The 72,089-nt window shown below is 39.2% G+C and overlaps 1 protein-coding gene and 1 long non-coding RNA gene across 3 annotated transcripts; both read left to right on the top strand.

Moving 5' to 3' along the window:
- The first annotated feature begins 27,132 nt into the window (after positions 1 to 27,132).
- Positions 27,133 to 29,189, top strand: LOC145795074 (uncharacterized). Its single transcript, XR_014335254.1, has 2 exons — positions 27,133 to 27,249; positions 28,137 to 29,189. It is a non-coding gene; the product is annotated as an uncharacterized LOC145795074 (long non-coding RNA).
- A 17,589-nt stretch (positions 29,190 to 46,778) lies between these two features.
- LOC114307377 (putative F-box protein PP2-B12) lies at positions 46,779 to 65,774 on the top strand. Of its 2 annotated transcripts, none has more exons than XM_028252787.2 (3): positions 46,779 to 47,181; positions 64,916 to 65,034; positions 65,146 to 65,774. In XM_028252787.2, exons 1-3 carry the CDS (start codon positions 46,918 to 46,920, stop codon positions 65,567 to 65,569), a joined length of 807 nt encoding a protein of 268 aa, XP_028108588.2. In that variant the 5' UTR covers positions 46,779 to 46,917; the 3' UTR covers positions 65,570 to 65,774. The 2 variants fall into 2 exon arrangements, with proteins under 2 accessions (XP_028108588.2, XP_082733949.1); XM_082877823.1 differs by having other exon boundaries at positions 46,842 to 47,181; positions 65,137 to 65,774.
- The last annotated feature ends 6,315 nt before the right edge of the window (positions 65,775 to 72,089 follow it).

Raw genomic sequence — 72,089 nt, 5'->3', positions numbered from 1 at the left:
TGATTGTCTCTTACTCTGACTCTGTTATTTTTCATCTCTTCGTCATCACCTCAATTTATACACAAAAGAGAGGGAAACAAAGTCAAGAAACCGGTGAACATTTATAACAGAAAGAAGAAAAAAAATAAGCTTCTTCCAATTTTCCTCTCCCCTCATATTCCTTGACTTGGAGCTAGTCTTCATTAATTCCTCTATCTGGGTTGGAGCTAACAATTCTCCCCCTCCATGCCCATATGGATAATTGACTTCTCACTTGAAGTCCATCCCGATCAGATTCTTGCAAACTTCTAATTTGTCTCTGGTGACAACCTTGGTTATCATGTCAGAAGGATTCTTGTCCATGTGAATCTTCACTAGCTTCATCAGCAGCTTTTCCATCACTTCTCGTATTCAATGATACCGGACATCAATGAGCTTTGTACGTGAGTGGTACATAAAATTCTTGCTCAGATCAATTGCACTCTGACTATCACAATGTACTTTGTACACTTCCTGCTGTAGACCCAATTCTTGGAGAAAACGCTTCGACCACAACATTTCTTTTCCAGCATCTGCAGCAGCAATGTACTCTGCCTCTATTGTAAATAAAGCAACACACTTTTGTACTTTGAACTGCCATGAAATAGCTCCCCTTACAAAGGTGAACAAAAATACTTATGTAGATTTTCTACCATCAAGATCACCCGCTCCCTCCAAAATTGGTTCAGCTCCCCAAAACATAGAGACATTTTTGAAGTTTCCTTCAAGTATCAAAAAATCCATTTGACTACCTCCTAATGCTCTTTTCCTGGATTGGCGAGGAATATGCTCATAACGCCAATGGTGTGAGCTATATCTGGTCGAGTACACACCATTGCATATATCAAATTTCCTACTGGGGAAGAATAGGGAATTGTCTCCATTTTTTTCCTTTCAGAGCTGGTCGTGGGACACGAACGCATTGTCACTTTGAAATGGTTGGCCAGTGGTATGCTGACTAGCTTGGCATTTTTCATGTTAAACCTTTCAATCACTCATTCAACATATTTCTCCAGTGACAGCCATATCTTCTTGGCTTTCCTGTCACGAACAATTTTCATGCCCAAAATCTGTTGTGTTGGGCCTAAATTCTTCATGTCAAAATACTGCGACAAGTCCTTTTTCAACTTGTTGATCATAGCGATATCATGTCTGATGATCAACATATCATCAACATACAATAGTAGGATGATGAAGTTTCCATTCGAAAACCTTCAAAAGCATACACACTGACCTGCTATTGTTCTTTTGTACTTGAGAGGGTAATTTGTAAACAAATTAGGCCGAGCTAGGAAGAGTCTTCTTTGGGAGTTGGACCGCGTAATGGGCCGAGATAAGGGCTGGTGTAGCTCGGTCTTAGGCCAAAAAGACATCTCATATTTCGGGTTTGGGCCGAACTATGGGCCGAGGTATCAGTAGAAGGAGGACCGAGCTAAAGAATAGCTCTGCAGGGCGTCATCTCAAAGTCAAGACTGACAGTGGTGCTTAAAGTATCACAGAGCCGAAGTAACTTGGTTGACCGCAATGTTAGCCGAGGTAAAGGTGTCAGCCGAGGTAAAGATGTCAGCCGAGGTAAAGGGGTCAGCCGAAATAAGTGGGCCTGGTGGTTAGCCGAGGCAATGGTGAGAAAGGATGTCGGACTTGGTATAGCTCGGCCGATCTTGGTATAGCACGGCCAAGCGCCATCTACATCATTACCTAAGTGTGTGACTGAGGTAACTTAGCTCGGTGTGGTTGCAGCAGCTTATATAAAGAAGGTAACCATCTCACTTGGTTGGCAATGAGTAGGAGTGTGACTCCTAGGAGGACTCTGCTAAGGAGAGTAGAGTCCTACTAGGATTATGCAAAACCATCTCACTTGGTTGGTAGTAAAAAGGAGTGTGACTCCTAGGAGGACTCTGCTAAGGAGAGTTGGAATCCTACTAGGATTGTGCCAAGTAAAGTCTATAAAAGCTCATGACCAGACCTATGTACAGGTATCCCAATTCTTACTCTATAATACACAGAGCTTATTGTCTATTGTCTAATTGCTGACTTAGGCATCGGAGGGATTTCCGGCACACACCCGCAGATTAGCTCACGTTTGTGTTTTCAGGTGGCAAAGCAACGTTGTTTGAAGGAGTGCAAACTTGATCAATAGGATCATACAAGAATAATCATTTCGTGTTCGTACAGTACTCGTGATCCATCATAAATGAATCAAACTTCTTGTACCATTATCTTGGCGTCTGCTTCAGGCCATAGAGACTCTTCTTCAGTTTGTAGACTAAATTTTCTTTTCCTTTAACTTCAAATCCTTCTGGCTACTCCATATAGATCTCTTCCTCTAAGTCACCATGGAGAACGGCAGTCTTGACATCCATCTGTTCTACCTCCAAATTCAACCAAGCTGCTAATCCCAGAACTACTCGAATGGAAGTCATCTTCACAACTTGGGAGAAGATCTCATCAAAGTCAATTCCTTTCTTCTGCCCAAAACCCTTGACAACCAAGCGAGCTTTATGTTGAAGTAATTTTCCGTTGCTATCTTTCTTTCTTCAACTTATACACCCATTTATTCTTCAAGGCTCTCCTGCCTCTTGGAAGTGGAACAAGCTTATAAGTGTGGTTTGTCTGCAAAGAACTCATTTCCTCCTTCATGGCTTACATCTAACAGTCTTTCTCTGTATGACTCTTTGTTTCCGAAAAACTCTTGGGCTCCCCCTCATCAGTAATCAAAATATACTGAGAAGCGGGATATTTGGTTGATGGCACGACAGCTCTTCCAGATCTCCGCAACTGAGGCCCAATTACTTCTGGTTGAGGGGGTTGCTCCCCCTATTCAACACCTTCTTCATCCGGGTCTTCATCTCTTTTCTCTTGATCCTCAATTTCTAGCATAGGATCCTGCAACTCTGGCATTTCTTGTTGCACATCATCACATCTAGCATTTTGTAATGGCTCAGGAGATGGTAACAACTTTGGAGTGATGACAACTCTAAACTTTGCAAATTTCTCAAAATCTGCTATGGTCTGGTCTTCATGGAACACAACATCTTTGCTCCTAAACATCTTGTTGTTTACTAGGTCCCACAACTTGTATCCAAATGCTATATCTGAATAGCCCACAAATATACATAGTGTGGACTTGTCATCAAGCTTCTGTCTGTTTTCCTTAGAGATATATGCGAATATCTTACATCGGAAGACTCTCAAATGAGAATATGATACCTTTCTTCTGAACTAGACTTCCTCAGGTATCGCAAAATTCAACAAGACTGAAGGCGACCTGTTGATGAGATAACAGATTGTATGGGCGGCTTCAGCCCAGAATGACTTTGGAAACTTTGTCATTCTGAGCATGCATCTGACTCTTTCAACAATAGTGCGGTGCATCTTCTTTTCTACACGATTGTGTTGTGGGGTACCGGGAACTATTGTCTCGTGCCGAATACCTCGATTGGCATAATATGCTTCAAAAGCATTTGAAGTGTACTCATTACCATTGTCTGTGCAAAGACACTTAAACTTCTTCCCGGTCTCTCTTTCCACCATTGCATGGAACTCTTGAAAGTGCTGGAATACCTCATCCTTCGTCTTCAGGAAATACACCCACAACTTCCTTGATGCATCATCAATGAAAGTCAGAAAATACTTGCAACCACCAAGTGACTCCACTTCGATTAGGCCACAAACATCTGAGTATACCATACTGAGCACTTCTATTTTCCTTTTGTTCATTTAATTGAATGATACTCAATGCTGCTTGCCATAAAGGCAATGATCACACTGCTTCAGGGCACTCACTTTGGATAAGGGTATCCTGGATTGCTTTGCCAACATATGCAATGCCTGCTCACTCATGTGAGCCAGTCTATTGTGCCATAAGTCTAGTGACTCCTTCTCTTCTGTTGCATTAAGACTTCCCAGACAGATCTTTGTTTGAGTCTTGGATAGTGTGGAAGACACTTTTCCTCTAGCGATTGTCAAAGCTCCTCATGTCTACTTCCAACAGCCATTTCTGAATGTACTTGTATAGCCCTGTCGATCCAGGGCGCTTTCGGAGATAAGATTGAGGTGCAAATCTGGAACATGCCTCACATCTTTAAGAACCAGCTTGTGTCTGGCATTAGTCTAAATGCTAATGTCTCCAATAACCATAATCTTCGAATAGCTAGAATTTCCCATTCGAACAGTGCCAAAATCTCCAACGTTGTACGAGTTGAAGAGTTTTCTGTGGAAAGTGGCGTGATAAGTTGCAGTTGTGTCTATCACCCATTCTGTGTAGCTGTGGTCAGCCACGTGAAGACAGTCGTCCTCTTCACTCACTACAAGAAGTATTTCATCAGTTGTTGTGGCTGTTGTGTTCTCATCTCCCTTTGACTTACTGATTTGGCCTTTATCTTTTCAGCTTGGGCAATTCCTCTTTATGTGACCCTCCTGGCCACAATGAAAACAAGTAGAGCTGGAGTTTCCTCGACCTTTGTTGTCTCTGGATTTACTCCTGTTATTCTATCTACCTATGCTCTTACTTCTTCCTCTGCCCTTTTCGCTACCTTTCTCTCTATCTCTGCCTTTGTTTTATGTGACAAGGGCATGGGTCTAATTGCCTCTCATGTCTTTCCTTCTTGTCTCTTCATTGTAGATGGCATCTGTGACCATACTCATGGTCAACTTTCCCTCTGATGCAGAGTTGCTGAGAGAAACCACCAACGTCTTCCAACTATCCAGTAAAGAACTGAGCAGTAGTATGGATTACATTTCATCGTCCAAGGGCATCTTGACGGTTGCAAGCTAATTCACCAGATTTTTGAATTCACTGGTGTGCTCAGCGACAAATACACCATTCTTCAACTTCAGATTTACAAGCCTTCTCATCACCAAGGCTTTGTTCCGGGCGATCTTTGACTGGTACATTCCTTCTAACATTGTCCAGAGGACATATGCATCTGTCTCCTGGGCGACATAGTGGAACACACTGTGGTTTATCCATTGTCTAATCTAATCGACAGTCTTCCGGTTCATCTTTATCTAGTTTTCATCCTTCTCTACTTCCTGTTTAACCCTTTTTAGAGCAATAAGGTCAAACAGGTCTCTACAGTATAGGACGTCTTCCATCCGCGGCTTCCAAATTCCATAATTGGAAGCATTTAATTTGATCATCGATCCCGAAGTTGAAGTAAATTCTTCCATTGTCTTCTTACTTTCTATAGAAAAACTCTGATTCAAGAATCTGACCGTACGGATCTCTCCAGAATACTCTAAATAGTTGGAAATCACTATTGGATCATCAAAATTGGACTTCAAATGGCTCAGATCTAGCCAAAAATGAGTTCGACGATTTCGATCTGTAGATGTACCTTAGCCGCGTAGCACCGAGTAATCCATCTACTTCTGGGCCGGGTTAGATCAACCCGTTTGACTGGTCAACCACTGTGACGACGTAGCAGCCACATGGCGATAATATGTTGCTGACGTAGCAACACATGTCAATGACGTGTCTGACAAGTGTCATATAACATAACACTGACTGGCTGATGACTTGGCGATGACTTGGTGACACGTGTCAGTGACATGTGTAGTAGGTGGCGTCTGACGTGGCATTGTCTGTCTAATGACCTGGCACTGACGTCAGCTAGACCCAAAAAGAAATCAAATTCTCCAAATTAAAGCTTGGAGGGTTCGAACTCCTAACCAAGGAGTTAAAGCCTTAAGCTTTAACCACTGAGCCAAACTCACCCTTGTGTTATTATTTCCCTAGACAAATATTTAGAGTTTCTGGATTGGCTACAAAATGGTCGCCTTCCACCTCTAGCCATGAGTGGGACTCTGATTCAAGGTTGACTTTACGAGCTACACTTTGACCGGCGCGTGTAGGCCACCCCGACATTCATTTTGCCTCTTCTTTTTGGGTCTGGACTCCGCTCATCAAGATCTTCCTCTCGGTATGCTCAAAAGTGAATTTCGAGCAACTTAATTTCTAGCAGTTTAGGAAAAACAAAGTATTCGAGCCTTTGTTTTACCTCTTTGCTCACCCTAAGCTCTGATACCACTTGTTAGGATTAGGCACACCAGAAATCAATCACACAAACAGAAAGAGGACACAAGATATTTACGTGGTTCGACAATTGCCTACGTCCACGAAGAGAGATTTCACTATAGAATTTCAGGGAGGAAGATTACAGAACTCACACTCACTTCCTCTCTATAGATTTACACACTCTATCTGATTCTCTCTTACTTTGACTGTGTTATTTTTCATCCATTCCTCGTCATCTCAATTTATACACAAAATACAAGGAAACAAAGTCAAGAAACTGGTGAACATTTATAACAGAAAGAAGAAATAAAAATGAGCTTCTTCCAACTGCCCTCTCCCTTCCTACTCCTTGACTTGGAGCCAGCCTTCATTAATTCATCCATGTGGGTTGGAGCTAACACAATCCTCCTCCAAGAATTAGTCCTTATACTATACACATTCACTTCAGTCCTATACGAAACCCGACTACCGAGACAAAACATTCCCACTAACTTGTAACCAAACCCAAATGATACAAAGTAACATGACAACAATTTGACTTTAGGCAATCTATTGGATTTTCTAGTAGATGGGTTCCATAGAAACACTGCGTCATCTTTAATAGCTACACACACCAACTCATTACAATAACCCACAACCCGATACAAACTATGATGGATTTTCAATGGGAAATTGTCAAGCCCAGCAACAATATCGAATTGCTTGCACAAAATAAAGTCAATCGAACATGAATTGAGATCAATTTTAGGGGCGAATAGAGGTTATATTGAGATGAGTTTTCACGAATTAGGGATGAGAAATCAAAGAACGCCATGATTTACAAACGCACTTGAATTGCAGCATAAACTTGACTGAAAGTCTAGAGAGTTTTTCGATAATGAGTTTCTGAGGAAGTAGGTTTGAAGAATCTGAGACTGGGTTGGTGGTTTTGAGGGTTTTTTTTTGTTCCTTTTGGATTCTCATTGATGAGTCGAGTGGCTTTTGATCGCCACAATTGGAGTGGTGATGAAATGAAAAGGATATGAAAAGCCTAGAAATTAGCTTCAAAGCTTGTTGGTTGGGGATTTGGAAGAAAGACCTCGTTCAGGGGGAATTCTATTTCCACACACTACTTCCTCTCTTTCGACACACTTAATGATTTTTTTTATTACATTTTTGTCCTAAAATTAAATTACCAAAATATCCCTTTCCCAAAACCCTAACTCTAACTCTTTCAAACCATCAGTTTCCACCACTACCATACATGGCCGCCGCCTCTCTCCTCCTCCACTTTTTCCGCCACCTCTTCCCTACCATTGCGATCCTCTTTTGCTTGAGAAAAAGATCGGCGCACCACTGCGATCTCCCTCCGCCTTCATTGGCTACCACCACGATCTTCCTTCGTCTTTGTCTCTCCCTGCCGCCAAGCGAATCGCCGCCGCCTCCACTTTCTGCCTCCTTTGCGACTGTGAGAGAGGGAAAGAGAGAGGGATCGATCTCAAGGGGAGAGGGTTAAGGTCGCGATGGTGGCGCCGGTAACAGCCCTACTTCGCGATTAAGAGAGAGAGAGAGAGAGAGAGAGAGAGAGAAAAAATAAGAGATCGATTTCGATGATGGAGGTCGAGAAAGTGATGCCGGCGGGTGGAGGAAGGAGTGGGGATAACGACTGGAAGTGAAAAGGAGGGGAAGAGGTGCCGCCACCGGCGGCAACAGCGGTGGTGGCTTGTTAGGATTAGGGTTTAGAGGATGAAGATGGTAAGGGTATTTTTGGTATGGTAAGATGTGCATTGAGTGAAAGTTGATAATTTAAATTTATTTAGTATGTGTATTAAGAAAAGATGTGGAAAGAGAGGAAATAGTGTGTGGTAATAGAATTTCCCCTCGTTTAGTGATGGGTTTTTATGAAAAAGATATGTAAAAAAGTAGAAAGAATGATATGATAATTCATAATTAATTTTTAATTTTTTAATTAAAATATGTAATTATCAAACGAGATTAAATGTATCTAATTTGAAATGTAAGTGTATATTTTATTTAGAATTTATCTCTTTTTTTTCCTTTTTCTTTTTAAGGGTTATTTGAGATGATTTAAATAAATGTACTTTTTGACTTTTTATAAAAAGATATGTAGAAAAGTAGAGAAATGATGTAATCTAAAAAAATAAAAAGATAAAAAGTGTGCTTATATAACACACTCCAAACAAATTCTAAATTATTATTTAAATCTCTCAACTAAACAGAATAAGAGAGTGCGTGCACGTTAGTTCGATGGTGAGAAAGAGAGAGATGTTGATTTTGTTTTGTTGAATGAAGAACAAGAATACTTGTTTGAAAAAGCTGTGTGTAAATTGGGATTGAAAAATTGCATATTTTGATCAGATTGAGAATGTGAAATTGGCATCAAACTCGACTTCATTGGCAACAAACTCAACTACCATTACGTAAGAGGCAAATGCGTAATAACAGGATACGACGGCTCACAATTCTCACTCATAGTTGACAACTTGACACACACTATCCACTCACTAGCTAAAATATTTTTTTTTTCAAGAGTCACGAGCTAAGAGCATTCATAATGAGATCGTTAAAAAAGTATGTTAAAATATATATTATATGGCAAGAAGTTAAGACATTGTTTTTTTCGAACTCTGCTATGTGTTCTTTTTGTGATTTTTTAGCTGCCGTTTGGTAACACGTACGTTTTTAATTTTTTGTTTATATTTATAAAAATTTAAAAAATTTAAATAAAAACTTGTTTGGTAAAATTTATTATTTATAAATCAGTGGTCTTAGTTTATAAATTTGGCCAAAAAATGAAAACACAAAAAATGTGTTTCCATTTTGAGTTTTCAATTTTTTTTTTTTATCACCCAACATTAGCCACCATTCGCCATCATTTTCCACCACCGTCTTCCGCCACCACCACCCACCCTCCACCACCACCTGCCACCACCACTCACCACCCACCTGCTACCACCAGCCACCACCCGCCACCACCACCCACCAACCACCCACTCGCCACTACCGCCCACCTCTCGCCGCCGCCGCCGCCACCACCACCACCACCACCACCACCACCACCCACCTGTTATCCACCCGCCACCACCCACCACCTGCCACTACCATTCACCGTCCGCCACCACCACCCGCTACTTACTTGCCACCACCACTCACCACCCACCTGCCACCACCATTCACCACCTACCATCACCAGCCCACCTGCCACCCACCCGCCACCACCACTCACCACCCACCTGCCACCACCATTCACCACCTGCTATCACTAGCCCACCTGCCACCCACCCGCCACCACCACCACCCACCACCACCATCACCCACCACCCACCTGCCACCTACCTGTCACCACCACCCACCACCCACCACCACCACCATCACCCACTCGCTACCACTTACCACCTGCTACCGTCACCCACGCACCCACCAGCACCACCACTACCCGCCACCCACCTGCCAACACCACCCACCACCCACCTGTTACCACCACCCACCACCCACCACCACCACCACCTACTCGCTACCACCTACCACCCGCCACCATCACCCACCCACCACCACCCGCCATCTACCCGCCACCACCTACCATCCGCCACCCACTTGCTACCACCACCCACCACCCGCTGCCACCACCACTACCACCACCCACTCGCTACCACCACCCACCACCCGCTGCCACCACCACTACCACCACCCACTCGCTACCACCCATCACCCTCCACCGTCACCCATCTACCCACCCACCCACCGTCACCACCCACCCACTACCACCCGCCACCCGCCACTACCACCACCACCACCACCACCCACTCGCTACCACCCGCCACCGTCACCCACCCACCCACCCACCCACCACCACCACCCGCCACCTACCCGTCACCCACCACCACCCGCCATCCGCCACCCATCTGCCACTACCACCCGCCACCGCCACCTCCCACTTACTACTACCCACCACCCACCACCGTCACCCACCCACCCACCCACCCACCTGCCACCACCACCCACCCACCACCACTAGATACCCACCACCCACCGTCACCACTTTCCACCACCGTCTTCCACCGCCACTTGTCACCACTTGCCATTTCACACTCTTTTTTATATTTTTAAAATTTTTTAATCATTTTGTCAATTACCAAATGTGTTTGTAGTTTATGTTTTTCTAAAAATAAACAAAAACCAGTTTATAAAATTTTTGTAAATATAAACTGAAAACGTAAACGTTACCAAACACACCCTTATTTTTTTAAGTTGGTTTTAATTTTTTTTAAATTAAGTTTTGTATTTTTTTTTATTTTTAGTGAATATTTTTAAAATTTTAAGTAATTGTTTTTTACTTTTTAAATGCACCTTACCTAAATGTATCTAAAAAGTAAAATATATGTAAAAAAATAATTTACAAAATCAATAAATACACATAAATACGAAAATATGCTGAATTTTCTTTTTCTTTTTCTTTTCTTTTCTTTTTTTTTTTTGTATTTTGGATATTTAGTAAATTTTTAAAAGATTTTTTTTCACATATATTATATTTTTAGTTGTATTTATGTTAAGTGTATTTAAAAAATAAAAAATTACTTAAAATATTTAAAAAATTCAGTAAAAATAAAAAAATACAAAAAATAAAATATAATTTTTTAAAAGATGAATCCAGAAAATTGAAATCAAATAAGGTGTATATGTTTATGATGACTTTTTAATTTTCTTATAAAAAAATATGTAAAAAGTAAAGTGAATAGAAAAGAATCTTTTAACTTTTGAATATTTGTTGATTTTTTATATTTTTAATAATTTTTTGACTTTTAAATGTGAACTTGCCAAATTAGGCTTAAAAGTCTCGTTTGGATAGGGTTTTTGACTTTTTTTATTTTTTGTGAGAGAAAAAATAAAATGATTATGATTTGAATATGATATTTTATTTTATTGGGCTAAAAAGCCTGTTTTTTTCTTTTTGTAACTAAAATAGCTAAAAAATCAAAAAATTGGCATGCCAAACAAAAGCTTAAATTCTACAAATAATCAATTAAATAAGATAAATTACACTTTGACCATTTTATGTTTGGCTATTTTTTACTTCACCTAAAATTTGTTTTTTTTCACTTTACCTCTTCCTATTTTAAGTTTTTCTTAATTTATTTTTAGGCCTCATTTATTTAGCGGATTAGGTTTGATGGGATAAAGCACTCGTTTGGGGAGTTAGGTTCGGTTGGGTTGGGACTAAAATAGTTACAAAAAAATAAAATAGAGTTTTTAGCCCCAGGATAAAAAAATGTCACATCGAGACCATAATTATTTCATTTTTTCTCTCACAAAAGTCAAAAAAAGTCAAAAAATAATCCCAAATGAGACTTTTTAACCCCAGGCTAAAATAGTCAAAAAAACTAAAAAGTCAACCCACATCCCAAACGAACTAATACAGTGAGATTGAGTGATGAAATTATTAGGCCTCTTTTGGGAACAAAGTAAAAATATGCTTTTTGACTTTTAACTTATTTTGGGTCACATCTCCTCCTTACTTTTTTATATGTTTCTTTCAAAAAAAAAAATTTTAAAAGTTCAAAAACTAGTTTTAACCAACTTCTCAAAACAACCCTTAATGTGATGGTATTAGGTTGGAAATATAAAATAAAGTATATTTGTTTGTGCACTAGTGTGATGATATTAGTTACTTAATATTAAATATGTAAATTATGTAAAAGCCCTTGTCACGTAGAAGATATTTTGTTGATTTTGTACAATGATAAGCAAGATGGTCTTTTTGCCAACAATTCATGGGAGTGGACTAATAATCTCACCCCTTAATCTACCATGGGAGGGGATTGATACTCCCATACCACTTCTCTATAAATTAAAATAAACCTGCTATAGCCTTATGGGTTACTAATCAAATTCCCTCTCTCAAACCTCTAATCAAACATGAGCTTAAAGTTAGCTTCTGTTCAGAGTAGATAAAAAAAAATATTGCGTTAACTGTCACATTGTTCTGTTAAAAAAATTCTCACATAATATAAAAAGTATATTATTATATTAAAGATTCAATTAGTATTAGATACGTAAGTGTGGGGATATATTTTCTGAGTACCAACACGTGGCAAGGTGATGCCGACGTGTCAGCCAAGGTGCCACGTGTCCTGGTCGTGACGCCGAGACCGAGGTTATCTCCGAAGATATCGAAATCCGAAATAAGAGGATAAAAGATAAGGGACAAGAGTCTTGGAATAAAGAGGAGACTTAGTTAAGATGAGGATAAAACTCTTTGGGAGTTTATCTTTATCTCTTGAAGAGTCCAAAGTAAGTACTGAGTTGGAGTCCATTGAAATCAGGGTTCTAGTGGGACTAGGATTAAATAAACTATAAAAGAGAGGCACCCCCGTGGGTCCAAGGTACGCAATTTCATACTTTGAACAGTAAGTTTAGCACTTGATTATCTTTGAGAGATATACTGACTTGATCGTCGGAGTGCCCCCAGGTGGAAGAGCCATCACCGGAGCCTTTTCTTTCTGTTACAAGTTAGCTGAAGCCATCTATTCTGCCGGTGCTCTCTAGCTGATTACTAAGCGGGCAGTGCGATCAGAAAATTACTCACACAATTTGGCGCCGTCTGTGGGAACGAAAGGAGAATAGATGGCCAGTAACGGACAGAGGGAAAACCTTGGGGTCGACACTCCTGCTGGGAGTGGCAGACCAATCGACCTTGACGTTGAAGGAGACAACCACAATGCAGAAACTCATGACCAGGACCACGGAGAGAAAGACATCGGCCAGGAGGGCGACACCTCGAAGAGAACAGACCAAAGCAAGTACTATAACGAAGATAACCTTCAGGTATGGAAGGATAGGTGCCTACGGAGGGATGAGGAAGTAAAAGAATTGGCAAACAAGTTGGCAGACCTACAGTCGGTCATCAACTTCATGATGCAAAACAATGTCATGCAGCCACCATACCCGCTGCAGGATACGCCGATGCCAGCAACTAATACCCAGAAGGGAGGAAGAAGAACAATCCCTGAAGTCTCCCAGCACACCAGGAGCAGAAGGCACTCTCACCGACCTTCCAGGGAAGTCGGACGAGAGGAGCCGAGACGAGAGGAGTCCCGAAGAACATATCACACGAAGGACCCAAAGCCCAAAGAACATCGGTATGTTCAAGGACAGGCGCTCTGCTTTGACACAACCCATGGAGAAAGATCAAAACGAGCCCACTACGAGGCTGAAAGTAGTGTGCCGAAGAGATTGAAGTCCAGAGATAGCCGAGCTCCAGGGAGGAGCAAAGAAGACTTGAGAGATTACCTCAAGAGGAAGCAACAGAATGCTGAAGCCGAGGTAACTGCCGAGGTAACTTCCCCGGTTAAGCCGAAGACACCATTCTCGGTGAAACTGGACAAATTTGAAGCACCAAAGAGATTCAGTATACCGAGGTTCCAAATATATGATGGTAAGTCAGATCCTAACTTTCACGTTGGACTATACCTGAATTCAATGGCATTATATAGTGGGAACGAGCCGTTGCTCTGCAAAGTATTCCCCTCATCCTTCGGGGAAATTGCATCAGATTGGTTCCATAAACTACCGAAGGGAAGCGTAAAGACTTGGGAAGGCCTGGCCGAGATGTTTGTGGCCAGGTTTGTGACAAATAAACTACAGTCCTTGAGGGTTGACGCACTGATGGCTTTAAAAATCACCAAGGATGAAGGCCTTAGGGCCTACGCAAAAAGGTACTACGAGGTGTTCAATCGAATACCCGAATGCAACCAAGAGGTGGCAGTCGTCTCTTTCAAGAACGGCCTGAAAGATGACTGCCCACTACGAAAGTCTTTGGCAAAGACATTGCCAAAAAGCATGGAAGAACTTATGGTGAGAATCGAGAAGTACGCCAGAGCCAAGGAGGATATGTCGAGAAATAAAGAAACAAAGCAGGAGAAAGGAAACGGCTCGCCGAAGCGAAACCGAGGTAACAATGGACCGACCAAACAAGAAACAGAATTGAGGGCTAAACAAGCAGTAACGACTGTGTTCCGAATCCCTGTCCACAAAGTCCTGGAGCAAATACAAAACCAACCCTACTTCAGAGCACCAGGGGAATTTATGGGAAGAAACATTGGTAGGCGTTGTGCTTACCACAATGAAGAAGGGCACCCAACTCAGGGTTGCAGAGCCCTAAAAGCACACTTAGAAGATGTGGTGAGGCAAGGCCATCTCAGGGACCTTGTTGATGAGGCCAGGACAAGAGAAGAACAGGCAAGATTGCCTCAAGCACCAGCAGCTCCGCCTCCCCCAGCACAGCAATCACAGGCAGGAGGACCACGGGTGGTTAATGTAATTCACTCAAAGGTGAACGAAAACGACATACGTGGAGAGACCCAGAACGTAAAACACCTACTACACGTGAACCAGGTCGGCCATAAACGATCTCGGCCTGAAGAATGCCAGGGACCAACGGTAGCCTTTACTGAAGCCGACCTAGAGATGGTCCAGCACCCGCACAATGATGCCTTGGTAATATCCCTCCAGGTTGGGGAGTGCCAAATGAAACGCATCTTGATTGATCAAGGCAGCTCTTGTGACATCATGTATGTTAGATGTTACAAGGAACTAGGCCTTCATCCTGATGACTTGGAGCAATCCAACGGCCCGATGATCGGCTTCAATGGAACGTCGACGTGGCCCCTGGGCGCAACAAGCTTGGAAGTACAAGCCGGCACTAAGAAGATCAAGACAAAATTTGTGGTGATTGACATGCCCTCACCATACAACATCATCTTGGGAAGGCCATGGTTGCATGCAATGGGGGCAGTTCCCTCAATATTGCATCAACTACTACGGTTCCCAACAGAGCATGGGATTGAAGAAGTCAGAGGAGATCAACTGCAGGCAAAGAATTGCTCCATGGCAGCAATAAAATCCACATGCAACATTCGAAAGCCAGAGAAGGCAGAGATTGAAGACGAGGACATAAAGGTCCTAGATGATGTCGGCAAGGAGCCAGCCGAGAAAAGTGAAAAAGCACTGAAGAAAGTCCTCATCTAGGAGGATGATGAAAAACGCTTCTTTCTTATCGGCTTAGGCTTAGCCAACGAAGAAGAAAGAGAACTGGAAACTTTTCTAAGAGCAAACATAGAGGTGTTTTCTTGGACACCTTACGAAATGCCTAGCATTGACCCCAAGGTCACTTGCCACAAACTGAATGTCGACAGGTCGGCAAAACCTGTAATTCAACGAGCTAGAAGACCGACGTTAATGCACGTCGAAGCAGTAGAGGAAGAAGTAGACAGACTTCTGGAGGCCAGGGCCATCCAAGAAGTTCACTACCCGACATGGCTATCCAACACAGTAGTAGTGAAAAAGAAGAACGATAAGTGGAGGGTCTGTGTAGACTTCACCAGCCTCAACAAAGTCTGCCCCAAAGACAGCTTCCCTCTGCCCAAGATTAACCAGCTAGTAGATGCTACTTCAGGGCATGGAAGAATGAGTTTTTTAGATGCCTACAGGGGGTACCACCAGATAGCCATGTACCCTCTAGACGAAGAGAAGACTGCGTTCATCACCCCAAAAAGCCTGTATTGTTACAAGGTAATGCCTTTTGGGTTGAAAAACGCGGGAGCAACTTACCAAAGGTTGGTAACCAAGATGTTTAAACACCTGATTAGCTAAACAGTAGAGGTCTACATCGATGACATGGTCGTGAAAACCAAGGAACCTAAGTGTCATCTTGCCGACCTAAAAGAGGTCTTTGATATACTCAAAACATACCGGCTCCGACTCAACGCATCGAAGTGCGCATTTGGGGTTGGATCAGGTAAGTTTCTGGGGTACCTGGTAACAAGAAAGGGCATTGAGACCAGCCCAGATCAAATCAAGGCCATCCTAGAGTTGAAGAGCCAAACATCGGCAAAACAGGTGCAGATGCTAACTGGAAGGGCCACAACCCTAAACAGGTTCATCAGCAGAAGCTCAGACAAATGCAAACCCTTCTTCAACCTAGTGAAGAAGGCCACGGACTTCCTATGGACTGAGGAATGTGAGGCCGCTTTGGCCGACCTAAAAAAATATCTGACCACGGCTCCAATCCTTTCAACACCTGAACCTGGAGAAAAACTGTTTTTGTATTTGGCAATTTCAGAACACGCAGTAAGTGCAGTGCTAATCCGAGAGGAAAATGGGGAGCAAAAGGCTGTTTATTATATAAGCAAAACCCTAGCCGATGTAGAAATAAGGTACCTACCACTAGAGAAACTAATGTTGGCCTTAATAATGGCTTCAAAGAAACTGAACCATTACTTTCAAGCGCACAAGATTATAGTGCTAACAGAGCACCCACTGAAGTCCTTATTACAACAAGGAGACTTAACTGGAAGAATAGCAAGATGGGCAGTGGCCTTGGGCCAGTATGACCTGGAGTTCAGACCGAGAACAGCAATTAAGGGACAAGTTTTGGCCGACTTCGTGGCGAAATTCACGCCAGAATCCATCGAACATTGGGCTCCGTTGAGCCAGGATGAACGATGTCCAAACAAACAAGGAGAAGCCCAGCCAAAGCCAAAAGAACAAGGAAAGGAAAAACTCAGACCCTGCAGCATTTACATCGGTGACTCTTTTCGCCTGTTTGTCGATGGGAGCTCAAACCGACAAGGAGCGGGGGCAGGAGTAGTGTTAATATCTCCTGATGGGGAGATATTGGAACAGTCTATTTGATTAGGGTTCAAGGCCTCAAACAATGAGGCAGAATACGAAGTATTGATTGCAGGACTAAAGCTAGCAGTGGCGGCAGAAGTAGATGAGGTAATAATTTTCTGTGATTCATAACTTATAGTGAATCAGACAACAGGAGAGTTTGTAACACGAGATGAAAGAATGTCGGCATACGCAAAGGAAGTCATCAGGCTGGCAACCTTGTTTCGTAACTGCTGACTTCTTCAAGTCAGCCGAGATGATAACAACCACGCCGACGCATTGGCCAACTTGGCAAGTTCAATACAAACTGGAAAAACAAGGACAATAATGATTGACTATTTGTCAAGCCCGAGCATAAAACAGCCGATCACAGAACAAGAAGCAATATGCGTGGACTTGGGACCAAGCTGGATGGATGCAATTATTGCATTCCTGAAAGAGAGAAAGCTGCCAGAAGACCATAAGGAAGCACACAAAGTCAGATTGAAGTCGGCAAGATTCAATCTGACAGCGGACGGACATCTCTACAGAAGGTCCTTCACTGGACCCCTTTTAAGGTGCGTACACCATTTGCAAGTTGAAGATTTTCTATATGAAATTCATGAAGGGATTTGTGGAAGCCATGCTGGGGGCAGATCACTAGCTCACAGGGCCATTACCCAGGGGTATTGGTGGCCCTACATGCAAAAAGATGCAGAAGCCTATGTGAAGAAGTGTGAACAATGCCAGAGGTTTGCACCTTTGATACACCAGCCAGCTGTTGACCTAAACCCTGTATCCAGCCCTTGGCCATTTGCCCAATGGGGCATGGATCTCATTGGACAATTGCCCAAGCAACTGGACAAAGAAATTACTTGCTGGTAGCAACAGATTACTTCACAAAGTGGATAGAAGCAGAACCTCTTGCCAAAATCCGAGATGTGGATGTCAAGAACTTCATATGGAGAAACATCATCACAAGATTTGGCATTCCAAGAGCAATAGTTGCCGACAACGGAACGCAGTTTGACAGCAAACTCATCAAGAACTTCTGTGCCAAATTCAAGATAAAAAATTACTTTTCAACACCAAGTTTTTCCGAAAGCAACAGACAAGCAGAAGCATCCAACAAAGTAATCTTGGATGGGATAAAGAAGAGACTGCAGGCAGCAAAAGGAAAGTGGGCAGACGAGTTGCCCAATATACTCTGGGCATATCGGACTACGCCGAGAAGATCAACAGGGGAAACCCCCTTTGCCATGGCTTACGGCACAGAAGCCGTCATCCCACTGGAGATCGGCATCCCAGGGATCAGAACCCAGGGAGTAGAGAATGGGACAAATGACATACTTCTAGCCTGAGATCTGGGTCTCTTAGAAGAAAGAAGGGAGAAAGCTGCAATTCAGCTCACAGCATACCAGCAGCAGCTTGCTAGAGCTTACAATAAGAAGGTCAATCCAAGAGAATTTCAGATCGGCGACCTAGTTCTGAGAAAAGTTGTTGGCAACAAAAATGACCCCAGAGAAGGCAAGCTTGGACCAAACTGGGAAGGACCCTACAGAATCACTTCGGTATTGGGCAATGGAGCATACCGGCTTGAAGACAAGGAGGGCAAAGCATTGCCAAGACCCTAGAACACTTGTAATTTAAAATTTTTCTATCATTAGATGTTCCTTGTTATTTTTTGCCAACATCATCAATAAAATCTTAGCAGAATTCTCCAAGACTTGTGAATTGATAAAAGATGCATATTGTTGTTTCTGAATAATGAGAACCCAAGTGAAACTCAGGTTCACATTGGGGGCAGAGAGAAGACAAAATTGTTTATCTTCACTTGTTGAAATTTGTAGCAATTTACAAGTCGAAGTTAAACCGAAGTAATGCTTAACGCTTGTTGAAATTTGTAGCAATTTACAAGTTGAAGTTAAGCCGAGATAATTGTTTATCTTTACTTGTTGAAATTTGTAGCAATTTACAAGTTAAAGTTAAACTGAAGTAATGCTTAACGCTTGTTGAAATTTGTAGCAATTTACAAGTTGAAGTTAAGCCGAGATTATTGTTTATCTTCACTTGTTGAAATTTGTAGCAATTTACAAGTTGAAGTTAAGCTGAGATAATTGTTTATCTTCACTTGTTGAAATTTGTAGCAATTTACAAGTTGAAGTTAAAACCAGAGACAAGAACTTGCCGAGATAGATAATCGGTTGGCATAACCGAGGTGTGTCACCCCGAGAAGGTTACACAAAAGAGGAAGAGTATACATAAACAAGATATTCTAAGTATAGAATCATGCAAAGACAAAAAAAAAAAAAAAGACAAGAGTGCAAGCACTTAGAAAAGAAAAATTATATTCATTCACCAAGAAAAGGGCACATCGGCCATACAAAAAGCATACATTGTTCCAAAAGACAAAGAAACAACAAAATACAAGTAAGAAAAAGATAACAGCTAAGACTCCTCCCCACCAGTTGGTTGAGTTTGAAGATCAGATGATTGTTGAGAAGACATCTCGGCAGCCTTATCCGCCGCTATCTCGGCATCAATTTCTTGCAGAGTTTCTTCAACACTCTTGTCTGCAGAGGAGACGTCAACTGGTGCAATCTCGGGAACAGTTTCTATGGGAACCTCATCACCTTCCTCATCCTAAGTTAAGTCTAGGACTTGTTCATTTTGAGGAGGGGACTTGGCCCCATCAACATCTTTGGATTTTCTGACCAAAGCCTCATCCTCTTCCTCATCGGCATCCTCAGACTCAGATTCGCCGACGTCTTGACTTGAGGGTTGGGCTGGAGGGAATGGAAGAGGAATGGCATCAGCTTTCCTCAATGGAGAGTCCTCGGGGACATTGACTTTTTTCAGAAGGGACATCCAACCTAGGGTGAAACCCTTGTTGCATGCCTCCTTCACTTGTTGTTCGTAGGTATCAGTGACATCGGCCATGCCTTGGGCATAGGCCTTTTCGTCGGCATCTTTTATTTCGGCTTCTTTAGTGGCCAATGCCCCCTGAAGCTCCTTCTTGGCTTGGATCATTTTTTCCTCGGCTTCTCTCTTCTGAGACTCAGCCACTTTCTTGATAGCCTCAGCCTTATCTTCGGCATTATTTTGAGCTTTTATTGCAGCCTCGGCTTAGTTCTCCAATTTTTTCATCTTTGATTGAAGACCTTCGTTAGTCTTCTGAAGAGAAGAGAACTCCTTCTTCTTCTCGACAAGCCTCTACCGATTCTCAAAAGACTGCATAGAGAAAGAGTGGGCATGCTGGATGGCTTGAAAGAAAATAGAGGTATTAGAGAATACTCAAAGTATGAAAGAGGAAAATTACCAAATAGAAGACATTTACCTGAACGGAGTGCTGAAGCATTAGAGCATAGTTCTCATACTCACTATACTTGGCATTTCGCTCCAGATCGCCTGGAAGAAGCAAAGCGGTACTGAGTGCAACACCGACATTGATATCATCGGCACTATCACTTGCCATGACAGGCTTGTCTTCCAGAGTAATTGAGGGGACCCAGAGGGCATCGGGCTTTTTTGATCTCGAGGTTGTTGCAGAAGAAGACCTCGGCTTCTTGGATTTTGGGGACTCTGATGGCTAGGTCTCATAACGCCTCTTCCCAGCAGAAGGCTGAGATTTATCGCTCTCAGCCAACTTTGAGATCGGCAAGGTGTCTTCCGATTCAACCTGAGCTATCTTAGCCTTTGGTTGAGCCTTCTTTATTCTTTTTGGCTTCAGTGGAGGCTGGGTTTGTGTTGGCTGCTCATCAACAGATGATGGAATACTGGCCAGAAGATCTTTTGCAACGGTCTTAGGGCGACCCATCTCGGCGGTAAGGACAAGTCGTCGCCGACGTTTTTGTTCCGATATCGGGACCAAGTATGGAGCCGAGGTTGATGGCTGATCAGCTGGATCAGATGTTGATCCTTGATCTGTTCGTGATGTAGATACAGTCAATGGAGTTGTTGCAGAAGGTGGAGAGAGGCTTTTCTTCTTTCTCTTAGGGACGTCTGGCAAAGTTGATTTATATGATGAAATAAAGTTGAGAAGCAGGGGTGCTTTCCTTTTGTGGATTGGCAAGTCCAGAAGTGTCTTCAAATCCTTGCTGGGAACAAAGGATTGGCGAAAAATATTCGGTGGCTGACGAACAGCTGCAAGAAGAACAGACGTCAGAAACAGACAAAGTATTTAACACTTTGAAGAAAAACAGGTAAAGTTGAATAATGGGCTTTTACCCTTGCCCTCTAAAACTGAACGAGGAAGAGGGTAGAGATGGATGTCCTCGTCTGGAGCAAACTCCCAATTTCCAAAGGTAATGAGATAGTCATCTCTAGCCCCCTTGTTGGAGTTTGGGAGGTCGGCTACGATTTTGAATTCTGTGGACCTCGGCTTAAGGTAATAAATGTAGCCATTTTCTTTCAAATTAAGGGCACACATGGTATAGCAGTATTGGATATCGGCTAGGGTGATTCTAGCATTTTCTCGTTTCACTAAGGCTATGATACCAAAGATCACTCGATAGGAATTGATTGCCAGTTGCATGGGGTTCAACTTGTAGTAATGAAGAATCTCGCGAAAAAGGATGTTAAGTGGAAACCGGAGTCCACACTCGATAAAGGCAACCACAGGGAAGGGCATGGAGTTTTCTGTCGGCATGATGGAATCATCATCCCTAGCCAACCTCAAATTGACATCGGCTGGGATTTCAAACTCTTGCCTAAAAAATTCCAGCTTAGTGGGGGTGTTTACCCGATGTTCCCACATACCCATGATGTCGGGATAACTAAAGGTATTGGGCTTCAATGAGAAGATGGTTCAAATAAGGATATTGGGACCTCGGCAAAAAACCTAGGTTTTAGTTTTTGTAAAGATTTCTAAGGAATGTCTCAGTTTTGCCCTAAAATGTGGGTTCTATATTCAAATCCCAAAACTAAAACTATGAAGATGAAGATCAAAGGCACGGATCTGGAATAGATACAAAAAACAGAAAATAAATACGAAGTTCAGAATCAAAAACAGAGATGGACTATCAAGAACATGAAGAATACAAAGGGTTAAAGGCCAAGAACAGTGGCAAGGCGTGCAAGAAAAACTATGAACGGTACATGTATTTAGGGCATAAGCAAAAAGCGAAATCAACACATTCAGGTGTATTAATCGCAAATTAAAACTTTCAATAGATGCAGTAAAGGCAACAGGTAATGAAGAATATTAACAGAATTGAAAACGAAAGGAACAGTAGCTTACCAGAAAAAGGTGAAGCCGATATGAAAATTGCCGGAGTCAGACGACAGTTTCGGATGTAACCAGAACGACGAAAGGTTCACCAGAAAGACGAATGAAGACAAATGCAGAACTTGGAGCTTGAGCAATGGCGGATTCGAAAGAAAGAGTTTAAAGAGAGGAAAAGCAAGAGAAATCAGATGCAAAAGTGGAAAAATGAAGAAAGGGGTAAAGATTTTGTCAAAAATGAAAACGGCGGCAAAAAAGGTAATCAATACGCCTAGAAGAACGCATACGTTAGACGGCGCACGTGAGAAAGAGATGACTTACGGGCGCGTCACAGGTACGAACCAATGAGAAAGAAACGCATGGTTAAAAACGGTTGAATTATGGTGTATGACAGCTCATACGCGTGGAAGGGTTCTTGAAGTTCTTGTTCTTCAATAAAAGGATATCAGAAAATCGACGTACTGGAAAAACGGAATGATATAGGTTCCATCACCTCAGAATGCCGAGGTAATAGAACCTAAGGGGCAGTTGTGGGGATATATTTTTTGAGTACCAACACGTGGCAAGGTGACACCGACGTGTCAGCCGAGGTGCCACGTGTCCTGGTCGTGACGCCGAGATGATCTCGGCGAGGCCGAGGTTATCTCCGAAGATATCGGAATCCAAAATAAGAGGATAAAAGATAAGGGACAAGAGCCCTGGGATAAAGAGGAGACTTAGTTAAGATGAGGATAAAACTCTTTGGGAGTTTATCTTTATCTCTTGAAGAGTCCAAAGTAAGTACTGAGTTGGAGTCCATAGAAGTCAGGCTTCTAGTGGGACTAGGATTAAATAAACTATAAAAAAGAGGCACCCCCGTGAGTCTAAGGTACGCAATTTCATACTTTGAACAGTAAGTTTAGCACTTGATTATCTTTGAGAGATATACTGACTTGATCGTCGGAGTGCCCCCGGGTGGAAGAGCCACCGCCGGAACCTTTTCTTTCTGCTACAGGTTAGCTGAAGCCATCTATTCTGCCAGTGCTCTCTAGCTGATTACTAAGCGGGCAGTGTGATCAGAAAATTACTTACACAGTAAGTTATATATAATATTTTTATAGTACGTGATTGTCAACGTATCATTTTTTTTAATCTAATTTTAGACATAAGTTAATTTTTTAAAAAATAAAACATAAAAAACAAAAATGGAAAAAAATAAAATTTAAGAGGTAAATTAAGAAAAACGGACCAAAAAAAAAAAACAGTAAAGTGTAATTTACGCATTAAATAATAATAAAATGGTGTGACTCTAAATACACTCCAAAATTAAGTTGGCCATTACTTTCAACATCGAAACCTTAATTTTAATTTTTTTTTTTTGTTTTTTTATTGGTAGGACACCTAAAACCCTCAATTAGTCCCACTTTTATCAATTTTCCTCATCTCATCTGTGCCAGGAACCCTTTTCATCTCTGCGACGAATGAAAAACACCCACAAAAAACAAACTGATCTGAGAACGAATTAATAAAGGAACAAAGTTGATTATTCTTCTTCTTCTTCTAGAATTGTAAGAGGAGTTAAGTTTAAGCCCGCTAAATTAATTAGGCCCAATAATCTAAGGTTGATGGGCCCAAATTTATCGCAAGTCTAAGACTGGCGGGCCCAGATTTATCGCCATCAAACGGGCTGAATGGCTCTAAGCCTCGAAAGGGTTCGGATCCACGAACTTAGAGACTTACTCGGGCCCGGACTCGAAAGGGTATTAGGCAAGCCTAGAGATCCGAGGCACTCGGACTCGAAAGGGTTCTGATCCACGAACCTAGAGGTCCGAAATACTTAGCTTCGAACGGATTCAGACGCAATCTAGAAGTCGCTCCGTTAATGAGTCCCAGAACACTTACGGGCTCGGAGCTTTCCGGGATGTACGCACCAGAACCATGGGCGTAATGGAGTTCGAACAAAGGACCCGATCCTGAGGACGGTGAGTGGAGACAAATTCACTCTTCGGTTAAACTAGCCTATACCCGGGTCGAGGTAGCACGACCCCGGGGGGTCCATGAGACTCGGCAATATTTTGCGGCAGGACGTCCTCTGGGACTACCCCTGACCCTTTGGGATGATTGGAGATCATTGGTTAGGTGTGGCTAAGAAGAAGGGTTCGCTGAGGGATTGATCTCCTCTTCGGGATTTTCTCATCCTCGGAGAAGTCACCTCCTCGGAGAAATCACCTCCTCGGAGAGGTCACCTCCTCGGACAAGGTGGTTAGAGAGAATATCCCCCATGTGCCTTGCACATGGGCTCCATCCTACATCATGAGGTGCCTATAAATAACACCCATCCATAGCTTTACAAGGGATGGATTTTGGAGATTTTTAACTCTTGGGAAAGAACTAATTTCCCTTCTCCATTATCAACCTTGAGAGTGAAAGTGGGAGATCCATGGGAGAGCCTTGCCATTATTCTATTCTCTAGCTATTTTGCCTTCTTCTTCACCCAATCTCTTATCTCCATCATCTCCTTTGTTGTTGTGTTCCTAAGTTGAGATTATTGAAGAATCTAAGCCTCTCATCATATTCTAGAGAATTCGAAGTTGTTCTTCAAGGATCTTCGAAGATCTTCGAATTTTCTAACTCTTTTCTTGAACCCTCTCCTACAAGAATAATGTAGGAAAATCTTAGAAAAGTGATCCAAGACTACAATTTGACATAGAGGATACAAAAGGACGGGGACAGAGAGGAAAAGCATCGCGATTCCCATTGAAATGCCGGTGAGAGAATGAAAAGAGGCTGAAGAGCCTCCTCAGCAGATCATTTAACGCTGTGTTTGGTTAGGGAATTTGAAAAGGAATTTGAAAATAAAAAAGAGAAAAGGTGTGTGAAATTAGGTGAAATATAAATATGTTTTATTCACATTTCAGCTACCTTTTGCATTTCTCTTTCCAAATTCCTGCTCAAATTTCTAATCAAACATATCATAAAATTTTATTCAAAAATATTATTAAAAAATTTATTTATTGTTTTAGAAATCATTTTTTCATCTACTTCTCCTAATAAATTTCTTATTCTTTTTTATTATAATAAAATATTATTTTTCATTATTTTATATTTTATATTTTGGGGGATGGAGATGCTCAAAAACCAATGATGGTTTAATAAAAAATAATTTTATATTTTGGGGGGGTGAACAATTGTTCACATTTGGAGAGCAGCCGTAACAGTTCTTATAATAGGGAATTGCTTTAGAAAAGCTGATGAGGTTGATTTTATAAAAAAAGACTCCCTAAAATACATAAGGAATGAATTTAGGAGATCCAATGAGGATGCTCTAAGTAAGCTTTGGGTTTACAAGATTCAAACCACTACCTATTATGAGAAAATCAAATTGTTTAGTTCATAAACTATGAAATCTTTAACACTGTGTTTAATTGAGAAATTTGAGAATAGACCGGGAAAGAAAAAGAGAAATGATAGGTGAAATGTTAATAAAATATATCTCTATTTCACTTAATTTTGCACATATTTTTTCTTTTTTTTTCAAATTTCTTTCTAAATTTCTTCCTAAATCTTCCAATTAAACATAATGTAAAAATAACAACTTGAATAAGATGAAAAAGAAGAAGAAAAGGAAAAAGTTGAAATAGTAAAGAGAATAAAGCAAAGGTTTTGCAACAGTAACAGGCATAAAAAATATAAAGAAAGAAATCGTAAAGGCCATGAAAAAGATGAGCCTGCAAAACAAAGACAAGAAGTAGTTATAGGGTTACAGTAGGAGGAGAAAAAAAAGAAACCACTCATAGCTGTGAAATGTGAGGGAAAATAACAGAGAAGGTCAGCTCTTAGGATTGATTGATCGATGAAACTACAAAAGAATTAATCACTCACATTTGATTGGATTGGTGGCCGGAGCTAGGAAAGAGATGAGTGGAGTTGGGGCTACACTACAGCCAGAGCAATGTGGTTGGTTGGGTTAGGGTTTTGGCCGGGTTAGCCATTTAGGTCTTGTTTCGAAATATATTATTTTTTAATAATTTTTTAATTTTTTATAAAAAAAATTTGTAAAAAAAAATGATGTGATAATTTATAGTGATTTTTTAATTTTTTTAACTAAAATACTTAATTTTTAAACTCAAAAATATTTAAAAAATAGGATGGTCCATCTAATTTTTTGCTGCTTAGAGCTACCTAAAGTGGGACATCCTATTTTAGAGCTGTAGTTTAACCATAGTTTAACTCAATTGATTTCTGTTTATGATCTGTATTTCTCGATCTTAAACCCAATTGCATCTCTTCCTTCATTATTTCTTGGGTAAATTACACTCACCTCCCTTGAGGTTTCTGATAAATACAAGAACATCCTCTATGATTTAAATAATTATATAAACCTCCTTTACTTTAATTGATATTGTCAAGATTCTCCCATCCCATCAAATTGGCATAAACGACGTTAGTTACATATACTAAATGTTAGTTACATATACTAAATGACCTTATTACTCTTGCTTTTAAGGACGAAAAAACGATAATACCCTTAGGCTCGTTTGTTTTGAAGGATAACTCATGAGATTGGACTATTAATCCGGAGGGATTAATAGTCCGTTGTTTGGTATAGATTTTTTGGTCCGGATTAATAATCCCCCCGAACTATTAATCCGGGATTCATTGGCTTATTGTATCCGAGGGGGCCTAGGACAGAATTTATTGGACAGTGTATCCCATGGGATTAGCTAGGTTTATTACATCTTTGACCCTATCTTTTTGTTTTAGCTTTTCCCATTTTGCTTTCACTGCAGGAGCTTTTCCCACCTTTGACCCTATTTTTTTGCTTTCAGGTTATCATTTGATTTTTATGATAATAAAATTGTGATTTTTTACAAATTAAATTAAAAAAAAAATCTATTATAAAAAAAATTGAAAGTTCTAGTAAACAAATTAACTAGATGTTTGATAATAAAATTGTGATAATAAATCTCAATTAAAAATTGTGATAAACAAACTGTGATAAACAAATTGTGATTTTTTATGATAATAACATTGTGATTTTAATGCAGTAAAAAAAATTAAAAATCTCAATTACAAATTAAAATAAATTTATGTAATATTTATTAATATTCTATTTATTTAATATTTTAAAAGTTCTAGTAAACAAATTAAATAAAATTTATAATTCATATTTAATATTCTTATTATTTAGTAAATAATTCAAAAGGACAAAATAGTCTTTTGAACATTTATCATTCTCTATAATATCCCAAACAAACATGGGACTAAACAAACATAGGATACAAATCCAGTCCGACCAAATAGTCCAAGAACAATGTATCCCAAGACTAATAGTCCGATAAATTACAATCCCCCTTATCCAGTCCGTCCCTGTGTTACATGGACTCGCCACTTTGGGGCGAAGTACCCGTGTCGACACGACACGACACGGGTGTGGGTGTGGGATCTGTGTCGGATTTGTTTATTCTCTATCGGACACGGCTCACAGCCAAAGAAATGAAAGAGGTGAGAGCAAGAGATAACCTGGTAGAATGATCCAGTCGAAGCTCCATCCAGTCGAAGCTCCATCCGGTCGATCCAGTCGAAGATCGAAGCTCCGTCAGTCGATCGGACAGCCGAACACCCCCAGACGACTCTCTCTCTCGCTTTCTCTCTCCCTCGCGATCGCAATCGCGATCGATCGATCGATTGCTTCCTTCGCTGCGCTTCTCTCGCTGCGCTTCTCTCTCGTCCCTGTCTCTCTCTCTCGTCCTTCGCTGATCACATCTATATTCGTATATATCTATATAAAATAATAATAGTTAATAACTATTGTATTTAAATAACTATTGTTATAATAAATATAATAATAACTATTGTCTATATCTATTCGTATATATCTATATAAAATAATAATAGTTAATAATTATTATTATAATAACTATAATAATAACAATTATTATTATATATTATATAATAATTATTTTCTAGCATATAATATATTTATATGGTAGTATATACTTATATATATTAATAAAAATAAATAAACACATATATGTAAAATAATTATTTGTTATTTATATAATATAACTCATCTTAATAATTATATTTAAAATATATATATATATATATATATATATTTAACGTATCCCCGTACTCGTATCTAAATTTGGATACATATCCACGTATCCTTAATTTTTAATTTTAAAGTGTCTGACCCTTAGATACGCACCCACACCCGATCCTCATGCCCGCGTCCGTGTAACTTAGGTCCGTCCAAACAAACGCACCCTTATAGCCTAAATCCCTAAATTCACTCTCTATTTTGAAAGACAGTCGATTTTCTAAGAAGTAAAAGGCGTTTCATGTTGTTGCAATGACTGATTCACAGGATCTACAACCTCATCTCCTCCACATCCCAGATCAGCACCTTCCACATTCGCCTGCTGTCAACCACTCTGATTCTACATATTCGGAACTAAATTCTCACCACCACCACCATCACTGCTGCTGGTGTTACCATTATTATCATCCACTCCCACTACCTCCCTCTTAAATAGCTCCATCAACTGCCCCAACAAGACTTGATTTTGCTTCCCACAGCTCGGACTCTGCCTCTTTGAACCTATCTCCGAATACATCATTGCATTATTCCCACTTGGAACCATCAAATCTTGCAGCAACATAACACCCACAGCAAATTTATACATCCATGAATCGAAATTCATTCCACTTGAATCATGAAAACTCCAATTTGGAGTCGATTGCACAGGCAATGGCAATTGTAATTGCAATTGCGATTGAGGTTTCTTATCCTCCAAATCAACACCCCAAACTAAAGCGAGCTCGAGAGCAAAGGGGATCCTGAGAGACCCTCGATAGGGTTGCGATCGTGTGAGGCGGAGACGGAGCAGTTGCCGTGGGCGTCCCAGTCGTGGTCGTTGCAGAGGAGGAGGTTATTGGTAGCGCAGCGAACGGAGTCGGGTTCGGAGCCACAGTTGTCACAGATCTGAGATCGAAAATGCTTACGAGAGAGAGTGTTGGCGGGGTGGACATGTTGGTCGTAGAACAAGCAACGCTTGGCGGAGTCTGCACCGCAGTAGAGAACCGCAATCTGGTCATTGCAATAATCGCAAGGAACGCTCTCTCCAGTTCTCGATTAGGGGCTAACCATTTCTCTCTCTCTCTCTCTCTCTCTCTGGAAACCCTAACTGGGATGGGAGCTTCAAAACCCTAGAACTAAAATTGAAGAAATTGAAAGTCCATACTAATTTTTGCACAAGCTTTTTTGTTTGTTTTTGTTAGTAATTGTTTTTTTTATTTTATAAATACTTAGGCTTCGTTTGGGAAGTGGCTATTTTAGTAGGCTATTTTAATTTTTGGCTATTTTAAGTAGGCTAAAATTTTTGTGTTTGGAAAGATGATTAGATTTTTTTGTGGTTGGATGTGATGTTTGTAAGAGAAAAAGTGAAATGATTATGGGTTTGATGTGATATTTTGTCTTATTAGCTATTTTAGCCTATTTATCTTTTTGTGATTTTTAGCCTAAATTTGACTATTTTTTTTCTTCCCAAACACCCCCTTAATGTGAATGTTAATGTGAATGGTAGCATTTGTTGTGCTTGATTGTGCAGCTCTGTATTGTGTTTTATTTACTTTCAGTTATGTGTTGTGCCTGGTTATGAAGAGCCCTAAAAGCATTATTGGCATTTTTTGGATTATCTTTGATGATATTAGCAGGTTCTGTTACTTGTGCTAATAGAAGTTACAAAATAGGAGGAATCTTGACAATGTTAGTTAAAACTGGAGAGATTTATGTAATTATTCAAATTATAGAAAAAGTTATTGTATTTGTCAAAAACCTCATAAAAGGCGAGTGTAATTTACCCTTATTTCTTTCTCACCCTGAAGCCCTGATGGCCATCCATCCACCATTATCCATCCATCCACCATTATCACTGGCAATTTGCAGCCTACTACCAATATACCATAGCCAAATCATTTTTGTTTCGAAATTAATAAAAATAATTTGAGAAATTTAGTAAATTTATATCACCAAAGACTTCCGTAAATCCATCGCAATTAAGGATGGATCTAGGGAACTGACCGGTTATGTGACACTCCAAATTCTGATACATCAAGAATAAAAATAAATAAAGGAGATGAATATAAATTCGTATTAATTAAATTTTTATCTTAAATAATAAGTACAACTCTAGAAAACATAACCGTCAGTTCAAAAATAAATAAAATTTAGAATTATTCGATTACAGGCAACAACGTCAAACGATAAACATAAAATACGCGCAGTGATTGAGGGCCCAACGTTTCGGGGCTCGAATGCCCCGAAATTCCGTTTAAGGTAAAAAAAAAAAAAAAAAAAAAAGGAAAAAAGAAAGAAAAAAAAACAGTTTCCAAAATTAGAAATTAGGGGCATTAGGGGCAAATTTTTTAGGGCCACCAATCATTTTTGATAAAATACTTAGGTAGCTAGGATACTAAGGCCCCGTTTATTTAGGCCCCGTTTGTTTTGGGCTATAGGGAGGGTATTGGGACTAGTAATACCAAGGTATTACTAAAGCCCCTGTTTGTTTGCAGAGAAAACCTTGGGACTATTAGTCCCTTGGTATTGCTAATACCCTTGGAAGGGGGATTGGTAAGGAGGAGGTAGAGATGGTATTAGAAAATAGTGAGGGGATTAGAAATTTTTTTATTTTTTATATATTGGGAATTTTTTTTTAAATATAATGTTTAATTTTTATATTTTTTTATTTGTTTTATTATTTTATATAAAAATAATTTAACAATTCCTCATTATTAATCCCCTCACTATCAATCCCCTCACTAACAATCCCCTCACTATTAATCCCCTCATTATCAATCCCCTCCATTCTATCTCCCAAAACAAACGGGGCCTTAGGGTTATGGAGAGGGGATTGGGTTTGATAGTGAGGAGGAGATTGAGAATGGAGTGTTTGTTTTGAGAGATAGGGAGGGAATTAGTAATCCCTTGGTATTAGTAAAGAGGAGGAAGGGAGATTGGTAAGGAAGAGGTAGAGATGGTATTAGAAAAATAGTGAGGGGATTAGAAATTTTTTTATTTTTTTTATTTTTTATATATTGGGAATTTTTTTTAAATATAATGTTTATTTTTTTATATTTTTTATTTGTTTTATTATTTTATATAAAAATAATTTAACAATTCCTTACTATCAATCCCCTCACTATTAATCCCCTTACTATCAATCTCCTCCATTCTATTTCCCAAAACAAACGGGCCTAAGATGGTAAAAATTACACAACTCCAATCAAGATTTCAAATCAACTAAGACACCAGTATCATTAACTATATTTTCAGCTTTCATTTCTTTCTTGACATTGTTTAGAATTACTTATATTCTTCTATTTATTCTTATTGGTTACTTTCTTATTTTATGTGCATATGATCAATTTGAGATAATCCAAACTGTTAAAAAAAAATCATGAAACTTAATGGAATACAAAAGCATGAAATAAAATTTATGAATGAAAATCTCAAGAGGAGATTATCAATTTTTACATTTAACAATAATTACCACCTGACCTTTCAAATAAAAGTATGTCTAAATGAGTTAAATTTATTTTCCTATTCAATCGTATCTTGTACTTGTTCAGCATGAAATTAGATAAGGGATAGGGTGAATCTCCCACAATTATTAAAGTTGGATTCATTCCCTCAATAATCTCCCACAATTATTAAAGTTGGATTCATTCCCTCAATAGTATATTAAAAAAAATCACAAAAATTATAGCAAAATAAATTATCATGTAATCTAAATTCATTCTAAGCTGATAGGGACCACGTCCAATTTTATTTTATTTTTTATACTTTTCTATACACTCAACATTATTAAAAATTATTTTTATTCATGTACAATGGAATTAATTTGTATAATTCTAATTGAGAGGTTGACGGATCAATTCTTGTCAAAGATAAATTTGATAATTTCTCATAATGATTTCTTCTCAAAGATAAATTTGATTACTTATTAGTCATTATGAAATTTCTTCGTACCTCGTGAATTTTGAACAGTCCCGCCCAAATCTAGGTTTTATACAAAAATCCTATTTTTTCAAATCAAAACATTTCACTATTCATCTTCTTTCTCTTGCCTTCTAAGCCTCAATTTCTCAATCACAGCACCTGCAATAACTTGTGCTCCTGTCTGGCATCTTCACCGTTTGGAACTTCATCCTCTTCTTTTAAACTGTAAGTGACTCAATCCCTCACTTTTTCTGTTTATTTCGTGAATATGTATAATATAGATGTATACACACATATATTTTCCAAAACACACTCTGTAGTTTTGCTCAAATGGGTAGGTACCATGAAAACTCAAAAACTAGACCCCCAACCAATAACCACCTTGGTTGAATCTTCAATGAATTTGGAATGCGATCCTTCCGATCGAGAATAGCACCATGACCGAACTAGGAGCTAGTTTGTGATAAGCGCACACTCGATCGAATAAGCACACCTTACCTAACAACCGAGCTAAGATCCCCAATGCTTGTTAACCGGACTAAAGACTCACGTAATGATCGAGCTAAGCGTTTCAAACCGTTTTAGCCGTTCTAGAGTTTTTTATTTTTCCTTCTTTTTAAGCCCGGTTTAGTTACCTGGGCATAAAACTTTTCATCTTCACTTTGCAGACTTTGACTAGGTTGGCCAGGCACACCTTTGCACGCTCAACCGAGATAATCAACGTCATCTCAACACCGAACTAGGACTCCGGGCTAAGTTATACACAATTTAAGTTATAAATGGGTAAATACTGGCTCCTAGTAAACTCACCAGGGGCCATTGCCAAATTCTGCAAGGACTAAAACGTCCCTGATGACGTCCACCTTTCACTAGCCGAGCTCGATACAACCCCATGGGGAAAACCGGGCTTCGTTCCCTTCACCGTCATATCCATTGTAGAGGCCGGACTCTGATTCCCTGTTCAGCCACTATTATGCGAATCCCTAAGGCAGACTAGAATATGCCCAACCCAACTTAGCACCAATTCTTGCAGAATAATAAATGGCATCGCCGAGCTAAATCGCCGGCTTGGCCTCAACCTCGGTTTAGCCGAGCTATTTCACTAATATTTACTTGGCCAGAATGAAGATGACTGGGTATACTATTTAAGAATAAGAAGACGCCGAGAGAAAATAATCAAAAACAAACCGGACAAAGACGTAAATGACGATGAATTTTTCTGGGTCTCAGGCAACTTCGAAGACCAGGAAGCTCAAATACCAGGCTACCATATTAACTGGAATAAAGGAATAGCCGGTATGAATACCTCGGCTCAATTTGTACATTTTTTTTACCCTTGTTGTTTATAAGTTTATCACCATGCTCGCCGTTTGCCTTTTTCCTTATGCAGATTTAAACCAACTAAAGTCACAGTACCAATACCCCAACTTGGACGCTCTCCGCACCACGTTTCGATACCGCGATCGAGGCTGGGCCGAGCTACTTAACTTCGAGCCGACCTACAGATACAATAGAAGGAGGAAGACCAGGGTAACCGACTTTCTCCTTGAACCATCCCCTGAACCAGATTTCACTCTTCCTCAAATCAGGCTGATCCCACTAACAGAGGAACAAAAGATGGCTAAGAAAAGAGCAGTCAGAGCACTCATTACCGAAACAACTGCCCCAGCTGTCGAGGACCAAACCGAGGTACCACAGGCCGGACAAACACATGAGGCCATGGTACGCCTTCCAACAGCCCAAGCCTCGTCATCTCGACCCAGTAAGCGCGCTCGCACCTCTTCGATCGGGCCACATCTCGTCGATGAAGATGATACCGTGCTCCCCCAGTCTACACAACCAAACCCAGAACCCGCGCGTTCTGACCGGGCTAGCCCTTCAAAGTGGGAACCAAAAGTGACCTACAAGAACCGTGCCATAACAAACACGGATTTAGTGGTCGCTGAAAAAGACCATTCTCTCGCCTTCAACCTCGCCAAGAGTGTGTGCTTGCCAGTCGACATGGAGCATCACGACCATCTGACCGAGCTGAAGGCCATCCTCTCGGCAACAAAGTCGATGGTGCTGGTAAGTTTCTCTTCTTGTCTTTCTGATTTGTACATTTGTTTGCACGGTTTTAACCATAATTGTTATCTCTCCGTTTGCAGGCCATGCAGAAGAATCATGTCACTCACAAGCGCGTGTTGAAGCTGTGTAAGACCACACAGCTGGCCGTGGCAGAGGCCAACGCTAAGACGGCCGAGCTAGAAGAATCCAGGCAGAAAATGGCCGAGTTTGAATCTGAAGTTTCCCGGCTCACTGGTCTGGTTAACTCGGCTGAGGCAGATAAGAAGAAGGCTCTGGCCGAGCGAAAAGACAAGTATTTGCGCGAGCTGGCCAAGCTAGAAAAAAAGAAAGATGCTGAGATTGCCGAGCTAAAGAAGAGCGCGGACGATGCGGAAGACTGCGGCTATAAGGAAAGGGAGGCCACCTACATCCTGCAGTGCGAAGCTGCCAAGGATATATTTTTCAAATGTGGGTGGAAGACAGCCATGGCGAAGCTCAGTTATGGCCAAGAGATCGAGGTCTTTCAGAACCCTCCTCCCCACTTTATCCCAAGCTACATGGCGGAGCATGCCAATGCTATTCAGCAAAAATTTCTTTAAGTTGGGGGGGAAGATGAGGCATCCCCAGAGCCCAACAACACCCCGGTTGTTACCAATGATTCTGGTCTCCAAACCGCAAAGTCAGCTCGGGTGGAGCCCCTGGTGCCCAGTACGGTTGAAAATGTGACCGACCTTCCTGCTGGAACTGGGCTACGAAATGATGAAACTCGAGTTGACCTGGACGCAGACCTGCATGATCTTTTTGCTTGATTTTGTATTTTTCTTCTTTTGATATCTATTCTGAAAACATTTTGTCCGTCTTTTTGTTCGGTTTATTTCATACCTGTATTTACTTTTCAACTCTAATTTGTATGAATTTTTTAACATTTTCTGGCCAAGATACTTATCTCGGTCTTGGAGCCTTGTAATCTGTTTGGTCATACCTGCCAAGTCTCTTCAGCCTAGATCCTTATCTTAGTTGGAGAGAACTCAAAGTTGGTTATTCCAGCCAACCTCTCTTTAGCTTAGATCCTTATTTCGGCTGAGGAGAACTCAAAGTTGGTTTTTCCAGCCAACCTCTCTTCAGTCTAGATCCTTATCTCGGCTGAAGAGTACTCAAAGTTGGATCTTCTAGCCAACCTCTCTTCAGCCTAGATCCTTATCTCGGCTGAAGAGTACTCAAAGTTGGATCTTCCAGCCAACCTCTCTTTAGCCTAAATCCTTATCTTGGCTAAAGAGTACTCATAGTTGGTTATTCCTGCCAACCACTCTTTAGCCTAGATCATTTTCTCGGCTAAAGAGTACTCGAAGTTGGTTATTCCTGCCAACCACTCTTCAGCCTAGATCCTAATCTCGGCTGGAGTGTACTCAAAGTTGGTTATTCCTGCCAACCTCTCTTCAGCCTAGATCCTTATCCTAGCTGAAGAGTACTAAAAGTTGGTTATTCCAGCCAACCTCTCTTCAGCCTAGATCCTTATCCCGGCTAAAAAGTACTCAAAGTTGGTTATTCCTGCCAACCTCTCTTCAGCCTAAATCCTTATCCTGGCTGAAGAGTACTCAAAGTTGGTTATTCTTGCCAACCTCTCTTCAGCCTAGATCCTTATCCTGGCTAAAGAGTACTCAAATTTGGTTATTCCTGCCAACCTCTCTTCAGCCTAGATCCTTATCCTGGCTGAAAAGTACTCAAAGTTGGTTATTGCAGCCAACCTCTCTTCAACCTAGATCCTTATCCCGGCTGAAGAGTACTCAAAGTTGGTTATTCCTGCCAACCTCTCTTTTGTTGCCCTTAGCTAATACTGTCTAAGAACAAATTAGAGAAAGAAAAATTACAAGTATGTAAAGGAAAGGTTAAAATAAAATAGTTTGAGATTGACAGTGCTCCATAGCCTGGGTACAGCCTTACTATCTCCATATTCCAAGTGATATGCCCATTTTCCTGCTAAACCAACCACTTTGTATGGTTCTTCCCAATTAGGCCCTAACTTACCATATCCGGGTACCAGAGTGTTTCGCATTACTTTACGCAACACCCAATCTCCAATCTTGAACTGCCTCAAATGTACCGTCTTGTTATATTTTCTAGATAACTTTTGCTGGTATGAGGCAATGTGAATCAGTGCTCTTTCTCTTCTCTCTTCTCCTAGGTCAAGTTCCAAGGTTATGGCTTCTCCATTCAAGTCTAGGTCAAAATTTTCACTTCTAATGGTAGGGAGGCCTACTTCCAGTGGGATTACTGCCTCCATGCTATAGGCCAAAGAAAAAGGCATTTCACCAGTTGACCACCGAGGTGTGGTGCGGTAAGCCCATAGAACATGAGGAAGCTCCTCAGCCCACTTGCATTTTGCTCTTTCTAATCTTTTCTTCAAACCATCCAAGACAACTTTGTTTGATGCTTCTGCCTGACCATTTGCTTGAGGGTATGCTAGTGTGGAGTTGTAGAATTTTATCTTATATTCCTCGTAGAAGCCCCTGAAGATCTTGTCGTTGAACTAAGTGCCATTATCGAATATCAGAGCCTTTGGTATGCCGTTTCGGGTTATGATATTCTACCAGACGAACTTCTTAACATCTTTCTCCTTTATTGATGCGAGTGCTTCAGCCTCTACCCACTTCGTGAAGTAATCCATTGCTGCGAGAAAGAACTTTCTGTTACCGGATGCTGTTGGAAGTGGTCTTACTATGTCCAAGCCCCACATCGCAAAGGGCCATGGGCTAGTTAATAGTAGAAGCTCTTTGGTTGGTTGATGTATTTGGTGTGTAAACTTCTGATATTTCTCGCACTTCTTGACATACTTCTCTGAATTTGCTTGCATGTAAGGCCACCAATATCCTTGTGAAATTGCTCTGTAAGCCAATGATTTTCCCCCTTGGTGGCTTCCGCATACGCCTTCGTATATCTCGAACAAGAATGCCTCGACCTTGCTAGGATGGACACATTTCAAGTAAGGTCCTATGAAGGTTTTTTTGTATAACGCCAATGATGGAAAGAGCCAAAATCGCTGCGACTTTGCTCTAATCTTGTTGGCCTCTTTCTTCTCTTTAGGTAAGATACCGTCTTTTAAGAATACAATAATGAGATCCATCCATGAAGGGCCTAGTTCGGCACAACATACCTCTGTTACTTCGGGTTCTTCAATACTTGGTCTGGGTAAGAAGTCAATCAGTAATGAATGTGGGATACATGTGTTTGCCATGGAGGCAAAACCTGGCAATTCGTCTGCTCTGCTGTTTTCGTCTTGGCTGATCTGCTCTATTCGCACTACTTCGAACTTAATGATCTCCTTTCTGAACTCTTGGTACTTAGTCATCCTTTCATCTTTTGCCTCGTAGTCACTTGAAATCTGGTTTACTACCAGCTGGGAGTCACTGTAAACCATTAGCTCAGTGGCCTTCATGAAGAGTGTTGATTTTAGGCCTGCTAGAAGTGCTTCGTACTCTACTTCATTGTTTGATGCTGGGAAGACAAGGTTGACTGCTTGTTCCACTATCAAGCCATCTGGTGAGATGAGGACTATGCCAAGTCCTGCATTGTGCCTATTGGATGCTCCATCCACGAAGAGCTTCCACATCTCTCTAACGAATAGCTTCCAGCAAGTGGAGGGGTTGAATGATGTCTTGGGGTCATGAGTGTTGCTGATGTTTTCTTCCAAGTCTATGCCTACCGGTGGGGTTTGCTCTTCACTATCTGACTGTACCAAGTTTTTACTTGTTGATGGGTCTTTGCCAGGTATAGCACTGTTTGCCTCTTCCTCTCTTTCTTCAATTCGGTATGACTTGGAATGTGGCTGGGCGTCTTGTTTGGGGGGTTGTGCAATTCCTATGGCACTTTCCATCCCCTTTTCGGTTGTATCAGTTAAGTCAACTGGGCAGATGCGATGGCTTCCTGGTGTGAACTCAGCCACAAAGTCTGCCAGAACTTAGGCTTTTATTGCAGTTCTAGGTTAAAACTTGATGTCGAACTGTCCTAACTCCACCGCCCATTTCAAGATTCGTCCAGAAAAGTCTACCATCTCAAACAAAGCTTTTAAGGGAAAAGCTGTCAGGACGATTATGGTGTGGGCGTGGAAGTAATGTGATAACTTCCTTGAGGCCATCATCAAAGCTAAGGCCAGTTTTTCCAATGGTAGGTACCTGGTTTCTGCCCCCAATAAGGTCTTGCTAACATAAAAGATAGGCAGGTGTTGGATTCCTTCTGCTCTGACCAACACTGCACTGATTGCATGCTGTGAAACTACTAAGTACAAAAAGAGTTCTTCTCTAGGTACTGGGGTTACTAGTAATGGAGGATAAGTCATGTAGTTTTTCAGGCTCTCTAGGGCGTGATCACATTCTTCGTCCCACTCAAATTTGGCTTTCAATGCTTGGAAGGATGGTCGATATCTGTCTGATGACCGACTTATGAACCGGTTGAGTGCGGCAGCTAGGCCAGAGAGATGCTGCACCTCTTTTACTGTGTTGGGCCTCTCTAGATCCTGGATTGTTTTGATCTGAGAGGGGTCTGCTTCTATACCTCGGTTGGTCACCAGGAAGCCTAAGAATTTGCCTGATCCTACGCCGAATGCACACTTAGACGCATTTAGACGCAACTTGTTCTTCTTTAGTATTTGGAACATTTCGTCTAGGTCCCTGAGATGGTCTTTCTCATCCTTGCTTTTGACCACCATGTCATCTATGTAAGCCTCCATTGTTTTGCCTAACAATGGTTCAAACATTTTGGTGACCATCTATTGGAATGTGGCCCCTGCATTTTTTAGGCCAAAGGGCATGACCTTGTAACAATACAATTCTCTGGGCATTGTAAAAGATGTGACCTCCTAGTCAGGCTCATACATAGCGATCTGATGGTAACCTCTATACACATTAAGGAAGCCAAGTCGATTGTGCCCTACCGTCAAGTCTACTAGTTGGTCTATCCTGGGTAAGGGAAAGTTATCCTTTGGGCATGCCTTGTTGACTGTTTTGTAGTCCACGCAAATACGCCATTTTCCATTCTTCTTTGGAACTACTACAGTATTGGATATCCACCTGGGATAGTGCACTTCTCTGATGGCTCCTGCCTCCAGCAAGTTTCCCACTTCCTCCGCCACTATCTCCGCGTGGTGGAGTGCTGGTCTGCGAGTGCGCTGTATGATTGGTCTGGCGTTTGGGTGGATATTAAGTTGGTGGCAGATGAAGTTAGGGTCTATGCTAGGCATGTCATATGGTGTCCAGGCAAACACTTCGATATTTGAGATTAAGAATTCCATTAACTCAGTTCTCTCAGTGCTGGACAAAGATGAGCCTAGCAAATATAACCTTTCTGGGTTCTTTTCATCTACCTTTACCACAACCAAGTCCTCCACTGCTTTCTGTTCTGCTGCATTGCCAACATTCGCAAATAGTTCATTGCTCTCTGGCTCTTCTACCATCTGTGTAGATCCTTTTGCAGCCCGGCTGCCATTTACTGTGATGAAGTACTGTTTTGACATGATTTGGTCTCCCAAGACCTCTTCAATTACTCCGACTTTGTTGGGGAACCATAGTGCTTGATGGTAGGTTGACGCTACCGATCGCATGGCGTGCAGCCATGTTCTTCCCAGGATTATGTTGTAAGTGGAAGGGACTTTCAATACCCAGAATTCCACTTGTTTAGTCATGGTCCCAGCTTTGACTGAGAGGATTATCTTGCCTACTGGCCATTCTGGCATTGAGTTAAAGCCAACCAGGGGGGATGTTGCAGGGGCCAAGTCTTTGTTCTCTAGCTTCAGTTGTTTGAAGGTTTCATAATACATTATTTCGCACGAACTTCCTTGGTCAATCAGGATTCGCTTGACGTCGAAGTTCTTCACGCGCAAAGTTACTACCAGTGCGTCATTGTGAGGGCAATGTAGCCTTGCTAGGTCCTTGTCTGAGAAGGATATGACGTTCGTAGTCTCTGTTTTGCCCTTTTTGATGGCGGGTTGTGCACTTAGTACCTCCTTCAAGTGCTCTGCCTTCTTTATCATCCCCCTGAGTTTACATACCCACTCAGGTTCAATGATCCCATGAATAACATTGATTATGCCTTGGGGTGGTCCGTCCCTCGGCATCCCGTTTGGCCTGTTGAGGTCTTGGGGGGCTGGCTGTGTTCCCCCTTCAATATACTGGTCTAGATGACCAACAGCTACTAATTCTTTCAGATGTTGCCTCAGGGGTGTGCAGTTTTCAATTAGGTGCCCCTTCTCATCATGGAAAGTGCAGCGGGACCTCTCGTCGTAGCCCCTTTGTGCTACTCCCAACTTGGTTGGCCGCTAAACGAAGGGTTCATTTTTTATCTCGTTAAGAATTCGGTAGCGCGGCGCTGTCTTCCTCTACACGGATCTGTTGATGCACCCTCTCCATTAGGGCCTCTATCGTGAGGGGTGGCGTCATAGTGATTGAGTCCCTTAATTTGTTTCCGACTAGTAAACCTCGTTTGTATTGTGCGATAGTGAAATTTGTAGGGCAATCCCCAATCTGGTTGAAAGTCTCCCAATATCGGTTGTTGTAGGACCTAATGTCTCCTTATCACCTATGTCAATGGAGAGTAGTTGATCGATCTCTACTGGTGTCTTGGTGTTCGTTCTGAATCTAGTCACGAACGCCTCTGCTAGTTATGCCCATGAGGCGATGCTGCCTTCTGGTAGCCTCTCGAACCAGGTTAGGCCTAGATCACCAAGGCTGGATGGGAACAACATGCACATTAGGGCCTCGTTCCACTGGTATACTGCCATAACCTGGCGAAAATGGCTCAAGTGCATGTATGGGTCCGTCTTTCCCTCATAAGTAGTAAATTTGGGCTGGTGGAAACCTGAAGGTAGTGGTGCGTTCTCTATCGCCAGAATGAACGGCGAGCTCTGTAACCGTGTTAATACCTTATCCGCTGGTTCATAAGCAGGGCGCGGTATTGGCATCCCTACCTTGACACTCCCGTGTGTCCTACGGGCCAATCGCTGTAGGGCTAAAACTCTGCGAGGGTCGCGAGCCCTTGTGTCTTCTTTCCATCGGGCCCTCTCCTCCAGTACCGTTCGTAGGTTCGTAGACCTAGGCAATTCTGAGTGCCTTGATGTCGTCTGATGCGTGTGCGAGGGCCGATAAGTGCTTCTCGACATATACGACCTCTCAATCCTCGTTCTCTCAGACCTGGAATAATGAGTCCTGGAAGTCCTTGATTGCGTATCGCCTATTCTAAGGCTCTTGCTTTCTGCTTATGATGGTATGACCTGTTTGTCATGATCTTTCGAGTGGCGAGAAGGCGTGTTGCCTTTGCGCCTCTCTTCTATCGCCATTCTTTTTCCCTTTATCTGGCGTTTTATTGTCTCCATGTCTACCGCCATCTTCCTGATTAATTCATCTTGTTCCTTAACGCGATCCTCTAGAACTTGAGGGTCTAACCTTCACCTCTGTCTTGCGGGACTTTGAGAGCGACGGGGACTAGTGCCTCGTCTCTCCCGTGTGTCCCTCCTGGAGTTCCGTCGCTGGGGTTCTAAGTCCGCCATGGGAGGGATAGAGGGTAAACCTTCGCGCCTCCCTCCCCCCTCCGAGGTTTGTCCGTCGATAGCAGATTGCGACAAATCTTCATTATGCGCCATTGGTTTTATCTGGAGAGGAAAACTTGAACAAAAAGTTTTGTTCTTTCTGTAGTTTCCCACAGACGGCGCCAATTATACGAGCGCAGAATAATCTTCTCGTATAATCCTGTTGATCAAGTTTGAGCTCCTCCAAACGTCGTCGCTTTGCTCCCTGAAAACACATACGTGAGCTAGTCGGCGGGTGTGTGTCAGATACCTCTCTGATGCCTAAGTCAGCAAAATAGACAAAAAGCTCTGTGTATTCGAGAGTCCAAATTGTGATACTTGTACATAGGTTCTGTCATGAGCTTTTATAGTTTCTGCCTGGCACAATCCTAGTAGGACTCTTATTCCTCAATGCAGAGTCCTCCTAGAAATCACACTCCTGAAAGATAATACTTATCCTTCAACACCCTCACTGTTTTAACCAAGTGAAATGGTTTTACCTCGGTAGTATGACAAAGCAACCAGGCTAACATATGCTGATGTGGCAAGTTTCACCGAACTCTCCTTAGCTCAGTTCTACCTTGCTTTCCCTAGCTCGGTATCAACTTGTTTGCATAACGCAACTCCTCGTACCCTAGTTCAGAATACTCGAACCGAGCTAACTTCAGTCATCCATGACCGGGCCAACAGAGCCCAGTGGCAAAGCCCATTCTACTCAGCCCATAGCTCGGCTCGCTTCTTCCCAGTTCTAGCTTGGCCCAGACTTACGCTTTTTACCCTCACTAATAATTTTAATAATTTTTTCCTTATTCACAATGATATGACAATGATATAATAAATGTGTAATTTTGTAAATAAGATTTGTTTATTTGTACACTGTTAACAATACATAAGCTATTGTAAGATTTTTTGTTTTCATTTTTTCCTTTGCCCTAATCCTGGGAGCGTTTGCCAGTCAATTTGGGCAAAATCATCCACTAATCCATCTTTGATGGATTGAGAATTTTTGAACCAAGGTAAATTTCCAAAACCAATAAATTAGTTGAATATTTTAATGAATTTAAACCAGCAGTATAAAGAGATTATATATATAAAATAAATAAATAAAGAATATTAATGACCATAAAACCTTTATATTTTTACAATTTCAAACAAAAAATTACTTATTTTTTCAAATCCTCACACAAAATTTAATAATTTTAAACTAAAAATTAAGTATTTATTCCAAATTTCAATACAAAACTTATAAACTAATTGAATGTACAATGCTCATAATCACATTTCATAAATTAATATATAAAATAATCAAATTTTTAAAAAATTATGTGAGAAAATGAAAGATTACATGTGATTCACATTCATGTAATTGAGTTTGGATTTGTTAAAATAGAATATCTCAACTTTACAAATAAAGTTAACATTGTGAATCAATTTGTATCCATTTTAATTGTTTGAACGGTTTATCTCATACAACAGGCTAAAAAGAACATGCATACAAAAATTAAATTAATCAGATATAAATAATTACATGATCAAATAACATATATAATACAAAAAATGAAAGTTTTATTCTTAAAACATGTATGTCGTATAGATAAAAATGATTTTATAGTATGACAATCAATATTGGATCGATTTGATTTTTGTTTATAGATAATTTTCTCAATTGGTTGTATGAGATGAACAGTTTAGTTCACCAAAATGAATCTCATTAATCTCATAATGGAACAACTTTATTGTGAAGTTGATATCTTCAATTTTAACAAATCTAAACTCAATGTAATTTTGCCCGCACTCGCACACACACATACACAGCTTCTCTTTAGTCTTAAGTCGAATTGGACAATACTGTTGGGCCGTAGTAGGCCCGATTCTAGGGCCATTTCTATAGCGATCCTAGTTTTGCCTCTCTTTATTTATTGTATTCCGGACTCGGTTCCGTGGATGTGTTGTTGTCTCATTCTCATTTCTATCATTTACTTTTCCTATTTGAGTCTTGGGTTGTGTTGGGCAGGTTTGAAACAGGTTGGTTGTACTTTGAAACAAAAGTAGTTGTCCAGAATTTGGCCTTCACGCTTGATCGGGGATTTTGACGCTCGAGCGGGCCCTTTGTTGTTGCTTCTCCGCTCGAGCGAGAGTTTTGACGCTCGAGCGTAAATTTCCATCTCCCAGTATTTTCCTTTGCAGTGTTTGACGCTCGAGCGGGCGTTTTGACGCTCGAGCGGGCGTTTCGACGCTCGAGCGTGAGTTTGTGTGTGACGCTCGAGCGGGGAGTTTTACGCTCGAGCGAAGACCTGGTTCTGCAAAAGTTCTAGAAGCGTGTATCCGGCGCTCGAGCGGAGGTTTGGACGCTCGAGCGTGAGTCTGTGTCTGACGCTCGAGCAGGGAGACGTGTATATCACTCTGAGATTTAGCTTTTTGGATCACTTTTTCAACTCCATTTCTCTCTCTTACTTTTCAAAACAGCCATTGGAGAGCTTCTCTCACTAAAACCTCCACTTCTCTCTAGGGTTTGATCTAGTTAGAGTAATCTCTCACCCTTTGGCCTTTGTAAAAAGTGTGTTGATCGTCGAGGGCTACATTTGATCCGAGAATTTTGAGATTTTGAGCATCTTCGTTTTCTTCATCTCCTTCGTTGGGTTTCATCTTTTGAGGTAGGGATTCCTACTCATCTTTATGGGTTTTAACCTAAATGTTGGGCTTTTGTATAAATGGTTTGGTTTTGGGACGTTAGGGTTTGAGATGTATAATGTTAAAAAAGGGGTTTTGTTTATTTGGCTCATACGTATGTGTTTTGGGTCTAAAAAGGGGATTATTGTAGTTGTTGATAATAATATATGGACCTTTGGGTCAATATTGAGAAGATGGGAAAAAATGCCACATTTGGGTATATTTGGGTCATTAGTGTAATTAATGACATTTGTTATGAAATTGAGTTGGGACATTTATTATCTGTTTAGAAATAACTACTTTGGGCTATCGGTGGAGGATAGTCTTGATTGTTGTAGACATTGCATGATGATTAGGTAAATTGAAACTAATCAAGTTGAGCATTTGAATAGATGGGTGCCGAATCCCGCGGACGAAATTTTCGTAAAATGGCCGTATGAATATCTATACATGGGTGTCGAATCCCGCAGACGCAATTTCCGTAAAATGGCAATCCGAATATATCTATACATGGGTGCCGAGTCCCGCGGATGAAATATCCGTAAAATGGCCATAAGAGAATGAAAATACATGGGTGCCGAATCCCGCGGACGCAATTTCCGTAAACTGGCAGTTTGTAGTAGTGTTGGTAGAGATGTAATATTATTTCAGTTCTTTGGCCAGGTTCTGAGCCATGTTTATAAGTTGAGTTTTGTCAAGCTAAACATTTATCAAGTGCTAATGTTTTAGTTATTGCTCATGTTATGTTTAGCATATCTCTACTGGGTATTGACTCACCCTATATGGGACATCATTTTCAGGTATAGGTAGCATGCCACCTCCAAGGACGTAGCTTGAGAGGCTTAGTGGCTGGGACATCTTTTGTGATTACATTTTTGTATTACATGTATATCAAGCCAAGGGCTTCTTTTGTGTAGAGTTAGTACTCTCTTTTTGTAACCAAGTGTTGACTTGGAAAGTTGTAAGCCTATAGGGCATTTACTTTTGTTGTTAACATTTTATACAATTTGTAATGAATACTCTGATGAAATGTGATTAGGCTTCATTCTATTATGTTTATGCATGTCCAGAATGTATGATTTATGGGTTTTTTTTTAAGGCGTTACAATTTCCATGATCCAAATCGTTCAATGTGTAAAACTCGTCGACTACATCATCCCTATAAAAAAAAAATCGCATTGATCGGATGTTGATAGTCATTTGATCAAGTTACATTTGTTTCAATGACAATTATGATTTTAAAAATCAATCGCAAATACAAATGCAATCAATCGCAGATACAAATGCAAGCTTATTAAATGGCTATTGATATTCGATTGATGTAATTTTTTTAAGGTGATATAGATTATCAAGATAAATTTAAAGTCAAACCCATTCCGACTCAATAATATCGTCTAATCCATAATCCATTTTCAAATCGGAGAAAAGCCACACCCTATATAAACATAAGTGGGGTCCGATCAATTTGTAACAAAGCTGACAATTTTAACCTGCTTCGTAACCCAAATGATCCATCATTTTTTATCACCCAACTCGTTCACATTCTCAAGCTTTTAATTTAAAATAAGATTTACTCATCTAATGATTAAATGCATTTTTCTTTTCTTTTTTTCATTGTGAAAATGCATTAAAATTGAAAATATATATTCACACAACCAACCACATAGAGGCCCATTTGACAAGAGAGTTGAAATTAAATTAGTTCATTAAAAGATAAAAGAAGTTAAAAGATTAATAAGATAAAATACTACATTTAAATCATAATTATATTATTTTTTCTCTCATAAAATTATAAAAAAATCAAAACCTCATCCTAATTGAAACTTTGTCAAGTTAAAATAATAAAAATAAAATAAAAAATCAAACTAAAATTTTTTTTCCCAAACAAAGACAGAATAGTCATGATTATACATATCAAAGGATGAAACTCATCATAAAATATATAACTTTACATCAATTATTGCACTTATATTTTATTCTCTATTCTGTTTTGTGCCTGATTATACATATCAAGGGATGAAACTCATCATAAAATATGTAACTTTACATCAATTATTGCACTTATATTTTATTCTCTAATATATAACTTTACATCAATTATTGCACTTATATTTTATTCTCTAATCGGTTTTGTGCCTGATTATACATATCAAGGGATGAAACTCATCATAAAATATATAACTTTACTTCAATTATTGCACTTATATTTTATTCTCTAATCGGTTTTGTGCCTGCATAGAAAATAGTACGAGTACATATTTTTTAAAGTAAGAAGGGGATAATTTTAAAATTTAGAGTAGATTACAAATACATTTAATGAGGTTTGCATAAAATATGATTAGCCCCTTATAATTTTAGAAATTACATTTCGCTTTTTGAGATTTCCAATTTCATAATAAATAATTCATTTTATTAATAAATTATCAATTCAATTAATAGTTTTTATTGATGTCAGAAAAATATTTTAATTAATAATTTATATAATTTTATTATTGTATAAGATGGTAGTTATGAATTTTAATTTTTTAATTAATTCTATTAAATAAAAAATTTAGACAAAAGAATATTTTTAATTTTTTAAATTAAAAAAAAATAATTTATATTTTAATCAAATCTGAACAATATATTTAAAATTTATCTTAAATTTTAAATTTAAAAAGTCGAAAAAATAAACAAATTTGAGAACATGGATAGTATACACATGGTAGACGCCTATATATAGAAATGAGAGAGGAAAACAAAGACATGAACGGAAGGAGATGGACTATCTGTCTTCATTACCGGAAGGTCTTGTATCAGACATTCTTGTCTATTTGAAATCTCCTCGCGATGTGTGCCGATCATCGGCGATCTCATGGGGATTCAAGTCCGCCGCCGATTCCGATGCCGTCTGGGAGAGCTATCTACCGTCCGATTATCGGGAGATCATATCGAGGTCCGTATCACCGTTGGATTTCTCCTCCAAGAAACACCTGTATTTTCTCCTCGCCGACTCTCCCCTTCTCGTCGACGGTGGCAAACTGGTAACCTAATCGCATCAATTCTTTTTTAATCAAGAGCAAATTACATAGTTCTTACATATCATTTTTATTCTTAAACTTTCAATTGACTCATAAGTAGGTGAGAAATATTAAGAAATGATTACACTCCGTTTAGATGTTTACTTGTTTGGATGGTTAAGGAGGTGAAAATGATGAGAGATGGTGATAATTTTTTTCTCACCAAACCTATGTTTTGTTTCTCACACAAAGTGGTGAGATTTGATGGAAAAGAATTGGATTTAATAAGTTTTTTTTATAAAATATCATAATAACATTATGGAAAAAATATAGCTTATTAATATTAATGTAGAAGGTTATTTTGACAAAATAAAATATAATACTTTTTTTTTTTTTTCTTTTTTCTTATTTATTTTATCCAAATAAAATAGGTGCATCTCTTTTATTTATTCAAATATAATGGTAAGAAATCATAATCAAATCTTTTCTTTTCTTAGGTGAGAAATGTTAGTGTTTTTGACAAAAAATGATGACTGAACTGGTTAGGCTTAACTATTTAAGTTGACTAAGTTTATAATTTTGTCACTAAGTTGAGGTTAATTCACGTATATGCGTATTTTCTATTACAAAATGCCAACATTTATAAATTCATATTGCGGCAAAGTTTTAAATTTATATTTTCTATTACAAAATACTAACATTTGTAATCCAATTGGACAAAATCAAGGCACAATTATAAATTTAAGGTCAAACATCAAGCCAATTGAAATTACAGCGACGAAAATAACACAATGACCAAAATACCGAATTACTGAGTAATTTGCTCTTTAATCAATTTGTTTTTATATCTTTTGATTCGATATATATGTATATATATATATTGTAGAGGGTCAAAAATTAAGGTCCAAATTGAGTTTGGGCCTAAGTTCTAAGGTTGCCCCTGTTAGGCGACCAAGAATGACTAAAAGAGCATGGGTTAAAGCCCAAGGGAAGTGGACCAATAGTGGGTCAAATTAGGTCCGACCCGCCAAAGATCCGAACAGACTCCATTAGAAAAAAAGTGTCTAAGTGAAGTTACAGAGGTATTACTTGCAGCGGTCAAGTTGTTGAGGCATTTTGCCTCAGTGCCGCCATTTCTAGTATTGTCGGTTCCGCTGGCATTTGAAGTTATTGAGGGAAAGGGAAAGTTGAAGTAACTAAATGGCAGATGCAACATTTGTAGCGGCCAAGTTGCAGAGGTATTTTGTCGGTGCTGCCATCCCTAATATTGTCGAGACTGCCATTTGAACTTGCTGCGGGAAATGACGGCCGCAACAACTACAGTCGCCACAACTAACTTGCGGAGGGAACACCCCGCCAAGGTGATAGCAACTTTTGGGAGAAGCTTCTCCTCCACAAGTAGAGGTTAATGCTTGGCGCAAATAGCAGGCCTCAAGACATTATTAGCCTAGGGTTGATAGCAGGCCCCCAAAGTCATTTTTAGCTCGGTGTTGATAGTAGGCCCTGAAGCTCACTAGCTTGGCGCTGATAACAGGCCCCATATTTTACTGGTTGGAGCCAATAACAGGCCCAAAGATACTAGTATGCCGCGGTGAGCCCGAGTGTGAGGGACTCCCTTTCCATTACCCAGGTTATGGACCTGCCTTAGTGCTTAGGCAGGACTAAGGAAGCCTCCTGGGTTTGGTACTAAGGCACATCATGGCTGATAGCAGGCTTGGCTGTGACCTTCGCCTTGGGAAGCTGGGGAGTTTGTGGTTAGGTGGCTAAAGGTGGAGGCTTTGCTGAGGTAAACACGAAAACATGGTTGATAACACGCTATGAAGCTTGAAAATGTATGTACTGGCTAAATAGAACTGAGAAGGCAAGTGCAGTAGCAAGGTTTACCGCTGCAAGTGCACTTGTTGAGGTTCGAGCTCAGAAGGCAATGCAGCGACAAACATTACTGCCGCAAGTGCAATTGCTGAGGCTGAAAAGGTAGTTGCGGCGCTAAACACTCCCGCCGCAAGTACACTTGCTGAGGCATCTGTGCCAAATAGATAGTATATAGTACATGCAGAGAGACGCATGGCACTTTCAGCCTGGTGGCTCAAGGCAGAATATTTCATGTGATCCTTAGGGACACAAGTCTTCTCTCTATTTGGCCACTTCGTGTCCTCTTGGTACCCAAGGAAAAGCCTATAAATAGGACCCATATCCTAAGGTCCAAAGAGAGGATTATTGGGAATTAAGGGGAGATGTTGCCCATTTGTACACTGCCATTCATTTCTTCTTGAGCTACTTGCTTCACTCTTAACTAGCTACTCATCATCTAGTCATTCCACCATTGTTGGACCATTAACATAGTTTTGCCTCTCTAATCATTGCTCACATCAAACCCTCCCTATATATATATATATATATGTGTGTTGTGAAAATGGGAAATTTGAAATTTAAAATTAAAAAGCAAGACAATTGGCGAACAATTTGAGACCAAAAAATTGTGAGTATATACATGCTAGAAGTGTTGGCACATATGTAGTGTGTGCGAGTAAAACAATTAGATTGATAATTACAAATTGAAACAGTTATAGAAGGCCATAAATTGCTCCAAACAATTACCATAAATTGCTCCAAACAATTACCAACGTGAGCTGGGAACATTTATGAATCTGAGATTTAAATGATAAAAACATAAAAAAATTTCAAAATTTAAGCCTCCTGCGCATGTAACTGCTATTTGGATATTTTAGGCAAAATCAAAAACTGGGACATCAACACCAACTCAAGAGTTGGGTTTATAATAGTACTAAAAGTGGACACACGATAGTTATATAAAAGAATTGGCTGTGAAGCAATTAACAATTACATAGTGAAGGCAGTTAGAATGTAAATTGGAGAAATTTAGGTTATGGTTTGAGAGGAAGAAAGAGAGAAGAGAGAAAGAGACTGATAATAATATATGGTTTAGAGTTATTGAATTACTCTACACCAGTAAATATAATTATGGAAAACCTGACATTACATAATGGCCAGAGTACTCTCAACTTAACTAAATAATAACATAAGGACATATAACTAATCTAATACTCCCCCTCAAGCTAGAGTATAAAGATCAAACATGCCTAGCTTGAAAGATAAGCGCTGAAAAGAAGTCCGAGCCAAAGGTTTGGTGAGGATATCACCTAATTGATCTTCAGAACGAACATAATGAGTCACAAGTTGCTTGCGTAGTAGGAGATCTCGAATGAAATGACAATCAACCTCAATATGTTTGGTACGCTCATGAAATACAGGATTATTAGTAATGAATATGACAGCCTGATTATCACAACACATACTCATAGGAGTGGGAACAGAAATACCAAAATCCTGTAGAAGAGAGTGAACCTATAACATCTCAGAGGTGGTATGAGCCATGGCACAGTACTTAGCCTCGGCACTAGAATGAGCAATAACTGTCTATTTCTTGCTATGCCAAGTAACAAGATTACCACCAGCAAAGGTGCAATAGCTCGAGGTAGAACGTCTATCAGTCCTACTGCCAGCCTAATCAACATCACTGAAGCCAGAGATAGACAATGAGAAAGACATACGATAGAGCAAACCCCGACTTGGGCGATCTTCAAGTACTGTAAGATATGGCGCATAGCATCAAAATGAGGTTGGTGAGGAGCATGCATAAACTGATTGACCACATCCACAACATAGGTAATATCTGGACAAGTGATAGTGAGATATGTCACCTTTCCAACCAACTGATGATAACAACTAAGATCAGAAAACAAGATCCCGGTTTCACCATAAAGTTTAACACGAGTCCATGGGAGTATTACTAGGACGAGTGCCTAAAAGACCAGTTTCAGTGAGAAGATCAAGGATATATTTCCGTTGTGAGAGAAACAAACCCTGAGATGATCGAGCAACCTCAATCCTAAGAAAATACCGAATATAACCCAAGTCCTTGGTGTGAAAGTGCTGATCTAAATACTGCTTTAAATCAACAATACCAGTAGAGTCACTGCCAGAAATGATAAAGTCATCCACATAGCCACTAAGGATGATACTCCCAGTAGACAAGTGACGAACAAAAACAGAGTGATCAGAAGTAGAACGACGAAACCCATATGCAAGCACAATCGCACTAAACCGATCAGACCGTGCACGAAGGGACTGCTTAAGACCATACAAGGCCTTCCGTAACCAACAAACGAGATTCTCATGATCGGGAACAACATATCCAAGAGGTTGATTCATATAGACCTCCTCTTGGAGATTGTCATGAAGAAAGACATTCTTAATATCAAGTTGATATAAAGGCCATGATTGACTAACAACAACCGAGAGGAGAATCCGAATAGAGTTAAGGCAAGCCATAGGGGAGAAAGTCTCTAGGTAATCAGCACCATAGGTTTGAGTGTAACCTTTGGCCACCAGGCGAGCTTTAAGGCGCTCAACAGTTCCATCAAGAAAATACTTGACAATATAAATCCAACGACAACTAACAATAGGTTTCCTAGAAGGCAAAGGTGTAAGTTTCCAAGTCTGATTCTAATGAAGAGCACTTATTTCCTCATCCATAGCATGCTTCCAAACCGATAGGGACATAGCCTGTTGATAAGAACGAGGAATGGAAATACTAGACAAGCTACAAGCAAATGAGTGAAATTCAGGAGAAAGACGATCATATGAAACAAAATGAGCAATAGGATGTTGGGTGCAAGTACGTTTACCTTTGTGAATAGCAATAGGAAGCTTATAAGGGGCCACATCAGCAGAGGGAACAGAAGATGGAGGAGCCTTAGACAAAAGAGATGAACGGGCCGGGCTATAAGAAACAATGCGACGAGCTTGGGACCGCTAATAAACCTGCAGAGGAGAGGGAGGTAATGGAGCAGGATCTAAATTGGAGTGAGGATCTATACTGGTGGGAGGTGTGAGACAGGATGAGGGGACACAAGGCATTGGAAGAGTAGGTCGGGGAGAGGATGGCTCCCCCCCACAACAAGAGAGAAGATCAACGAATAACTACTGTCCAGACGAAGAAAAAAAGGAGTAGCCTCAAAAAAGGTAACATCAGCACTGGCAAAGTACCTATGAGACTTAGGGTGATAACACCAATAACCTTTCTAAGTATGAGAATAGCCTAAGAACACACACTTGCGAGCACGAGGAGATAACTTATACAAACTCGAGCCAAGAACACGGACAGAGGCCACACAACCAAAAACACGAGGAGACAAGGGAAACGAAGAAGATATTGGGTATAACTGAGAGTAGGGAGACTGGTTGTATAACACAATTGATAGCATGCAGTTAATAAGCGAGCAAACGGTGAGCACAACATCACCTCAAAACTGCTTGGGAACATGCATGTGAAACATTAGTGTACGAGCCACATCTAGCAAATGGCAGTGTTTTCGCTCCTCATTGTTAAGAGTCATCATTAACTTTTCTAGAATCATCTAGGCTATTAAGTGCATATGTTGAATAATCTAGAAGACTCCGGAAAGATCTAGAAGACTCTAGAAAGATCTAAAGAAATTCGGAAGATTCTAGAACATTGTAGAAGATTTCGGAACGTTAGAGAAGCTTGTAGAAATCTAGAGAAATCTAGAAGGTTCTGGAAGGTTCTAGAATATTTTAGGAGTATAGAAAGTACTATTATATACTAGAATAGTTTAGAGAGTTCTAGAATATTGGAAAGCATGAGTATATGCTAGAATATTCTAGAGGGTTAATAATAGCCCTTGGATCAAAATGATCTTAGCCATCCATTGAGGAGGTGGATGACTATATAAAGAGAAGTGACCTCATTTGGGACAAGACACAACAATCAAGAGTGGAGTCAAGTGCTTGAGTGTGAGTGATTCCAAAAGTGAGGTGTCGTTGAGAGTTTTCTTGTATACTTGAGTGTATCTTTGCATCTAAATAAAGATTCACTTTTGTATAGCCGTTGTGTTCTAACTCAACAATTTGGTATTAGAGCAAGGTGGTCAAGGACCGTTTTCTTGAGTTGATCGTGCATAACTTAAGATTGTGAAGCTTGTGGATTAGTGACCACACTTGCTTGGTGAAAGTGCAGGAGGATCACACCAAGTCACGATGGTAGATCTTGTGAACACAACGAGTGGAGTCACAAGACTCGACAACAACTACCAGAGTTGGCAGAGTCGCATCAAGTCCTACCTTGAAGGGCAAGATTTGTGGGAGGTTTTTAATGGAAATGAGACTACACTACCTTCTACAGAAAATGCCGAGGCACTCTGCAAATGGAAGATCAAGGCCGGAAAGGCAATGTATGTGCTCAAGACAACCATAGAGGAAGCGCATCAAGAATGATGACACACCCAAGGCAGCATGGGACACCTTTGCATCATTGTTTTCAAAAGCAAATGATGCTTGGTTCCAATTTCTAGAAAATGAGCTGATGTCTACCACTCAAGGAAGTAAGTCCATAAGTGAATATTTCACAAAAATTAAGGATCTATGTCATGAAATTTCAGATCTAGATCCTAAAGCAAATATTAATGAGGAAAGAATGAGGAGGATCATTATATATGGGTTAAGGCCCAAGTATAATGCATTCATCACAGCTATAAGGGGTTGGCCAATTCAACCATCTTTTATAGAGTTGGAGAATTTATTGGCTAATCAAGAAAGCCTATGCAAGCAAATGGCTGGGGTCTCATTGAAGACTGAAGAGGAGGCACTCTCCAGTAATAATAATAGAAAGGGTGGACCAAGATGTTGTGGACCAAGACGGCCTAACTCTACAAGGCCAAAGAAAAATTAAGAACATGCCAAATCACAGCAGCAGGATGGGAGCTCTCAAATAGGGGAGCTTAATCTGGCAGCAACAACGACGATCCTCAGCACCCTGGCGGCGTAACATAGAGTGTTACAAATGTGGAAAGAGAGGTTACTACGCAAAAGATTATTGTTCAAAGAGAAGGCAAGAAGAAGGTAACTTGGTGACATCTAAAAGTCACCAAGACAACGGTGAGGAAGAATGGGACTTCCAAACATCCTTTGCAGTGTTCGATCCTAATGAGACTTATTGCTCTAAAGAAGTAGACTTTGATGCATGGGAAGTGCAAGAGTAACATAGTCCAACCGCTAGTGAAGTGGCTGTATGTGCGGTTGTGTCTAAGCCTAATGAGTCGGCTCTTGTGGTGGAGTCTAAAACTGGAGCAATCAACTACAACAATGATTGGATCGTTGATTCAGGATGCTCTAACCACATGATTGGTGACGAGGAGAAGCTATCCAACATCTCCGAGTACAAAGGAGGCTGGGTAGTAGTGACTGTTGATAATACAAGGTTGCCGATCACCCATGTTGGTAAGACAATCATCACTTCTCGTTTCAACTCTAACCAAATACATTTGCAGGGCGTCTATCACGTGCCAAGGACGGAGAAGAATCTGTTATCAGTCTCACAACTCACATCCTCGGGCAAATATGTTTTATTCGGCCCAGAGAATGTGAAGGTTTACCAGAAGGTTAAGTTATTTGATACTCCCATCATGGAGGGAAGACGGTTGGAGTCTATCTACGTAATGTCAGCAGAATCAGCCTACGTAGATAAGACTCGAAAGAATGAGATTGCAGACCTTTGGCATGCACGCTTGGGTCACGTGAGCTATCACAAGCTAAAAATAATGATGAAGTCTATGCTCAAGGGCCTTTCTCAACTAGATATTCGAGAAGATACAATTTGTGCCAGATGTCAGTATGGTAAGGCACATTAGTTACCATATGAAGATTCAAAGTATAAAGCTAAGGAACCCTTAGAGCAAGTATAATATCATGAGTAACAAGCCTAAGAGTATCAAAAAGAGAGGAATTACCAGAGATATGGAAACTAGCATCAGAATCTATGAGCCAAGGTTGGGTGGACTGAGCCACACATGCAATATTACCGGAACTAGCTGTAGTAGCTGTAGAGAATGAAGGTAGACCAGGCCGAAGAGACTGGACAAGGGAAGTAAGCTCGCTAATCTGAGTAGTGAGTGCCTCATGAGAATCAATCGGAGAAGTAACAGGGCCAGTGGAAAACGAGGACGGAGCATCCATAACCTGATGCACATGGTTAGGTTTGCCATATTTTTGCCAACATCAAGGTTTGGTATGGCCTAGGGAACCACAATGAGTACAAGTGCAATCACCACTAAAACTAGAACCTAGTCCACTACAACCACCACCATGAGAGCCACCACCATGAGAACTACCTCCACGAGTACCTCGTGAGCCAGAATAAGAGCCCCATTGACCAGAGGGTCCATGTAAACTCCATCGACTAGGCCCACGATCACCACTGCTAAAGACTAATGTAGAAGAGAACAAGGAAGAGGAACCAGAGGTGGGTTGAGTCTGTCTCAATGAAGAACGCAACAGTCGAGAATAGGCATTAGCAACAGAAGGTAGAGTCTCACTGGTGAAAATCTGATCCTTGAACCCCCGTAAATCAGAATCCAAGCCGGAGAGTAAAGAGGTCATCATAAACTCTTCCCAATGTTGCTTATGTGTGGCCAAATCAGTAGTGATCCCACAAGTTCTTAAGACCACTATAACAACCGGAAAGAGACTGGCCAGATTGGCGACTAGCAAAAATCTGCTCATATAACTCATAGACCCGAAAGACATTACTCTGATTCGAAAATGATTCAGTAAGGGAGTCCCAAATTTGCTTAGCAGTGTCCCAAAATTCCACAGTAGTAGCAACATGAGGGTTTAAGCTATGCCATATCCACCCTATAACACATGAATCCTCACTACACTAATCATCATAAGTAGGATGATCTGTAGTGGGAGGTAGTTCAGTAAGATAACATAACTTCTTGCCACATAAGAAAACTTTAACTGCATGAGCCCAAGCCATATAATTTGTACCATTCAATTTTTTTTGTAGTAATAGATTTAGGCATCTCATCATCCATACTAACAGCCATAGATGGTGTTGCCTTAGCCTCAGGCTCAGCCATAACAATCTCGCAAGTCAACAATAAAGGGAAGATGAACCAGCAACAAGAAGTAAAGTACTAGCACCCACAAACAACCAAGAAAGGCAACAAAAAGAGCTCAAAACCAATGACCCATGAAGAACAGAGGTGGGTGAGACACAAACAGGACTATCAAACCACAATAGAGATCAAAAAAGCTACCCAACAGCAACAAATGAACAAACTAAGGTCAAATAACCACAAACAGGTGATTTTCAGCACCTATAGAGTAGATTTCAATAGGTAGAAACAACCAGAAGCAAGGCAAATCGCAGATTCAAAGAGGGACACCAAAAAACTCGAAAATTATTCACAAATAGAAAACACCCATAAGGAGTGATCAAAAAAATCCACAAAAAATACCATCATCATGAGGAGGCAATTTCGAACCTAGGGTGAAAAACTTGTCCGTACAGTGCTAATGTCATTGTACGGATGATGATGCCAACACGTCTTGGTCACCTTAGATCAATGCCCAGAATCTGTTGAACAATATTTGATGGAGAATGGATTGCTTTGATACCAAGTTAGAATGTAAATTGGAGAAATTTAGAGTTATGGTTTGAGAGGAAGAAAGAGAGAAGAGAGACCGAGACTGATAATAATATATGGTTTAGAGTTATTGAATTACTTTACACTAACAATATATTTATATAAAACCTGACATTACAAAATGACTAGAGTACCCTCAACTTAACTAAATAATAACATAAGGACATATAACTAATCTAACAAAGGCTATTTTGAGGGAAAAAAACATGCGACTTCCACAACTTTCTTTGTATAATAGTATAGATAGATAGATAAATAGATAAAAGATATGTCTATTAAAAGGTGTGCACACTCAATGAGCGTGCTATGAAAATCAATTGGTCGATTTGATTATATATATATAGATGAAAAGAAAAGAAATTGAACTAAACCAAACCAAACCAAACCAAGCCTTAAGTCCCATCAAATGGGGTCGGCTACATGAATCCTTCTCCTCCACGCGGCCCTATCAAAGCCATTTCATTAGTCAAATTAAGTAGATTTATATCTCTATTTATAACGCTAGTCAACGTTAATCTAGGCCTACCCCGTCCCCTAACACTTCCATCTACCGTTACAGTATCGCATCTCTACACTACTGCCTCTGTTGGTCTCTGTTGAATATGACCAAACCATCTCAAACGATTCTCTCTCAACTTATCTTCTATTGATGCTACTCCTACCCATTCCCGAATACACTCATTCCTAATCTTGTCCTGTGTAGTCTTACCACACATCCACTTAGCATCCTCATCTCAGTCACACTCATCTTTTCTACATGATGTTTCTTGGTTGCCCGACACTCCGCCCCATACAACATAGCTGGTCTAATAGCCGTTCTATAAAACTTACCTTTTAGTCTAGCGGGTATTCGTTTATCGCACAATACCCCAGACGCACTTCTCCACTTACACCATCCCGCCTTAATCCTATAGGCCACATCTGCATCAATCTCTCCCGCTATTGTGATAATCGACCCTAAATAACGAAAATGTTCACTCTTAGACAGTTCTTGGTTCTCAATTTTCACTTCTCCTCTGCTTTCATTGTTACTGTTACTAAATTTACACTCTATGTACTCTGTCTTAGTTCTGCTTATCCGAAATCCTTTAGATTCAAGAGCTTTTCTCCAAATCTCCAACTTTGTGTTAACTCCTTCTCTAGTCTCATCCACTAACACAATATCGTCTGCAAAAAGCATACACCATGGCACGTAATCCTGAATATTTATTGTCAACTCGTCCATAACTAAAGTAAAAAGATAAGGACTTAAGGTAGATCCTTGGTGTAACCCTACAGTGATAGGAAATTCATTTGTTTCTCCAGCTGGCGATCTAATAGTGGTCACCACCCCTTCATACATGTCCCTAATCACGTCAATGTAGCCTTTTGTCACCCCTTTCTTCTCTAACGCCCACCATATTATATCTCGGGGCACTCTGTCATATGCTTTTTCAAGGTCGATAAACACCATATGAATGCCTCTTTTCTTTTCTTTATACTTTTCTATTACTCTCCTCAAAAGATAGATCGCTTCCATTGTTGACCTACCAGGCATAAACCTAAATTGATTCTCTGACACCTCTGTTATATCTCGCAATCGGCGTTCCATCACCCTCTTCCACACTTTCATTATATGACACATTAGCTTAATTCCTCTATAGTTGTTATAATTCTGGACATCACCTTTATTCTTATAGATTGGCACTAAAATACTCTTCCTCCACTCATCTGGCATGTTCCTAGTCAACAAAATTTTGCTAAACAACCTAGTCAACCAGGCAACTCCCTTTTTACCCAAACACTTCCAAGCTTCAATAGGGATATCATCAGGTCCTAAAGCCTTATTTGATTTCATCTTCTTAAGTGCAATCTCCACTTCAAAGTTCCTAATCCTGCGATAGAACCTATAGTCTTGGTTTATCGTATTACTGATTATTTCTTCCCCTATTGTCGTACTTCCATGTTCCTCATTTAACAGTTTCTCAAAATAATTCTTCCATCTTTCCTTAATCTCATCATCCTTCACCAATACCTTAAAATCCTCACTCTTGATGCACTTTACTTGATTAAAATCTCTTGTTTTTCTCTCCCGTATCTTAGCAAGTTTGTATACCCTCTTCTCTCCCTCCTTACTATCTAGTCTAGTGTATAGGTCATCATAAACTTTCAACTTAGTCTCTCTCACTACTTTCTTGACCTCCTTGTTAGCCAATCTATAGCTATTAAGGTTTTCCTCAGTTCTATCCTTCTACCACTTTTTAAAGCACTCTTTTTTTGCCTTAACTACCGCTTGGACCTCTTCCCTCCACCACCAAGTTTCCTTAGAGCTGGGTCCCGTTCCTTTCGACTCTCCAAGCACTTCCCTTGAGATTCTCCTCGTACAATTGGCTATCGAATTCCACATAGCGTTAGTATCACCTTCTAAGTCCCAACTACCTCCCTTATCCATTCGATTCTTAAATATTTCTAGTTTATCCCCTTTCAAGTCCCACCATCTCGTCCTACGACGCCCACCATCATTCCTAGCTTGGTATTGTCCTCTAAAACATAATTCTAGTACCAAAATCCTATGTTGAGAGACCAGACTCTCTCCAGGAATCACCTTACAATCATTGCATTTTAGGCAGTCCACTTTTCTCACTAAGAAATAATCTATTTGGCTCTTAACTAATCCACTCTTAAAGGTTATCAAATGCTTCTTCCTCTTCTTATACATAGTATTAGCCACCACCAGGTCAGAAGCCAACGCAAAATCTAAGATTCTCTCTCCAGCCTCATTTCTGTCACCAAAACCGTATCCACCATGCACCCTTTCATAACCTACTTTATCTATGCCCACATGGCCATTAAAATCTCCACCTATAACCAGGTTCTCTCCTACGGGTATCTCCTGTAAGATCTCATCCATTTGCACCCAAAAATCCCTTTTAGTCTGATCATCTAACCTTACTTGAGGGGCGTAAGCGCTGATAATGTTCACTATATTCCCTCCAATAACTAGTTTAACTAGCATAATCCTATCTCCTTCCCTAGTGACCACCACCACACTTTCCACAAGACCCTTGGCAATTATGATTCCTACCCCATTCCTGCGTCTATCCTTACCACTATAATAAAGTTTAAAACCAGTATCTTCAATCTCCCTAGCTTTCTCTCCCGTTCACTTAGTTTCTTGTATGCAAGCTATACTAACTCTTCTCCTAATCATAACATCTACCAATTTCATCGTCTTACCAGTTAAGGTTCCTATCTATGAAGCACGGGTACTCCAAAAATAGTGCCGTACAAGTACCGGGTACTTACCGGGTGCGGGTACGCGTACCGGTACGACAAAAGAGGGTCCGGTACGTTTGGCTTATTCGGGTACGGCATGGGTACGCCACGGGTACGCTATGGGTACGGCATGGGTACGCTATGGGTACGGCGTGGGTACGCCATGGGTACACCAAAGCCAATTTTTTTTTTTTTTTTTCCCTTGCAGATTAGCAATTATTATTATTATTTTTTATTTTTTTTGGTGCCCTTGCAGATCAGTAATTTTGATATTTCTCTGTTGTCCTGTTTGTCTGTATAAATTGTAGAAGCATATCAACAAATGATTTTAATGTTTTTAAAAAGCAATTTGAACAAAAAAAAATAACAAGGCCTATAAAGGGTAGTTCTGTGTATGACTATGCATTATGCTTTTGCTTTAGATCCTCTTAGAATTTCTTTATAAAATCTTTAATCATAACAAACTTTTAAAGTTTATGCACAAAACATTAAAAATTGATACTGTATTAGTTGATTAGTAATTGTTGGGAATGATACAATTTTATGTATTATGCAAATTGCAATTGACAACCTGCCCCAATTGAGAATTTTTTTCCTTTACTGTTGGTAATTAACTTTAAATCTTTCTTTGGTCTCCTGTTATTTCTTTGGTCTCACCCTATAAAAATAGCAAATTGATGAGCAAAAAGAAAGATTTTAAAAATAAATTATGATCACAAATTCACCATGCATAACATGTCAAAGTGAGAGATTTTACAAATATTATTTTTAACGCTTAATGGTTTTAAATTATAGGAAAATGAGTAGTTCTTTTTTTAGTTTTAATATTTAATTTTAATTTGTAGGTTGGATCCTTCAATCAAAATTATATTTAAAAAAAAATAAAAAAATATCGGCGTACCGTAGCCGTACCCGTATCGTACTTTTTTTGAGTTTTGCCGAATCGACGTACCCGCACTCGTACCCGTACCGTACTCGTACCCGCACCCGTGCTTCCTTGGTTCCTATGTTCCAAGTGGCTATCCTAAACCTATAGTCTTGGACTAGTTTCTTTACCTGCGCTCGTCCAGAAAAACGCGGAAATCTTTGCCCATTTTTCACCGCATCCAGGCGTCGATGCGGCGCCCCTTGCTCACTTTTCGAAACACCTGGAGGTAGGCGCAACGCGTCACTTGAGGGGAACGACCTAGCATTTAAACGATTCAAAGTAGGATTCATTTTCATAAGGGAATCCGAGTGGCTTTTTTTACGTGTTGGCTGTCGGCTACCTAACACACAACCCTCCTCCTTAAGTTTTATATATTATATATATACATATATTGTGTTGCGCACAATAGAATGGAATAATATACTATGTTGAATAGCCTCAACCGATATTCTCTAATCCGTTGAAAAAATTTCTTCAAGGCGGTGTAGTGGCCTTCTCTTTCCTTGGACTTGACAATCATGTCGTCCACGTACACCTCAACCTCTTTGTAGATCATATCATGCAAGATAGTGGTTGCAGCCTGTTGATAAGTAGCCCTAGCATTTTTCAAACCGAACGGCATCACCATGTAGCAGTAGGTTCCCCATGACGTGGTGAAGGCAGTCTTTTCCCTATCCTTGGGTGCCATCAAGATCTGGTTATACCCGGAAAACCCATCCATAAAGGAGAGCAATGCATGGCCTGCGGTGAAGTTCACCAATTCGTCGATGTGCGATAGAGGAAAGTCGTCCTTCGCAGTGTTTTAAAAAACCCTAGGCGCATCGAGGCGCCAAGGTCACCTGGAGCTTAAGCCCCGAGGCGCGACGCGAGGCGCGCGCCTCACCAAAGCGAGGCGCAAGTTATAGAAGTTAAGCAAAATATTAATAAAGCACAATTTTCAACATAAACAAATATTTAACATGTATATTATTAATTTTTTTAATAAGAAGAAAAAAAATAATTAATTTTTTAATATATATATATTATTTTATTTATTTATTATATTTTTTAAATGATGTGTTTTAATTAATTTTTTTATTTTATTTTATATACATGTGTTTATTTTTATTTTACATAAGTATATTTTTATTTTATATACATGTGTTTATTTTTAAATAATAAAATATATATACATAATTTAAAAAGGCAAAATTATAAAATAGGCAAAATTTTTAACATAAAAAATATATATATACATAATTTAAAAAATCATAACAATTTTCAATAATCTCTAAACATAACATTCAATCTTCTAAAAATTAGAAATATAATATCCAACAAGAGATATAAAGCATAGCATTCAATCTTTTATCACTTTCTACTCTCTTTTGACCACATTTGATCATTTTATATTGAAGAGTTTTGAATCCCTATAGGCATGTGCACAAAAAAAGCACTTAATCGACAATTAGAGTAGAAAAATAGGTAAAGCCCATGAAGCCCGCGCCTCGCGCCTCGAAAAAAAGCCCTCGCCTCAGCGCCTAAGCTGCGCCTCACGTTTTGCGCCTCGCCTCAACCTGTTCGAGGCGCAAGGCTGCACCTCATTGCGCCTCACGCTTAGGCGCGCACCTAAGCGCGCTTTTTAAAACACTGGTCCTTCGGACTAACTTTGTTCAGATCTCTAAAATCCAATAATTTGAGAATATACTATGTTGAATAATATATATAATTTGAGAATAATATATTATTTTATTCCATTGTGTACAGCACACAATATGTATATATATATATATATATATCTATTATATAAAGTGTGGCACACACAAGTGTGCAATTTAATACGTTTTACAAGAAAAAAAGGTTGAAGTAGACTTAGCAGTTCTCTGTTTGAAATGTTTGGTTAACTTATAGTTTATGATTATGATGATATGTTTGCTCTTTGCAGGTAATTAAAATAATTAATTTTACATTGTAAAAAACATTAATTCTATTGGCAATTTTGGAAAAAAAGTGTTAGATTATCTCCATTCTTTCACTAATCCTTTCATCAAACTTGTATCAAATTAAAGGGGAGTCAAAATTTTTATCAAATCAAGAATTAACCAAATCCTTCACCAAATTTTCGACCGTCATAGTTATAATCAAAATTTGATAAAATTGTAAAAAGAGGAAAGGGTGAAAATGATTTTATTCATTAAAATAAGTTTTAGGATAAGTTTGAAATTTTTTGAAAAGATTTGTTGAAAAGAAAAAGAGTAAGTATTGGAGTGTTTCATACCGGATCAAGTTTGTAACCAAAATTTTACTCACATTTAGAAAGAGAGAGAGGGGATTAGAAATGGTCTTACCCAGTTTTACTTTTGGTTTACGCCTAAGGAGTTTTCTTTATAATATAACTAGTGGTGGATGCAAACTTGATATTTTTTAATTTTACATCTAATTTTTTTTGGCAATTTGATGAATGAGGAAGATGGGTTAAATTTGAAATGTGTTCACAATTATTTGCTAGAGTAGTTAACAATATAGACATTCTTAGGAGAAAAAAATGTGTGAAAAAAGCTTCAAATATTTTTTTTGAATTATGTGCTTTATATAATAGAATATATATATATATATATATATTTTTTGAACTAAATATATATAGATATATGGTGTTTGTGTTTATGTTTATGTTTAAATTGATATACACGTATATATTTATGCACACATGAATGTTGTGTGTTGGGGCAGTGAAACTATGGTTATTGAATTGACTAATGATATTCTAATAGAAAATATATAAAAATTGAATGTGGCTAAATTGGAAGCTATCAAAGAACCTACGGAGATATCTTATAATTTTCTACAAATTTGTAGAAGTATAATTTTCCTATTGAACCATGTTAAATTTGAAACTTATAAGTTGATAACAATTGAGGTGGGTTCACACTGCAGTGGGTGAAATTCACAGGTAACTTGTTGGCTCATTAACTTATTATTATAGCTTTTGATCAGTAATGCTAGAGCGTTCAAATTTGGGTACCAAACTTCGGATTCCATTTGTGTCACCAATCACTGGTTTGGTTTTGTGACATTAAGATAGAGCCATTAAACTAATACATTGTTGACACATTCATTATTACAAGTAATGATTGTTGCTCTTGTAATGGTAGCTGTAGCGGTGGTAAGACTATAACTATTAATAACATTATATGAATCTCTCGTATTGACTTTTTATCACCTTCCATCCTATCACTACAAAAATAAGAAATGAGAAATAAAAATAGAGATGATAACCACTCCATACGGTGGATGGGAGAACAACTCTGGTAAACTAATTATGCATGTGAAAAATGCATATATCTATATTATTATGTATGTGAAGGTTTGTATTATTATTATAAATGCAAAGGCTTGTGATGGTGTTGATGTCTCATATTTTGGGTTTTCCTAACATCATATCCCTATAGTTGGTGTTTATGTAAAAATTATATTAAGAGGATGATGGGACTCAAAACTGAGATAATGACTCAAAACTGAGATAATGAGTTTGATAGAGAAGACACTTACCAATTGAACAACACATTCTATATGCGCATTCCTCTTTGTCATCATTCTTATACTATTACTTTTTTTCGGATTGCACATGCATCGCACAAACTACTAGTATATATATAGTAGTTAAAAAGAGGGAAAGTGTTTTACCCTTTACCTTGACCATTTAGGATTATTGTTAATGCAAACTTGAGCCTTACCGAACTTATTTAATTAGTGAATCTGTAGCTTAAAATATGATATGTTGGGGGAGACAATATATTCTCATTTTACTTTCCTGTTTACCCTTCCTATTACTGTGGCAATGAAAGCAAAAGGTTGAAATCATCATTCCAAACTTAAAAGCAAAATTTTGAAAAATAGAATTGCAGCAATCCAACTGTGAATCCTCGGCACAATATTTTGGAGAGTTAGCTGTCAATTTAAGAAGTGCTTTTGCTAAATTTTGGCTGCAAATGTGTTTCTTCTATTAATTGAGCTTATGCTTCAATTTTTGTTAATTTTAATATTCTTTCTTTTTGTATATCAGAGCTTCACTTTGGATAAAGAGAGTGGGAAAAGATGTTATATGCTAGGAGCTCGGGGGCTTACTATAGTATGGGGAGATACTCCAATATATTGGGCATGGAGATCTTTACCTCAATCAAGGTCTCCCTCCCTGCCTCTGCGTGTGCGCGCACATGCGGTTTTGTTTATATCAGTCTGTGGTAAACGTTCATATTTCACTTTCTTACGTGCATATAGTTTTAGTATGTGCAGATTCTCAGAAGTAGCGGAGCTTGTGTCAGTCTGTTGGCTCGATATTAAAGGCAAAATAGAGACTCGATTGCTGTCCCCAAAAACCACTTACGTAGCATTTCTTGTATTCAAATTTGTACGAGCTAACCAAGGATTTGAATCCCTCCCAGCAAAAGCATTGGTTAGATTTGTTGGTGATGAAGAAGAGAAGAGCAGCACTGTTTATTTGAAACAGCCATCGACACCTGTGACAAGCGAAGGACTAAGTGGACGGTTTCCCCAGGAGAGGAAGGACAAGTGGATGGAGGTTGAACTGGGAGAGTTTTTCAATGATCAAGGAGATGACAGAGAAGTGGTGATGCAATTGATGGAGATTGAACGAGGTAACTGGAAGTATGGCCTCGTTGTTGAGGGCATTGAGATTCGGCCTAAAATCCATACATAAATAAATAAATGAAGATTATGAATGTTGGCATGCTGCATTTTTTCCTTGAAACCTTTGTGTTGAACTATAGATACAAAATTAGAGGGTATGTTTGGTTTGTGTTTGAGAGATGCGTTTTAGAGATAAACAGTTCGAAAAGTTGTTTGGTTTGGTTTTTTTCAAAAGATGTTTTGGAAAATTATTTTGAGAGAGAGTTTTGGAAAAAGTGATTGATTTGATGTGTGTGAGAGAGAGATTTGTTTGAAAAACTTGTTTGGTTTACAAGTTTTGAGAAATTTTTTTGGGAAAATTTGTTTGGTTTGATTACTTTTAAAAACTTATTTGTAGAGAAAATTTTTCAAAATTTTTTCAGAAATACAAACCAAACGAAGAATTTTTTTTTATTTTATTTATTTTTATTTTTATTTTTTTCCCAAAAAAAACCTACATATATGAATAATATATATGATTATGCCATATGTGCAATATGTCAGTGTAGTGCTGGCGCCGAGCAAGTGGCTGCTTTGGATTTTTGAAAATTAGGCCTCATTTGACAAGTGATTTTTTTAGTTAAAAAGTTAAAAAGTTATTAAAAAAGTCAAAGAGTCAACAACTTATATCAAAAAGTCAAAAATTTTATTTTCTTTTTATTTTTTGCACATCTTTTCGTAAAAAATTAAAAAGTTATTTCAAATATGTTAAGTTTTTTTACATTATATTTTAGCCAAAAAATTAAAAAAAGTTACTAAAAAATCTTATTTCTAAACGAGGCCTAGTTTAAAAAAGGCCTCATAAATCTATTTACTGTTATACTTGTTTATGAATAAATTTTAAGAAAAAAGGCCTCCTAAAAAGCAAAATAAACAGCTTACTAATGAGGTGAATTATTTGAAATTGATGGGTGATTGATTTTTGAATGAATTACTGTTTACTATAGTTGTTGCAATTGCTTATGGGGAAAGAGAGTTTTCAAAAGTTAAAATTGATTAGATTATACATTCAATCAGTTATGTTAGGATAAAGATGTAATAGAATTGGCTAACAAGTTGAATAAATCAAGCTTGATTAGTAATTTTATAATTAAAAATTCTAAAATGGTGATGTTTACATGTACTTTATTATACTTCATTTATTTTTGAAGAACTTACCAATAAGTCTCATATATAAGGTTTAAGGCCCATCTAATCTTCAAACAAAACACTTGCACCAATTAGTCTTACACATTTTTAATTGTTACCAAAAAATCATATTTTTTTTTTTCAAAATTTACAGATACTGTTATATCTTACTATCGTCGGACTTTCGTCAAACGGTCACCAGAGACTCGTTGGAATGTTCAACATCACCGGAAAGTCGCTGGAGTATCGCTAGAAGTTCACCGGAGTGTTAAGAACGTTAATGGAAGTCGCCGGAATGTTCAGAACGTTCACTGGACGTTAAAAACATCACTGGAGACTCACCAAAATGTCTAGAATATTGCCGAAAAAAAAAAGAATAAATGAAGAAATTAGAGCAAAAAAAATAACAAAATGTGTTAAATATTGACAAACTAAAAGGAAAAAAAAAAATGAAACGACAAAAAACAGTAACAATGGGAAAAATATATGTTATTTTTCAATTTTTGTAACGTTTAAGCAAATAATCTCTAATATTGATCAAATTGAAAAGTAAGTTTTGAAACTGTAAAATGCTACAGTTTCAAAGCAAAAATCTATTAAGCATTTATCCTTATTAATCAAATTGAAAAACATGTTATGAAACTGTAAAATTTTACAGTTCTAAAGAATGTTATTAAACTGCAAAATTTTACAATTTTATACCATGATTCATTCCAGCACCAAAAAAATTTGAAACTGTAAAATTTTACAGTTTTCACCGCTTGTAACTAAAACTCGAAAACTACTTGTTCAATACTTGAAAATTTTCTCCATTAGAACAGAAAAAGAGAAGTGTATAACAGAGAAAATGTAGAAAACAATAAGAGATCGAAGAAGAGAGGCGAATATAGAGAGAAAATTGTACTCCGACAACTATTTTTTGTTTAGATCTAGCCAAATCTGATGTAGATCTACTCAGATCTGATGTAAATCTAAGTAAATCTACTCATCTTCTTTGTCGGAAATATATCTTCTTCACCGTCGGTGAGGGTGAAGTCAACGAGTTGATTTCGATGGTTGGTGGTTACCGATGAACCCCGATCAATGGAGAAAGACGTGATCACCGGTCGTCGTCCATGATAAAGAAGATAAGAGAAAAATGCAGAAAGAGAGAGAGAGAGAGAGAGAGAGAGAAAAAAACGTAAAGAGTGAGGCAAAAAACAGAGATAGAGAGAAAGGGAAAAGTAGGACTTTTGGGTCTACTCAAAAAGTTGTTGGATTAAATGGTGTCCACATATTTCAAATAGGACCTGTGAGTAATTTCTCCTTTATTTTTTATTTGGTACTCTAGTTTGGATTATTTTAATTCTTAATTTTTGGTTATGTTTGGATTATAATAATTTTGAGGGAAATGGAAATGTAAATGTAATTCAGGATTCTCATGATTTTAACATTTGAGGAGTTCCACTTACAAAAGCACCTTAAGTAATGAAGTTTAAATTTTTAAATAAAGTTTAAATTGCCAATTGGTCCAATTATGTTAAAAAATAATTAAAATGATTAAAGTATTTTATGTAATGGGATACGTTTCATAATTGAATTAATGTGATGTACTCTTTCTTTTCATAGATATTTATGTGATAGAAAGTAAGGCCTAAGTCTAATGTGACTGAGCATTTAACATTTCGGACCGCACGTAAAGAGATTTTTCCAGTCTCTGTCTTGTCACATGAATATCAACAAAATCATTCCAATGCGATCTATGTGACGAGAAAGTATTTTGTGTATCAAATAGACTACAGTCGGATACTTCTCTCTCATATGCATGTGGGCTCTGTCTTTGTTTTATTTTAACAAAGTATAGTCTACTTCAACAGCATCATTTTCTTCTTTTCTCGTTTATTCATTAAATCTAATAAAAATATTGTGGATTATAAAAATTTATTTTGAATTTTATTTTAAAAATGAATGTGTAATATAAATTTAAAATTAGTTAAATATGGGTCATATTCACAATAAATTTAGATCATTAATTTTTTCGAATTTGTAGCATGACTGTTAACCTAAAGTCATATCACAACAAGTCTTAGGTGATTTCGTATGGGAGTTCGTAAATACACTCCTTAGAAACGTGAGTGTTATGCCAGGAGAAATGTGTTCTGGTTGCCTTACTATTCTTTACAAAATGAGAAGGTTAATTTCAGTTTTTTATTGTCCTTTTTTTAATTTAATTTTCAAATTTCAATTTAATATATTTAGTTGTAGATTTTAATTTCAGTTTATATAGTCTAACTGAAGAAAATTCACTGAAATCATAATCTAATTTAGTGAACAAAAAACCAATTTTACAAGATAGACAATTTAAATTATAACTCTAAAATAGTAAAATGCTACATAAATAAAATGCGATATAAATAATAATTTTATAGTTCAACTCTGTGAGCTAAAATAGTAAAATGCTGCACAAATAAAATGTTTTTTATAAGCTTTTTTTTTAAATTATTATTATTATTATTATTATTATTATTATAAACAAATCTGGTATTGTGTGGTTAAATTTTGGAATGTCAAATGAGAACTAATTAATTTATATCAAAGTTTCACATCATTTTTTTTAAAGAAATGTTTAATTCAAGAGCAATACTCACTTACAACAAACTTAACAAATTTAATACAATTACGTCGATTTCTCTTTTAATAAGATTAAAATAATCAAAGCTTACGTAGATGGGGTGTAAACACATGAATAATTAATAATAAAATATACATTTTAGTAAAAAGGATATGATAACATTGTTGGCGAGAGTAGGGTGTAAATCACTTCTTATGATTCACAAAGAGAGGATTAAAACTGAACTAAACTCAATTTAAATTCACACACAAATTTCTGAAATACAAACAGAGCATATATTACAAATCTCTCTCTCTCTCTCTCCCTCTCTCTCTCTCTCATTTTCTTTCTCCCACACTCTTATCAAATAACTAACCACTCAATATATTTATAGGCTAACCTAACAATGTAAACAAACAATTTAAACACAAGAAAAACCACACAGCAGCAAACCAAAACCAAATTGAACTCCTATTTCTAGGAGGTTCTTGAACCTTCATTCTTGACTTTGCAGCCTCCAAATACACAATGGTGGACGGTGGTGAAGGTCCTGGTGAAGGTTCTGTTTGAATCAAGCTTACAATTCAACATCCTCCCCTTAAGCTTGATTTTCCACATTGCTTCATTCCAAGCATTGCTTTTAACCTGACAAACAAATCTTGCTTGAGGGGCATGGTAAAGACGTCCGCAATCTGGTCATATGTTCTGTAAGAAATAAGCTCCACTTCTTTGTTTTTCACATGTTCTCGGATGAAATGATAGCAAGTGTCAATATGTTTGCTTCTTTCATGATAAACTGGATTCTTTGCTAGAGCAATTGCTGACTGATTGTCGACGTAAACTTCTGTGGGATTGTTTTGTGGAAATCCCAAATATTTCAACACATTCCTGATCCATATACAATAGTAGACAGCTGAGCTGACAGCAACATACTCAGCTTCACAAGATGACAAGGTCACAATAGCTTGCTTCTTTGATGACCATGTAAAAGTTGTATCTCCCATGAAAAATGTAAATCTAGTTGTGTTTTTTCTTTCATTCAGGTCTCTTCCCTACTCGCTATCTGAATAACCAATAAGTCTAAAGTCTTGAATCTTTGTATAGAATAATCCATCATCGATGGTACCCTTGATGTAATAGAGTATTCTCTTTGTCAAGATAACGAAATTCTAAACAAAACTGTGACTTTACAAAAAAATTGTAGAATCATTCTAGTGTGATTTTTGTGGCAAGAAAGTATTTTGTGTATTGGACACTCTAGGATAGTGTACCTCTCTCTTGCATGCATGTGGGCTCTATCTTTGCTTTATTTTGATAAATTGTAGTTCACTTCAACAAAATCATTTTCTTCTTTACTCATTTACTCATTTAACCTAATAAAAATACTATGGATTATGAAATTTTACTCCGAATCTTAACCTGAAAGTAAATGTGTGATGTAAATTTAAAATTGTTGAGGCTGTGATATTGATGGTGGATGGGTTGGACCAGTCCGTGTCTTTCATGAGTTTGTTGGTTATTGAATCCTTGATGTGTGCTTGCAAGAAGGTCCAAAGGGGGAAGTAGTCCCCCAACGGACACTTCGACGATTAAGTTAGACCAAGGCAGGTAGTAATTGGTTTGAGAGAGAGAGAGAATAAGAGAATGAAAAACTTAACCTCTAACGTATCTCGATGACTTCCTTATATCCATTGCTCATCATTTCCTTGTCCATTCCAACATGTCTTGTTGGCCGAAAGTCTATGACCTAGTTAACATCGTTCATAGGATTCTACATACTTCAGTGTAAGGGGTCTTACTATATTTAATGCTATAGTGGCCTCATTAAATGGCTGATATGTGGGTGCAATAACTTTGCAGGATCTTTGTCTACTTACGTGGCTAATTCCCTGCTAGACAAGTGTTTGAATGCTATTGGCCCTAGGCTAGCATTGGCTTCTCAAAGTTGTTGGGCTTTAACACTTGGGCCTTGAGCTGGGCCCCTTTGGGTGCCCATCAGTATCAGTAGTCCCCCATTCCTAAGTGCAGCTTTAGTCCAACGACGGAAATAAGAAAGAAGAGAATAGTCTACCAAGACGCTAAAGAGAGGACCAAAGGGGAAAAAGGGGAGAGATGGTGGGCGACTGGGAGCGATCATGGTTTGGTGGGCAACCGCGGATGTGACCGGCCATTGACGAGGGAGTCCCACTAGTGTGGTGGTTGATCAACCTGTGTGGTGGCCGACCATTGAGGAAGATGGCCGACCAACGTGGTAGTCGACCGCTGAAGGGACCGATCATGGAGTGAGGTGATCGATCTACGTGGTGGCTGACCAACGTAGTGGTCGACCTCTGAAGGGATCGACTGTTGAAGGAGGTGATCGACTGACGTGGTAGTCGACCTCTGAAGGGATTGACCGTTGACGGAGGTGACCGACCTACGTGGTGATCGACCGACGTAGTGGTCGACCTCTGAAGGGATCGATCGTTGAAGGAGGTAACCGACCGACGTAGTGGCTAACCGTTGAAAGAGATGGCCGATCGACGTGGTGGTCGACCTCTGAAGGGATCGATCGTTGAGGGAGGTGACCAACCAACATGGTGGGGATTGACCGTTTGAGGAAAGTTACCGACTGACGTGGTGGTCAACCTTTGAAGGGATCGACCATTGAATGCATTTATGGTGCATAGGGCTCGAGGGATAGGAAAACACGTGATGATGTGAAGTGGAATAAATGGGGGAGAGGAAAGAGAATGAGTGCAATGAAGGAGCGATCAAGGCTGTACACGTGGGGCAATCTGGGCCATTGATAGGGGATGTGAAACGGTAGTGGGAAGAGAAGGGGCTGTATAAG

This window comes from Camellia sinensis, chromosome 7 (genome assembly GCF_055761805.1).
Source record: "Camellia sinensis isolate YWXY chromosome 7, ASM5576180v1, whole genome shotgun sequence".
In the NCBI taxonomy this organism is placed as follows: Eukaryota; Viridiplantae; Streptophyta; class Magnoliopsida; order Ericales; family Theaceae; genus Camellia; species Camellia sinensis.
This window is presented reverse-complemented; position numbering and strand designations above follow the sequence as displayed.

Bases quoted from the DNA above. Each gene is read 5' to 3' on its own strand.
- LOC114307377 (XM_082877823.1), top strand. From the start codon at position 46,918: ATGGACTATCTGTCTTCATTACCGGAAGGTCTTGTATCAGACATTCTT. The intron at 47,182-64,915 runs GTAACCTAATCG...TTTGTATATCAG, and splicing joins TCGTCGACGGTGGCAAACTG to AGCTTCACTTTGGATAAAGA. The intron at 65,035-65,136 runs GTCTCCCTCCCT...ATATAGTTTTAG, and splicing joins AGATCTTTACCTCAATCAAG to TATGTGCAGATTCTCAGAAG.